Here is a 72,089-nt window from a genome sequence, read left to right as displayed (position 1 = left end):
AAAGTGCCACTTTATTTTAGTTTCCCACCCCTTTAGCAAGCTGTCGCACTGTTGCATTGTTTGCAGCATATACAATCCTACTTGGTTCAGCTGGGACCTGATTTTAACAGCTTTGTTCAAGCTGAATAGTTTACAAATGGTCTCAGTGCAGTAAGTAAATAAGGCATGTCTGAGTAATGATGCCAGAAACTAGTCCTTTAGAAAAGAACGTCTAATGTAAAATTGCAGTTGTGGCACTGACGACATCCAAACCTTGTTTTGTAGCCTTGTTTGACTCCCTGCCGCTTGTAGGAGGGTGGCTATATTGGTACAAAGGGGTAGCTGAGAGCAGAAATGACCATTTATTTCCATGAGATCACATGGTAGTCTTGTCATGAGGATGCTGCTGAAAAAGGTACCCCCATTGTGAATTCTCCAGTGTCTACCAGCAAGGTTCTAAAATTGTCCTTATGAGGAGAGATAGTGCAAGGCTAGCCTGATCTCGACAGATCTCAGAAGCTAAGCAGGGTCAACTCTGGTTAGTACTTGGATAGGAGACCATCAAGGAATACCAGGTTCGCTAAGAAGAAGAGTAGGTTTTTATATGCCGACCTTCTCTACCTTTTAAGGATAATCAAACCAGTTTACAGTCTCCTTCCCTTCCTCTCCCCACAACAGATACCTTGTGAGGTAGGTGAGGCTGAGAGAGGTCAAAGAGAAATGTGACTAGCCCAAGGTCACCCAGCAGGCTTCATATGTAGGAGTGGGGAAACCAACCCGGTTCTCCAGATTAGAGTCCGCCGCTCATGTGGAGGAGTGGGGAATCAAACCTGGTTCTCCAGATTAGAGTCCATTGCTCCAAACCACTATACCACACTGGCTGCAGAGGAAGTAAATGGAAAACCACCTCTATTATTCTCTTGCCTTGAAAACCCTACTGAGTTACCATAAGTCACCTGTGACTTGACAGCACTTTACACACACACAGTACAAGACACCCACGGGGAGGCATGAATGGCAGACTTGTTAGTAGTGCTTGCCCCCCACCCTGCGGCATCACCGACCCCAGTAGTACTGTGTCCTTGGGGCTTCACATGCTAGATTTAGTATGTTAATGAGTCATTGAGGGTAGAGTGGAGGTAGAGAATGGGGGTGATGGGACTGGAGAGCTCTCTTGCTTTAAAAAAAAATCTGAAGTCCTTTACTGAAAGGAGTCATGACTTAGTAAGTGGCCAAAGAGCAAACTGCTTGCAAATTACAGTAGGAAAGCACAATTAAACAGGGAGCTAGTCAACATGGTGAGGTGATTTTTCTTTTTACTATTCCCAGAACTATAAAAAAGCAATAAATAAAAATAAAAGATAGCAGGCCCATGGCCAATTTTGGCTACCAAATTCCTGGATCCAGCTACATTAACTACCTTCTTCATTAACAATACTTGGTCTTCTATAACCCATAGGCTCTCAACTGAGTCAGCAAGTGTCCAGGGGACCCATCAAATAGAGAAGATCAATGTTCCTCAAGGCCTCACTTCCTGATCCCTAAGAACATAAGAAAGGCCCTGCTGGATCAGATCAAGGCCCATCAAGTCCAGCAGTCTGTTTACACAGTGGCCAACCAGGTGCCTCTAGGGAGCCACAAACAAGACGACTGCAGCAGCACCATCCTGCCTGTGTTCCACCGCACCCAAAATAATAGGCATGCTCCTCTGATGCTAGAGAGAATAGGTATGCAGCATGACTAGTATCCATTCTAACTAATAGCCATGAATACCCCTCTCCTCCATGAACATGTCCACTCCCCTCTTAAAGCCCTCCAAGCTGGCAGCCATCACCACATCTTGGGGCAGGGAGTTCCACAATTTAACTATGCGTTGTGTGAAAAAATACTTCCTTTTATCTGTTTTGAATCTCTCACCCTCCAGGTTTAGCAGATGACCCCGTGTTCTAGTATTATGGGAGAGGGAGAAAAATGGGGGGGGGGGGGGAAATGGAAGAAAAATGGGGGGAAATGGGGGGGGGGAAATCCCTTGGAGGATCCAATTGGAAGGGAAGGAAATTTCCACTGCCTTGGAAATTTGGGGAATCAAAGGTGTGTGTGTGTGGAATAGCTGCCAGCTGCAGTGCCGACAAGAAGAATCCAAACACAAAAAACCAGCGGGTAGTTTTCAGCGGGTGTTTCTCATAATGCCTAAGAAACACGGATTTGTGTTACCGTCCCGGAAAATCCCAATGACACAAAACAGAGATTTTGGTGTATATTTTTTGTCTTATGAATTTAATAATGCATACCCCTACAGAAAAGTACAGAATAGCACGGGAGAGAAGACTGAGCCTTGTGGACATCCACAAGACAAATCCTACAGGGAGTTGGGTTTGTTTAGTTTGGAGAAGAGAAGGTTGAGGGGAGACATGATAGCCATGTTTAAATATTTGAAGGGATGTTATGTTGATGAGGGAACTAGCTTGTTCTCTGTTGCTCCAGAGACTAGGACACGGAGTAATGGATTTAAACTAATAGAAAAGCGATTCCACTTAAACATTAGGAAGAACTTCCTGACGGTGAGGGATGTTCGATGGTGGAATGAACTGCCTCAGAGGGTGGTGGAGTCCCCGTCTTTGGAGGTCTTTAAGCAGAGGCTGGATGGCCATCTGTCTGGAATGCTTTGATTGTGGGATCCTGCATGGCGGGGGGAGGGTTGGGGTCACTGGGGATGTAGGGGGAGGTAGTTGTTAATTTCCTGCATTGTGCAGGGGGTTGGACTAGATGACCCTGGTGGTCCCTTCCAACTCTATGATTCTATGATTCTACACTGATGACAACTACTCTCCAGTAGCAACTGTCTGAGACATAATATTTTTCAAAGAGTGGAGTCCAGATTCCCGGGACTCGACTCTTCATGTAGCTACACAGCACCTGTGGAAATGTCAGTTTTAAAATAAAGGAGAGCCCGATTGGGCTCAGAATGCTGTTGTGAGGGGAGGAGGGGTTCCTGTCTCCCTCCATTATCTCTGTTCACCAAAATGATGGTAGTGGGGAGTCATTTTTCCGTTTCTGCTGCTCCACATGGAGTTTCTGTAGAAAAGCACCATCAGCTTCTGCCTGTACAGCCCCCTCCTTCAGTAAACTGTTGTGTGTGTGCGTTAAGTGACATCAAGCTGCTTCTGACTCATGGCGACCCTATGAATCAATGTCCTCCAAAACATCCTTAACAGCCTTGCTCAGATCTTGCAAACTGAGGGTCGTGACTTCTTTTATAGAGTCGATCCATCTCTTGTTGGGTCTTCATCTTTTCTTGCTGCCTTCAACTTTTCCTAGCATGACTGTCTTTTCCAGTGACTCTTGTCTTCTCATAATGTGACCAAAGTACTACCAAGTAAACTGATGTGTGTGTGTTAAGTGCCATCAAGTTGCTTCTGACCCATGGTGACCCTATGAATCAATGTCCTCCAAAATGTCCGATCTTTGACAGCCTTGCTCAGGTCTTGCAAACTGAGGGCTGTGGCTTCCTTTATTGAGTCAACCCATCTCTTGTTGGGTCTTCCTCTTTTCTTGCTGCCCTCAACATTTCCTAGCATGACTGTCTTTTCTAGTGACTTTTGCCTTCTCATAATGTGACCAAAATACGATAGCCTCAGTTTAGTCAACTGATAGAAATGGAAAATTTTCCAAAATATTTGTTCCCTTGCTTTATTTTTTAAATGAATGAAAAAGGAGTCAACCGTTCCTTCTGCTCTACCCCAATTATGTGTAGCCTAAATTGCCCTTTAATACTTACCTTTCAGCCGTTAACAGTGCAATCCTAAGAATATTTTCCTTAGAGTGAGCCTCACTGAGTAGACTTCAGTAGAATGCTGAATTGACCTGCCTAGGATTGCACCAGTTCTTGTACCCATAGCTTTTTTGCCCCTACCATCCCTAACCCAATGTTTGCCTGGCCCTTCTCATGCATCTGTTTATTCTGCACCTTGTCAAAGGATAAAATGATGCATGGCTCCGATTACCCATGCTGAATTTTTTATCGCTTTGCAAATACACACTTTGCACAGCCTTATTCTTGAGAGTGCATCAGGCTCTGCAGTTGTACATCATTTTTCAGTCTTTTTGGATGCAACTGGAAGAGAATTATGCTTTACAAACCCTAACTAATGATTAAAAAGCATTTTTACATCTGGGAACAAGCGATTTGAGTGCTGAGGCCTTTTCATCTCTTGAAACCTTGGCTTTGAATCCTTCGTGATGCACAAGGAATAACTCAGAGGTTCAGCTTTGTGTCCATCAGTAAAATTACCTGCAGTTTGGGCAAAATTGGCCTCCTTTGTTCCGGAGGAACCTGTGAATGTAGTAGCAAACTAGATGTACCATTTTGCAACGAACCAGCCCTCAGTTGGCAGCAATGGTGGCTTGATGGTCCTGCTTCACAGAGGAGATTGGAAAGCAGGATGGACTGGACTCAGGCTGCAATCCTAAGAATGCTATCCTGGGAGTAAGCAGAATTAACAAATAGGGCTTACTTCTGAGTAGACCTTTTTAGGATTGCTCTCTCTCGATGGCCTTTTGGCCCCTTGCAACTCTGTGGTTCTACCATAAATATAAATGAAACTAGCTTGTATGGAGTCAGCTCACTGTTCAATGTGGTTTTGTTTAGTCTGCTCTGATCGGCAACACCTTGCTTTGGAAGTCCTTTTAACTTTTCCTACTGGCGAACCCTTAAGCAGAGATGCTGGTGATTGAACCAGGGACTTTTAAGCATACACTCCACCACTGACTTATAGGTCGTATGTACGGTTGCCAATCTCCAGGTGCTGGCCGGAGATCTCCTGCTATTACAACTGATCTCCAGCCAATAAAGATCAGTTCACCTGGAGAAAATGGCCGCTTTGGCAACTGAACTATATGGCACTGAAGTCCCTCCCCTCCCCAACCCCACTCTCCTCAAACTCCACCCCAAAAACCTCCCACTGGTGGTGAAGAGGGACCTTGCAACCCTAGTCGTATGGGTTCCAGCAAGTTACTTGTTATTATTTGAGCGGCAGCCATAAGAAATAAACTAAGTTCCACAACTACCGTATATACTCGCGTATAAGCCGAGTTTTTTAGCCCAAAAAAAGGGCTGAAAAAGCCGACCTCGGCTTATACGCGGGTCAATACGGTAGGGGAGGGGAGGGGAGGGGGGAGGGATGGAGGAGGGAGGGGGGAACTTACCGCCGCCGCCATTGCCGCCAGGCCCGCGCGGTTCCCCCCGGCCAGGAGCGCCCGGGTGGCCTCCTGCGGCCGCTGCAGGGCTGCGCCGCCATTGCCGCCGGGCGCGCGCGGTTCCCCCCGGCCTGGGAGGGCCTCCTGCGGCCGCTGCAGGGCCGCGCTGCCACCCCCACCGGGCGCGCACGGCTCCCCCCGGCCAGAAGCGCCCTGGGGGGGCCTCCTGGGCCGCGGGGGGGGGCACCGCCTTCACCGGGCCTGGAGCGGCCTAGGAGTGGCCTGTGGGGCCTCCTGGGCCACGGGGGGGGGGGGGGGGCGCCACCACCTGCCTGTGCACCAGGTAAGCCTGCTGGGGGGGGGAAGGGGTTATAAGCCAACCCTCGGCTTATACGCGGGTGCCTAATTTTTCCCCATTTTTGGGGAGAAATTAGGCACCGCGGCTTATACGCGGGTCGGCTTATACACGGGTATATAAGGTATATGTAGAACCAGTGTGGTGTAGTGGTTAAAGTGACTGACTAGGATCTGGGAGACCCAGGTTCAAACCTCTGCTCTGTCATGGAAACTTGCCGGGTGCTCTTGGACCAGTCAGATACTCCTCACAAGGTTGTTGTGAGGATAGAATAGAGGAGCAAATGATAAGCCACTTTGGGTCTCTGTTCGGCAGAAAGGTGGGGTATAGACGAAGCTAGTAAGAAAGTAAGTAAGTAAATAAAGCCAGCTGCCTACATTGTCACACTTTAGTGTGACCAAGAAGTTAGCGTGAATCTATTCAAACAGGAGCAAGTTTGATTCTTAATGGCTGGAGTAACTAGGGTCAGGGAACTGGTTTAACCTGTCTACAGTATGTGTTTAAGTGACCTGCAGCCATTCATTCCAGTGCCTGCTTTGCCCTTCTGCTGCAGGAGGTGCCCAGAAAATGCCTCCCTCTGCCTCATTTGCTTCATTGAGCTGCCAAAAGCAAGTGTGTGGGCCTACTGAATAACTCCTCTTGCTGTTACCAAATATCTCCCTGTGCCTGCTGAGCAATTGCTGCCTGCCTTCTAGAGCGTTGTTCATTGGGTTGCCAGGTGCCATCTTTGCTCCCCTGGGAAAACAAATGGGGGTAGTGGAGTATCGTTGTGCAGTGTCATGAAACCACTTCTGGTTGCACCCGGAAGTGACATCACAATGCTCTAGGAATTCCCCGATTTCTAATGGAATCCAGGGGCAGGAGTTTGCCCAATGCCCCTGGGCCAATGGCAACCCTAGACTTGTAGAGCTGCATTGGCCCACCGCACCAAGTATGATTTGAACTGGGAGGATTCTTTGGAGGAGGAGTGCAGTCCTGAAAAACGTCATCCAAATGGCGTGAAAAAACAAAAATGAGCCAAGAACAAACACTGTGTAGGCTTTTCCCAGATGGCCAGGGATGAAAACACTCAATAGCTTAGGAAGGGAAAACAAGGCAGGCTGTTTTTCATGAGTTTGCCCTTAATGCTCTTGCAGCTCTCAATTCGTGGGCTTTTTTGTGAGGGGCTTTTTGAAAACTGTGTGTTTGTAAGCAAAAAACCAAAAAAAATCCTTTCATTTTGTCTCACCCCCATTAAGACAGCAGGGTGCTGTGTTTACCGCTTGTGGCTACGCTGGAAATGATACCGGAACTGCAAAAGTTCTTCTCATTGAACTGTCACATTTGTCTGTCTTTTGAGAAAGGCGCAAAGGCTTCCTGCAGAGTTCGTGACTTCAGGGAGAGCCGCTGCCAGGAGAAACTGGCAACCGCTGAGTCTGTGCAGCAGCAAAGAGAGTGGTAAAGATCCAGGCATGCTTGTTGATAAGCAACATAGAGAGATGATAGAAATGCGCTTGCAATATACTGTTCTAGGTAAGAGAAAGATGTGCCAAGAATTTTTGAAAATGATATGCCAGGCAAGAAAGCTAAAACTCTCTTGAGGTCAAAAAGTGTGCATTTGAAGTGAGTATGCAATGTAGTTGGTGAGCAGCAGATTCAGAATGGACTTTCTTCATGTAATACATAGGGTTGCCAACTGCCAGGTAGTAGCTGGAGATGTCCCACTATTACAACTGATCTCCTGGCAACAGAGATCAGTTCACCTGGAGAAAAATGGCTGCTTTGGCAATTGGGCTCTATGGCGTTGAGGTCCATCCCCTCCCTAAACCCCGCTCTCATCAGGCTCCGCCCCAAAAACCTCCCACCAGTGGTGAAGAGGGACCTGGTAACCCTAGTAGCATATCATTCACTTACAGAATCCTCAGCCACAGGATGCAGCCATGGGCATTAGCTTAGATGGCCTTGAAAGGGGACAAAAGGTCAATCTGTGGCTATTAACTAGCTAAACTAAACCTTCTTGTTCAAAGGCAGTATATCTCTGAATGCCAGCTGGTGGACAGAAGCAAGGAGGAGAAGGCCTCAGCCTCGGTGCTCTTCTTGTAGGGCTTCTGCTTGTGCCAGGATGGCCACTGTGGGAAGCAGGGATACTGAGATAGGTGGACCATTGGTAGGGTTGCCAACTGCCAGGTATTAGCTGGAGATCTCTTGCTATTACAACTGATTTCCAGGTGATAGAGATCAGTTCACCTGGAGAAAATGGCCGCTTTGGCAATTGAACTCTATGGCATTGAAGTCCCTCCCCCCCCTCAAACCTTGCCCGCCTCAGGCTCTGCCCCAAAAATCTCCAGATATTTCCCAACCCAGAGCTGGCAACCCTAACCATTGGTTTGATCTAGGAAGGCCCTTTTCATGGGCTTATTCCTCCCTTTGCTTTGTACAGTTTGGACTCTCTGCAGTAGTGCAATATCTGTACCGGGCCTCCTAAGATGAAATGTGGAGAAAGCAGAAGCTGCAATTGATTCTGGTGCATAATTTATATGCGCAAAAAAAAAATCTGTATAAAAGTTCCAGTCCATGAATTCTAACTCAATGAAATATTCAAAGGACGATAAAATGCATTTTCAGGTATAAGATTTTCTGGCACTGAGGAGCTCCTTGGACATCATGCCAGAGAGCTCCCAAATCTCTGCCAAATGCCTAATGCACTGGAAGGCGTGTCTTGCACCAGATGCTGGATAACTAGAATGGCTGAGCTTTGACAGCTTGTTTGCACATTTGGATAATGTGCTGGGAAGAGGGGCTGATGCTCCTTGGGAAACTATTGATTAAATAACCTAGCTCGGCATGGCTGCTGCTACTTGTGCAATTTTTAATTTTTTATTTTCAGGAGGGCTGTCAAACAAGACTGTAGCCCCATTCTCTCCAATGGGGAATATGCAGGATCCCAGAGGCTTATCCCAGAGGCGGAGCCAGTATGGTATAGCTATTAAGAGCGGTAAACTCTTATCTGGAGAACTGAGTTTGATTCCGCACTCCTACACATGAAGCCTGCTGGGTGACCTTGGGGCTAGTCATGGTTCTCTCTGAACTCTCTCAAGTCCACCTATATCACAAGGTGCCTGTTGTGGGGAGAGGAAGGGAAGGTGATTTGAGACTCTTTAGAGGTAGAGAAACATGGGGTACAAGAACCAACTCTTCTTCTTCTACCTGTTCGGTAGCAGACTGAGGCTGTAGAAGTTTGAGCTCTGATTGAAATGGCTGAACTCATCCTCTGTTTTGTAGCTTGTCCTTTCTACAGATTCTTCACTCCCTTCTTTGGGATTCCTTCAGCCAACCAGTGTCTGTCTTGAGTGAGGATCTGTTTTTGCTGCAGTTCTGCCAGGGTGTGAGAAAAGCACATTAACTACAGAGTTCAGCTTCCCAAGAATCTCAGTTTTTGTTAGATAAAAAGCCAGTTTCTAGCTGCTATGGTGGTGAACATATGGTTGAATGGGTGTGTACAATACTTGCAGGAGTATTAAAGGTAGAGTTACCAACCTCCAGGTGGGGCCTGGAGTTCTCCCCAAATTGCAGCTGATCTCCAGAACAGAGGGATCAGTTCTCCTGGAGGAAATGATAGGCAACCCTCCTATCTACTAATGTCCCCTCACTATTAATTTCTGGGTATGGGTCTGTGCATGTGTAGCAGTAATTGTAGAGGAGGAGGAGGAAAGACTTCAATGAACATAAGAAGTGAAACAGCTGTGTATACACATGCAAGTGGAGTGGTCTGTACATACCTAGAAAAGCTCCAAACTATGGAGAATTCCTACTGCATAACTACCACTTCAGAGACAAAGCCAGGTAATTTGGAACTCCAAAATAATAATGGAGGAAAAAATTGGAAGCACTCCTGATTTTTATGAGTTTTATGACATTATATCCAATGACATTCGGCTCCTCTGTTCCTGCCAGAGCATACAGAACTTTTGAAGCCAGGACACTTTAGTCACTGATTAGTTTTACTTCACTGGGATCAAAAACGCATGGTCGCTGTAGCCTCCTTTATTTCCTGTTTCAGCCAGTTTTGCGAACGGACATTATTGATTGTCGGCTCAGCCCTGTTTCGACGCAAAATGAACCCGGCTTTTCCCATTCCTCTTCTGGCTCGAATCAAACTGTTCTTCCTGGCTCGTCATTGGTCAATTTGAAACGACCAATCGCTGGGGGCTGGGGGCGTGGCAAACTAAACAGAAACCCCGCGTCTCCCGCATTTTCTGTTTTCATGGATCGATTTGCACACAGTTTCGTCCCTGCTCATTCAAGGTAATGTGTCCAGTTTTCCCCCCAGCCCGGGTTACTTTGATTCTGGGAATAAAGGAGGTTCAGCAACCATGCGTTTTAGACCAATATCTTCTTCCCCAGAACACAAAAGTGTCAGTGGAGTCCTGTGCCGAAGAGCTTGCTTCCTAGCCAGTTGGGGTTGTTCAGTTGTTGGTTCTGAGGGAAGTAAGAGTTCTCCTGACCTGAGTGATTTAAGAATGTGCTAATCATCACACTGGAAAAAATAATGTTGGAATATATATTTTATTCTCATTTAGGCCTGTTGTCATTGATATTGTATGGTTCCTGTGGTTTGCTTGGCCTAATTCATTTTAGCAGTAGTAAATATCTACCCCTTAAGTGTAGGATTGCCGGCTCTGGGTTGGGAAATACCTGGAGATTTTGGAAGTGGCGCCTGAGGAGGGTGAAGTTTGGGGAAGGAAAGAACTTCAACAGGGTTTAATGCCATAGATTCCACTTTCCAAAGTGGCCATTTTCTCCAAGTGAACTGATCTCTGTCATCTGGAGATAATTTGTAATAGAGGGACATCTTCAGCCACTGCCTGGAGGTTGGCAACTCTCCAGTGGAAGAGCCACTTAAGTTGGAGGAAGGCTTCAAAGTTGAGTCAAAAGGAGTAGGGTATAAATGTTTTAATAAATGAATAACTTTGCTCAGTGAGGTGGTAAGACAGGGGTAGGATCCGCACCAGTGGAGAGAATCCATCCATTTTTTTACACTAGGTCTTGTTCAATTCCCCTCCTTGCTACAGTGCTCATCCCACACTGCTTTTGTTCATTCAGCCCTCATGATTCCCAGCATAGATTTTTTTGGGGGGTGGTCAGATGAGACCCTCTTTTCCTTTTCCCAAGCTGAAAAACTGGTTGGATCCCACCCAGTGTGATGAAAAAGGACCCCGAAAATGAGAAATAAGCTACGCAGCAAAATGTTGAATGTAAAAATCATCTGCCATTGTGTGGAAAATGCTGTCCTATATCTTGAGTCCAGCGGTAACTGCAGGAGTCAATCAGCATCCCTCTGGGCGGCTAACAAACGCTAAAAGACAGCTGACATCCCCTTTTATTATTATGGGAAGGCAGCAAGTGTAAATTTAACAGACTGGTTTGTGCGATGAAAAGGAATCCCAGAGCCTGGGCTGATAAAGCGACAGGAAAGAACAGCCCTAATAAATAGTATAGGGGATTAAACCAATAACTGTCCTTAATGTAAACAAGCATTGGACTAATTGGCTGGTTGCCCCCCACTGAGCATCATATTAGGGAAAATGAGTTGCTGCAGGAAAAAAGCATAAAATGCAATAAACATATAACTTTAAAGCTCTGTGGAGGAACGATAGAGAAAATTTACAGTTTGAAATTATCATCCTCTATGAGTCTGTAGTCATTTATGCATGGGTACTTGGACTCCTGTTTGTCCCCTGTCTGACTCGGTTGTTCCTTGGAGTTCTGCATGAGTTTTCCGTCCATTAGAAATGACCTCGCTGCCAGCCCTCGCAATGTCCGAGTCTTCCTATTCCTCTGCTAACCCAACTCTTCCCTCTCCCCTGAGCTCAGCCTGGCTGAAATCTCCATGCAGAAGGCAAAGCACTGGACACAGAAGCTTGCTTTCTCTCACAGCCAATCACAAAGCTGCATGTAAAGAGGCAGGGATTCAAATGCTCCCTGCTTCCTCGGGGCTCTTTCTCAGCAAAAGAAAGGCTTTTGACAACCGAGGCTTGGATTTCTCTCCCCCCCCCTTCCTTTCAGATTGCTCCTTTTTTTGTTTTTATATTCTTAAAATGCTTTTTTATGCAGCAATTGGGTTTGGGGAGGTTTCTCTCACAGTAAGCACTGCGAAGTAAGCCAATTACAAAGCAGCATTTAAAGGGGCGGGGCTTGATTTGAATTTGGAGACTGCTGATGCAGAGATTCCTAACAGGAATGTGTGAGTCCAGCCAGAAATGAACCTCAGGTAAAACTCCCATGCATAAATGACCTGTGTCTGAATGGACCCATTTATAAGGGGCAAGCCTGCTTGTCATTATCACTGGTTGGTCTTAGTTTCACTCCTGACTTTCAATGTGCATTGGCAATGGCTGGGATAAGGCCAGGTTTGCTCTGCCAAACCTAATTTGCCTTAAATATATCCTGTAAAGGAAATAAGGACCTTTGCTAAGGGATTCTTCACTTTGGAGTTCGGAAAAGCTACGCTTCCTGGATTCCATGCTCCATTTGCCAGAGACAACTTTGGATTTCTGATTCACTATGGATTTTCTGCAGCTGCATAAAAATATAACCTGCCAGCCCATAGTGTAGTTTTGGCAAATCAAACCCTCTCTTTTTTTCATTATTTTATTTCCAAAATCTTAACCACTTTTCCAAATTATGTGGTATACAACACAGACAAAATCCGTAATTACTAAAATTAGGAAAAAAGCAACATACAACAGGTTTTTTTAAATCCACAATCACAAGTTAAATGATCATAAAACTATTAAAGCATTGTAAAAAAAAAACCATGGCAATGAAACAGGCAAACAAAGAAAAGAGTAAACCAGACAGTAGTATACAATACAGAACATCCATCAACAGTTCATATTACAAACAGTCCTGTCAGTTAAAACCTCTAGAGAGCGAACACATTTTCACTTTTCAGCAGAAGGCTTATAAAAATGGGACCAAACAAACATCTTAGGGCTGAGAATACCAGAGGGGTGGGGTTACGAAGAAGACACTGCTACACATGGAGACTAGCCTGTCCTCTTTACAAGCCAGCACCTCACACAGGGCCTCCCCAGTTTATCGCAGTACAAAGAGTTACCGCTCTTCGATCCAGTAAAATATGGTAGTTACTGATTTGTGTGTGTGTTTCAGGTGGATTTAATCCCAATAATTTACTCCCAGTATAAACTGGAGTAACTATACACCTAGGGTTGCCATGTCCCTCTTCACCCCTGGTGGGAGGTTTTGGGGGCGGAGCCTGAGGAGGGCAGGGTTTGGAGAGGGGAGGGACTTCAATGCCACAGAGTCCAATTGCCAAAGCGGCCATTTTCTCCAGGTGAACTGATCTCTATCGGCTGGAGAGCAGTTGTAATAGCAGGAGATCTCCAGCTAGTACCTGGAGGTTGACAAAATAAAGGCTCAGTGCTGTTAAGATAATTGGAGCAACCCAAAACAGCACTCAATAATAATAATGAAATTAGAGTGAATTTTATAAAAGTGCAAAGGTGAAATAAAGTAACAGATATATACAAAATATATACAAATAGAAGTACAACTAGATACAAATATCAAACAGGATTTTTCTTTACAATATACAGTCCAGCATGAGAATGACCAAAGGAAGGATACCACCGATCCTATATCAACAGGTAAGTCAAAAGGGTATGTATACTGTCCATAAGTCTTTGCCGAAATATAATGTATATGTTATAGATATTTTTCGTAGATTTAGGTTTAAAATGGTTGGAGACAAGGCAAAAGAAGCAAAGCCATGACGAGAAGATATCAGGACGTGTCGTCTAGATCAGGATCATGTTTTGCATCTGGCTTCATCTGGCTTCATCAGCTACATGTATCGAAAAATTAGTAGTAAAAACCTTAGTAGGTGACGTCTCATAAGGGACCTTTACAGGAACTGCTTGTGGTCCCTTATGAGACGTCACCAACTAAGGTTTTTACTACTAATTTTTCGATACATGTTGCTGATGAAGCCAGATGAAGCCAGATGCAAAACGTGATCCTGATCTAGACGACACGTCCTGATATCTTCTCGTCGTGGCTTTGCTTCTTTTGCCTTGTCTCCAACCATTTAAAACCTAAATCTACGAAAAATATCTATAACATATACATTATATTTCGGCAAAGACTTATGGACAGTATACATACCCTTTTGACTTACCTGTTGATATAGGATCGGTGGTATCCTTCCTTTGGTCATTCTCATGCTGGACTGTATATTGTAAACAAAAATCCTGTTTGATATTTGTATCTAGTTGTACTTCTATTTGTATATATTTTGTATATATCTGTTACTTTATTTCACCTTTGCACTTTTATAAAATTCACTCTAATTTCATTATTATTATTGAGTGCTGTTTTGGGTTGCTCCAATTACCTGGAGGTTGGCAACCCAATATACACCAGTTGAATCTAGTTTCACAAATGACTTACAAATGGGGTAAGAAGAGGAGTAAAGTACTCTTCAAAGGATCTCTGGGCCATTCCAAATTATAAGAAGTGAAAATGGGAGAGATGTCTATATAGGGAAATAATGAGTGATATTTTTGAATACCGAAAAGGGAAGGATATGAAGGAAAGCAGCAGTGATAGGCATCATTACTGATGAGTTATAGTAAGGCTTGCCTTGTCGACTCAGCCCCTGAGCCCCCCACCTTTTCTTTTCTTTTTTCTTTTTTGCAATTTTGCTTGGGACTGCATCTGGAATATCAACCATTTCTTGTCTCCTTGCCAATTGAGGGATCATAAAATTACACTTATGACTTAATAATAAACTACATTTCCTCCCATGCTGCCACAGGGAATTGCTTGAATGGGGGTAAATGGCCGATTAGGCAAAGGAAGATGGCTTAGGAGGCAGACGTCCAGAATTTTGAGGGCAGGGAGTTTCACATCCTGTGTCTCTGAGGGACTGAAGAAGAAATATAGACAGCCTTAGAAAGAAGTTTCCTTCTTACCATGGACATGTTAACTATGGGCATATGTATATCCTGCTCACTTCAGATTTGAAGTTTTCAAAGAAAATCTACAAACTGTCATTTTAGAAAAGTAGAGTTTACAAGAAAGAATAAAGAGCAAAGTGAAGAGGGAAAAACTAAGGGATAAAACACAAACATATTGTCCTGGGCAGAGAGACCCAACTTATTCAGCCAGGGACCAAATTCTCGTTAGCCAGACTGTTTAAGAGTCAGAGCCAGCATGGTGTAGTGGTTAAGAGCAGCAGACTCTAATCTGGAGAACTGGGTTTGATTCCCCACTCCTCCACATGAAGCCTCCTGGGAGACCTTGGGCCAGTCACAGTTCTTTCAGAACTCTCTCAACCTCACCTACCTCACAAGGTGTCTGTTGTGGGGAGGAGAAGGCGATTGTAAGCCACTTTGAAGTTCCTTAAAGGTAGAGAAAAGCGGGGTATAAAAACTAACTCTTTGCGGGGTATAAAAACTAACTCTTCTTACTATAGGTTACATTTTCCTCATGTGATCCCTTGGTCTGTCATTGGTAAGAGCACTGTGTCACAAACTTACTACTTCCAAAGTCTTGCCAGGTGGGCTAATCTCCCAAACCAGGGAGCCCACTCTAGGAAGGTGGCTGGTTTGGCAGGGGAAAACAAACACAAGGCTGAAGTGTGTCCATATACCTCAGGGTACCCAGACAGCCAGAGACCAAGGGACCAAACCTCTAGTCCTTCCTGGGTCTACACAAGAAACTAACCCAATAAGTTTGCACACTCAGAAATCCCCAAAACAAGTCACTTTGGTAGCTGTAGTCAACTTGGGCCAAAGTCCTGGGTTTATATTAAAGCCTTCGAAATTCAAGAATGCACCAAAATATATTTAAAGGGATTTGTTCTGGCAAAAGCTGTAAATAAATAAATAAATATTTAAAGGGATTCATTAAAAGGATGTGTAGGAATATACAACAATGAACTGAGAATAAAATAATAAAACCAGATAGCTAACCTAGATAATTACAAGCATTGGTTCTCTAATCCAGGGGTTACTTAGCAAGGCAGAGTCCAGATAGTTTCAAAGTCCAAATTCAACAGGTGCCTGGCTGTCATGGACCACCCCAGCCAAAAGTGTCCCAAGGCTGGTTGTAGTCCAAGCAAAGAGCAAAACTAAAATAAAGAATCTTTCCTTTATGCCTCTCATACTGGAGAATTCCTTGTGAATCCTGCTAGAGAACCGGAATATTGGTCTGTTGAAAGTTATACTCATTGAAAAATTGGCTGATGAAGCTTATTGGCGAAAACGTATCAGGATAAAGCATTCCCTTTCTGCTACGTGGTCCATTTCCCTGTGACACCAGGGGTCTCCCGGCTCCCGCCCCATCCAGCGGGGCGAAGATTTCCATCAACCTTTCGGGCGTTTGCTGTGAATTCAGGACGCTTTTGAGTGATCACACAGTCACCCTACTGCTCTTGTTTGTGCGTCTTACCACAGCTTCAACCTTCTACCATTTGTTGGGAACTTTTAATATCTTGGTCTCCTTCACTTTAGGTTATATAAGAGCCTTTTGTATGTATGATGCACATTGTTTGCACAACAGTTTTGAATGTTGTAAATATATATGTAAATATTGGTGATAGAACACAATAAGAATTATTCATTGTGATATAGACTATTGTGTTTTGTGATTTATAGTGAGCCTGTGTGCTGTTTTTTCTTTACACTCTCATACTGAGCTGGCATGATTTTGGCTAGCCAATCAATTGTAGGCTCAGTGATGTAACCCAACTGACCATTGGTGCTACTCACCAGGTGATGTAACCAATCAGGAGTGCTTTGACTGTGGGATCCTGCATGGCGGGGGGAGGGTTGGGGTCACTGGGGATGTAGGGGGAGGTAGTTGTTAATTTCCTGCATTGTGCAGGGGGTTGGACTAAATGACCCTGGTAGTCCCTTCCAACTCTATGATTCTAGGTGAGATGACCAATTAGTTTCTGATGTTCTGCAGCTGCATCAGATCCAATTAACAAGCTCCCACAAGTCTTTGCATTAATGAGATGGAATGTGGAGGCCCACTTGGGTGGCCTTGAAATCGTTAGGGGTAGAAGAGACACCCTGCAGCTGTGAATGCCTCCCATCCTCCCTCTGAGCCACTGTCAGCTTGGCCTTGATGCTCAGAGAGCATCTTGTTCAGTAGACCTTAGCCTGAACCATTGTTTCAATTTGAACAAGAAACTATGAAAGAGGCCTAGTCTTTTGACAACCTGGTTCTACCTCATGCTCAGTTACCAGGTGTGTGGGGACTAGCATCATTAGGTCCCTCCTGGCAACCGATGGAAGATGTTGGGAGGTGGGTACGGGGTGGTGGTGGGGGAGCAATTAGCACCTGTGTGTGATGATGTCACTTTCAGAATGATGTGGAAGCACCAGCATCACACAAGGGGGGCACTCTATCACTTCCCCCAAAACTCTAGTGGGGACACATTTGGATTGGGACCATGACAGAGAAATTAGAAAACACAATTCCTAAAAAAACACTTATTTTTACTTTTTCTACTCCATGCAATCATTACATTATCATATTTTTGTCCTGGCCTTCCTCTAATGAGCTCAAGGCACTATTCATTGGTTCTTTCCTCCATTTTTTTTCCACAGCATCCCTAAATAGCAAGATAGCTTGAAATGCAGCAAAACCCAACATCCCCCACTGACCTTCACAGTTGTATCAGAATTTGAATCTCGGTTTCCACGCTCTTAGTTCAACACTCTCTCCACACTATAAGAAAGCATTTCTTAACCCTTGTCAGCAGGAAGCATGAGATTCACTGGTGTTCAATCCTAAAACTTGCTGTTTAAAGTCTACCATCTTGAGGAAGCACGCTAGAAAAGAGACTGTCTCTGTGAACGTATACATCTTTTCTTTTACCTATGAACCACCACAGCCGATCCCCACAAATCTGTGGATGCACTATTGTTTTCTCAAAAACTATGGCTTCAAAAGTAGAACTGGAGTTCCAAGTCCAACAACTCTACAAAAACAATTTTCACATGGAATCAGTCTTCGCATTAGTCTGTTTTCAGTATGGATCCATGTCTTACAAACACTCTGTAAATCTTCCACTCAGCACATTGAAAAATTATTTTAAAAACTTCTTTTAAAAGTCAAGATATGGCCCACTGCTATTTCAAACATGGCTTTCAAAGGAGATCTTACTGCACTCGCCATCCATCTGCTCTGTCAGTGTGGCCTGCATTCGGGATTAATGTACTGGAGGAAGGAGATGGATCAGCTGTTAGAAAATGGCAGCTTTATTGGGCACTGAATATCTCTAGGGAACAGAAGCTGATTGGCTGATAGAATGGTATAATGTGTTTTCTCATTTGCCCTTCCTCAAGGTCATGGCTGGCTCACAGCAGCTGTAAAGATCCTGGGCCTTGGTAATTTACCGCAACCCCCTGTTCTCCACATATGACAGTTTTTGCTCCTCCCGTTCAAAGTTCTCTTGACTCCCTCTGAACTCTACGGAGGGAAAGTGAGTGAAGTGGCCTCATTATTTTAAATGGGGCTTGACAGAACCTAACAAAGAGCATAAAACAGAGCAATTTTCACAGGCAATCGCACCAAGGCAGTTAAAGCAAGGCTGAGAACTCAATTACAGCCCATTACTGTCGGAGCTGTCTGTTTCTTTCCGGCGCCAGCTTAGTCTCTCTGGCCATTGGCTTCTGCAACGTGCAGTCCAAACAGACAAAGGTTGCTCACTTTATTCTTACCTGCTTCGTTAATGGTACTCGTCATCAGCTCTCAGGATTCCCCCAGGTGCAAAGAAATAAATACATGAAAAAATTGGATTGAAATCACTAGAAAAACAAAACGGTACTTCAGTTCCTAACAGAGCCTGAAAAGGGAGACTTCTAGGAAGTCAACCTGAGCTTCCCCTATAGAGTTGCTGAAGGCATGATCCTTGTCACAATCAAGCTGCCTCAGTGCCACTGAAGACAAAACATTTGTTTAGATGCTGCCTCACATTTCTGTTTTCAAACTTCGGTCAGATGAGGATGGTTGTCTCTGCTTAAAGCCCCCTGCTAAGCAGCTGACTGGGGGGAGGGAGGCATGGGGCACCTGTAGATCATAAGGCCAGGGGAAAACACTTGTTGGGTAGGTGTGTACATCTACCTGAGGTATTTTGTTTATTTAAAAAATGTCCATGATGTTTCTCAATAGAACCTGCTCAAGGCAGTTCACAAAGTGATACCGAATAAAATATAAACCACCATAAAAGTAGCTGACAGTGGATAAACGTTTAAAAAAACCAGCATTAAAAAAATCCAGCCAGAGGATAAAAACATTGTGCAGCTTTAAAGGAATCTCAGAAAACTCTTCTCAGGCTAGAAAGAGACCATTTTTTAAAAAACAGGTAAAATAAAACCCCAGATTGAAAGCCTGGGTAAAAAGATGTGGTTTGGCCTAGCACCTAAACGAAAAGAAGATAGGTACCAGGTGAGCCTCAAGTTTAAAAGAGTGCCAAAGGTGAGATGAGATGCCACTTCTGAAAAAGCCCGGTTTTTCTTTGCCACTCACCTCAGCTCATCTCTGAAGGTGGAGGCACAGATGCCAGGGCTTCTGAGAAAGATCATAGCTGGCAGGCTACTTGAGGTAGCAAAATAAGTGTGTGTGGAGTAAGGTGGAAACACACACACAAAAAAAATGGCTGTCCACTAACAATAATCTGCATAACACAGCACCAGATATCTGCTGGGACACAGCAGAGAGGTGAACCATGGAATCTGGCGTGCGTGTACCTGTTCTAAGTAATTAATTCCTCAATAAGACCTAAGGGCAGCAAACACATCTAAAAGTAAGGCCCTTAGACAACAAATCCTCGCTTTCTTGTTCCAGATGAGTCTGGAACTTGGCAGAGGTTGGTGAGAGAAGGCATTTTGCATGTGGCCAGAAGAACTCTGTTACTTCACAAGTTTGAGAGCAAAATCCTGGCATATAATACAAGTCTGAGTGCAGATTCACATCTGTATATTAAAATTTCCCACGCCGTTGTATATGAAACCTTTAATACATCACAAGCTATGGTAGGGTTGCCAATTGCCAGGGAGTTTAAAAAAATACATATACCTAGGCTGAATCAATATGGTAAGTTAGCAACAATAACAGCACGAAGGCTCCATTATTAAACTCTTTATATATGCAAAAAAATCATACAGCATACAATTCCTTATTCTATCACTTTACTAGTTACATTATCAGTAACATCCAAATTATGAACAGAAACTGTGTTCACTTCACACAGAAATACTATACAACTCAAGCAAACCTCGAAGCGATTTTTTTTGTCAATTACTAGTCCTCCTTGTGATATGCGTTCCAATGCGGTAGTAGATCTCCTTCTAATTCAACTGATCTCCAGCCGATAGAGATCAGATCACCTGGAGAAAAATGGTCGCTTTGGCAATTGAACTCTATGGCATTGAAGTCCCTCCCCTCCCCAAACCCCGCCCTCCTCAGGCTCTGCCCCCAAAATCTCCCTCCAGTGGAGAAGAGGGACCTGGCAACCCTAAGCTATGGGGATGTCTGAGTGTAAGGCATTCTACTGCATCATTGAGTTTATAATGTGTCAGAGCTGACAGTATGGCACAGAGTCCACAAGGTGTGTAGAAGAGGACTAATTATTCCTGACTATTCCATTGGGGGGGGGTGTCGGCTGTAATGTCAATCAAGCCTTTGGCATAGAGGGGAACAGCCTGAAAGGCTGCTGCAATCTGCGGCCAGCTGCTCACAGCTACATTTGGCTCAAGTCGCAGGTGAGGAGAGCCAGATTTGTGAAGCACTCCGGCCACGCCTCCACTTGCACACATGGTGGGGAAGGAAGCAGAGGTGGCAGAAAGCCCAGGATGCACCATCTGGAGAGTTACGAGAAAACGGCAGAAACCAAGTGGACATTGTGAATGCTGGTAGTTCTGCAAATGGGATTCACACCCTACAGTTTACTATTCCAGAGGACCAGTTTCTAGAGCAACAAATGCACATGTGTTGCTCATTTATTGGCTTAGGAGCCACAGGTCCCCTATCAAGACAACACCTTTTTTTCCCCCCAGGGATGTTACATTTTCTCAGCATTTCTACCCACAATATATTACCAGGGAGAAAAAGGATTTCTTTCCTCAGTTACCACAACTGACTATGACAATTTGTTTGCTTCCACAAATGACATGACCGATGATAAAGAAAACAGCTCCTTCCTGCATGGCCGTGTTCACATTATGACATGGCCACTTAGTGTTCAGCCTGCAGAAAGGAAATTTACACACAGGTGGAAATTGACTAATCTCAAGGCAAAGCATGCAGCGATCCTTCCCCGCTTTCACCCTGGCTGTGAATGTACCTGTTCTAAGTAATTAATTCCTCAATAAGACCTAAGGGCAAACACATCTAAAAGCAAGGCCCTCAGACAAAAAATCCTCGCTTTCTTGTTCCAGATGAGTGTGGAACTTGGCAGAGATTGGTGAGAAAGGAAATTTACACACAGGTGGAAATTGACTAATCCCAAGGCAAAGCATGCAGCGATCCTTCCCCACTTTCACCCTGGCTGTGCGTGTACCTGTTCTAAACAATTAATTCCTCAATAAGACCTAAGGGCAAACACATCTAAAAGGGCAAGTTCAAATGCAGGAAGATATAATCTCCCATGCTGGAGGTAAGCAACCAAAGATGTTCCAAATAGAAGCTACCATGTGTCTAGCAGCCGGCTTCCAAGTGTGTTGAATGGTGAACGCTGCTGACTGCACAGATGCAAAACCAATGCATGAGTTCGAACCTCCCCATCACTTTTTTGGGTACTGACTTCGGCTCATGTCAGCATCCAGAACTTTTAATGCAAGCTTTAAGCACTGTGAAAGTCAGAGAATGGAACATGACAGGTCCAGTGAAATCACTTGCCCCAGATGTACATGAACTGAAGCATGGTAGAAGCCCCGTAAGAAGACTAGTAAGAAGTTGTTCCATGCCAGTGGCTTTTCTGTATAGAAACTGTTTCATTATCCTTTGATAATTGCCAAGATCATAGGGTAAATGTGACATCTGGAGGCACACTGTGAGTTTACTGTCCATTCACACTCACACACACACACACACACACACACACACATCTATCTATCTATCTATCTATCTATCTATCTATCTATCTATCTATCTATCTATCTATCTATCTATCTATCTATCTATATCTTCTCCCTGTCCCTGTGAATGTTCATCTCCATTTCTGTGTGGCTGAAGTACTGCTTTCCTTCCTTAGCAGGGATTATATGAGCCTTGTACAAGAGATTATATGAGCCTTGTACAAGAGATCCTTGTGTTTATCCTTCTAATTTATTAAGCCTTCTCATGCCTGTTATGAGAAGGTGATATTTCCTTCAGGTATTCCCCCCCTTTTTTTGCAGTTCCAGTTTTACTCAGGAAGGTTTGCTGAGGCATGCTTTTGTCAGTCGTTGCTCATGTGGTTCCAATGGACTGAAAGGATGAACAGTGGGAAGCTCCTTTGTCTTGAAGCTGTGTTCGAGTCCAAAATTGGATGAGTATAATTTAGGACTGGCAAAGGGCAATCACCTTCTCAATCGGTATGTTTGTGTATGCCTTTCAAAGCAAGTGAGAAGTAGAGTTGGTTTGCCACTGACTTCCTCTGCAGAGTGTTCCTTGGTGGTCTCCCGTCCAAGTACTAATGGTCCTTCTGACAAGATCATGCTATACCATGCTGCCTTCCACCCTCTTAGTGCCATTCATGTTTAAGACCATGTATAATTTTTCAGGAGAGCTTATAGTTCTGGCCAGCTCACTGGTTCTGCACTCAGTGACTGTTATTAAAGTCAATTAAAGGGGGCATTGTACCCAGCAGGCAATGCCAAAGAGTTTACACTATCCTGCTTTTATAATATTGCTATGGATATTGCAACATAATTATTATAATAGATACTCTTGAAATACAGCGGTGGGTTTTCATTTCTTTTTTTGTAATTTCACTGCTAAAAGTGGACCTTCAAGCCTCTCTGTGAATCATACTTCCTTACTGTGAATCTCTACCCCACCATATCAAAATTAGAAATGGTACCTTGCCAAAATGATCACCGTTTCCAACTCTCTGAACCTTGCCCTAAGCGGAATGTCTACAACACCTCTTAAAATAGGTACTTGGGAGAGTGAAACACTGTCGGATTTGGAAAAAACCAAAGTGAGGTACAGGTTCTAGTGGCATGAAGAATGCAACTCCTTAATCTCAGACTAAAGTATTGTACTCCCACTAAGTATTGTACTCCCACTTACCTCACAGGGTGTCTGTTGTAGGGAGGGGAAGGGAAGATGATTGTAAGCCAGTTTGAGTCTCCCTTAAGTGGTAGAGAAAGTCGGCATATAAAAACCAACTCTTCTTCTTCTTCTAAGTTATATTTGACAACTTCCAATGGAATAACCCATTTTTGTACACATAACACAAGAGGACTTCCATTTATTATACCTTTAGTGACAGTTTAGTCATTTATACACAACATGAGAAAATGGGAGCCAGTGTGGTATATTGGATAGGATCTGGGAGACCTGGAACAAAATCACCACCTTCCATGAAGCTTACTGGATAAAATAGAGGAAAGAAAAAACATTTATGCCACCCTGAATGTTTTTGGAGGCAGGGTGAGATAAAAATTATTAGATGATAGGGTTGCCAATCTCCAGGTATTACAACTGATCTCCAGGCGACAGAGATCAGTTCCTCTGGAGAAAATGGCTGATTTGGAAGGTGGACTCTATGGCATTATACCCCACTGAAGTCCCTGCCCTCCCCAAACACCACCCTTCTCTGGCTTCACCCCCAAAATCTCCAAGTATTTCTTTATCTAGAGCTGGCAAACCTACGATAACTAACCCTCACCATTGTTGTATCTTAGTCCATCTGCTTGCCTAGTTATAACTTTTTACACTTAGCAGGCCTAAATAGTTTTAGGATATTTGGTTTTTATAACTTTAGGGCTATTTTAAATGCTGTTTTAATGGTTTTATTGATTAAATGGGTTATTACTCTCCTGTAAGCCGCTCTGAGCCCGGTCTTGGCTGGGGAGAGTGGGGTATTAACTTGAAATAATAAATAAATAAAATAGATGAGAAAATAATAAAATTTCATTTTAGGATGAGCAAAGTCTTGTTGAAAGCAAGCACTCCTAAACAATTCAATTTCACATATTTTTCAGAATGATAAAAGTGTCAGAGCCTTCCTGACTTCAGTGGACAGGCCGTTCCAGCTGGTTGGAGCCACAACACAGAATGCTTGGGTACAGGCAGCTGTCAATTTTACCTATCTTTCAGGGTGGTGCATTCAGAAGGCTTTGCTAGGATAACTAGAGGAATATCAGAAAGAGCAATCCTGTAGATATGTGGGCCCTAGGCCATGAAGGACTTTGTAGGTAATAACTTGCACCTTAAACTGAACCCAGAAACTCTTCAATAGCCAATGGAGTAACAGCATAATAGGAGTAATATGCATTCTCTGCCTCTCAATAGTAAATGAACTGTGGCATTCTGTGCTGCCTGGAGTTTCTGAGTTGTCCTCAAGGGCAGACCCAACTTGAGTGCATTACAATAGTCTAGCCTCAATCAAGAAGTTATCATGCCAACTGCAGCCATTGCAGTAGGGTTGCCAGCTCCAGGTTGGGAAATACCTGGAGATTTTGGAGGTAGAGCTTGGGGAGGGGAGGGACTTCACTGCCATAAAGTCCAATTGCCAAAGCGGCCATTTTCTCCAGGTGAACTGATCTCTATCAGCTGAAGATCAGTTGTAATAGCGGGAGATCTCCAGCTAGTGCCTGGAGGTTGGCAACCCTTTATTGCGGTCATGCCAGTCTACCAATAATGCTTCTATTATAGTACTCCTTGAGACCAAATATTTGAGACAATAAAAAGGGAGGATCAACAGCAAAAAATGGGCATTTTGAACAAGGTGAGTACAAATGTTGAATATAATTTTTGTGTAGTTCTTGGCATTTCTGAGCGTGTACACCTTATTTGCCCAGGTCTTTAACAGAAATAAATTGGATCTTAGCAGCTTGCCACCTTTTTATTTGTTTTAGGCTGTGCTGTTTAAGTTTGTCAGGTTATTTATTCAATGTTGGCATTTTATATGGTTTATAAATGATGTTTATAAGCTACCTTGTAGACCTAAATGGTGCCAAGGTGGGATAAAAAATGTTTTATACAACTAAATAAAACAAGCTTTAATTTTTATCTCTAAAACTTGTCTCAGTCTGTGGTAGGAACGGAGATTTTTCCGTTTCCCAGTTTAGGCCCAACTTAACTCAGAACAACTTTATTTCAGAACTTCATCCTTGGAGTGCCTCTCAGTGCTGGGTGATAAACTGCCTTGTTTAAAGAAATTTGGTTTGGAGATTACTGTGTTATAAACATTAGAGAACTGCTCACAGAGCAGGCACAATCCATTACCTCCCTTGCTAATTTAAGATTGTACCCCAAATGTGATTAATGTTCTCAGGTGAGGTTATTTGTTAGTGCTTTCATGGAAATTATAAATGGAAATGATCTGTAGTAACTAATTCATTGAAGATCTCTGCGGCTAAGGATTCTTTCCTGTAGTAATCAAAGTTACATGGCAATGGAGAAAAATTACAGGGAAAGTATCTCTCTTCTATAGACAACAAATAAGATACTTAAGAAGCAGCAAGAAAGCAATGTTGTTCTCCACAGCATCTATCAGTTTCCCTGCCATTTTTGTCTTCTAAATTCTTCTTTCTAACTACCGTTTATTATTGCATATTGAAAGAAAAAGTGTCCACAGCTACTCACCTCAGTTACATTGTGTTTTATTTAATCATAATAAACAGTAGCACTTCTACAACATGGTAGACTGTTCAAAGTGCTCCAACTTTTCATCCTTACAACAACTATATATTTTGGCTTTATTATCCCTCATATTAAAGTTGAGTGGGACAGGGCCTGCCCATGAGCACTGAGTGAGATCATGGCAGGGGTTCAAGCTCAATCACTCAGCTGCTATGCTATACAGTCCAGGGGTCCCCAAATTTGTTGAGCCTGTGGGCACTTTTGGATTGTTGTGAAAGACTAGTAGGCACCACCATAAAATGGCTGATGTGGGAGGCAGGACCAGTAACAGCAGCTGGCAACCCTGCTTCCATAGTGTCTAAAAAAATAAGAAAAGCAGCACTAATACCTTTAAGAAATGAAAACAATTTGCAGTGACCATTCGGGGGGGGGTTGCTAGGTAACCACAACAATATTGCCAGCATTCAAGCCTTGGTTTCTGTCAATAAAAAACAGGGGTAGGGGTATAGCTGGGTCCATTGCCTCCTCTGAAGTCCATGTGGACTTTGGAGGTAGAGGTGACACAGAGCTCTGCACTGCATATTTTTTGGGTTCAGGTTTAATAAACCCAAAATTTTTCAAAAATCCAGGGAAAGCCAATATTACCATTCGGCTTTTTCAGATTTTTGAACATTTTTGTGTCTATTAAACCTAAACCCAAAAAATACTAGAAAAGAAATTGTGCACAGCCCTAGTCATAACACAATAGTGCATGTGGTGTGGTGGTTAGAATTTTAGAAGTATTTTCAATGCCTTATTTTTCTTGCATTTAAGCTTTTTTCCTCAGTTTGGAAGCTAATTTGCATGGACAACATGCTTTGCGCCCCAGATATGAAGGGAGCCCCCAGACTTTGAAGTGCCAGTCTTCCAATTGGCTCTTTCCACCAGTCTTCGGCAATGCTGAACTTCTGAACCTGAAAACTGATGGACAGCTCACCTTGTAAATGCCTGGAGGGTGGGGGCAATCCCTTTGCAGGCCCATAAAATGGGACCCCCATTCCCAAAGTTCATCAAACTTCAGTGTCCATCTAGGAAGAGTCCCTTGCAGCCATGCTGCAAATTTGGTGCTCTGCTTTGAAAAAAAATCCCCATAGACTTCAATGGACCCAAAATGTTTCGGTAAACCCGGAAATAAAGCTGAAATACCTACTTACCGGTATGGGCATTCGGCTTATTCTGGGTTTACTGAAAAAAATCGAGGCCAATAAACCCAAACCTGAAATTTACTGATTTTTGTTTTTGTTTTTTGCATACCTTTAATCAGACTAATGTGTTGAGAAGCACCATCCAGGCAGGGTCCAGAGTAATCCCAAACACCAACAAGCACACATACAGCAAACATAATGGATGGCTGCAGTTTTAAATTTTCCTCCCCTACAAGAAAGACTATGTGATTAACTAACACAACTAACCTGATAAGTTCCAATGCTAAGACTGGTTGGGAGAAATGCTGTTTTCTGAGGAATATAGTGAAACAATTTTTTAAAGGCAGACAAGCTTTTTAAAATTCCCAGTAATTAATTCACAATGTTAACAGATCTGAGTTGTTCCGGGAAAGTTGTGACTGCCTTGGATATGGTCTACCCAATCCAATGCCAAGTAAATTGGATGGCTTTTAGGGTCAGCAGTCTCCATCTGCACACCTCCAGCTACAGGACCCATTCCATATGTTGCTTCTCATGTTGCCAGGATTAAAACTGTAGATGAATATAACATGAGCTACATTGCTCTGGGTTCATTGGATAGTAGCCACAGGAGTTAAAAATGACAGAATAACTGGATCTCCTCTAAAGTCATGATGTACAACTTGCAAACCCCAGGGTCCTATGCATTCAACAGCGGAACCACTAAACCTCATGTCTTTTTGTAGCTAAACATCAAGGTACTGATCCGTCAGCTCTCAGTGCTGCTGAACGCTGGAGGATGCTGTGCAGATGCTACTTTGGCCACACCAAATCCTATCTATACCTGAAGTTCAGAGACAGTTCAGAGTGGTACAAACTTATCAGGCCCCTCACTCGAAGCATATGCGCTCAGAAACCATGAACCGTTTCTGTTTTATTTCTGAAATTAAAAAGGTAAAGGTAAAGGTCCCCTGTGCAAGCAACCGGGTCATTCCTGACCCATGGGGTGACGTCACATCCCAACGTTTCCAAGGCAGACTTTGTTTACGGGGTGGTTGGACAGTGCCTTCCCCAGTCATCTTCCCTTTACCCCCAGCAAGCTGGGTACTCATTTTACCGACCTCAGAAGGATGGAAAACTGAGTCAACCTTGAGCTGGCTACCTGAAACCGACTTCCGTCGGGATCGAACTCAGGTCGTGAGCAGAGCTTTTGACTGCAGTACTGCAGCTTAACACTCGGTGCTACGGGGCTCCTTTTCTGAAATTACATAAACCAATTATATCAGGGAAATGGGCTTCAAGTCCAGGCTGGACCATTTGGGTCCTTGGTAAATTGTACCCACCCAGCCCCCATTCGTAGGCCCTGGCCATGCTTCTTTCCAGGTGTTCATCATATGAGGTCATGTTAAAGGACTCCAGATCTTCAGATATGGTGGGATTTGTTGAGACCGTCAAGGATTGGAGGGGTTGGAGTGGGGCCAAGGTTCAGCAGTATGGTTGTGCATATCGATGAACCGAACCAAAAATAAACCCAAAATTAGCCGTTTTGGCAATATTCAGGTTTTGGTTTTACTGAACGCCAAAACCTGGGGATCTCCCTGAAGCAAAATAGGCAATTCCTGAAAAATTATTCAGCTTTTTCAGGCTCGGCTATTTGCCTTTCCTCAGATGCATGGCTCTGGGCTTTCTCCCATTTTCATATCTTTTTTAAAAAAATAGTTTTGAGGTCAGGGTCATGTAATCAGAGCCAACTTGGTCTGACCAATCATTCAGTGGGTTGATCTGGATCAAGCATAAGGGCTCACCAAGTCCCATCGGGAGGGGTATACCCTCCAACTAAAAAGAACCCGCTTCAACAGCTGCTCACACCACCAGGCTTTTGAAGGAGACTCCCTCACCTGCACGGATGAGCAATCTCCTTCATACAGCTCCCATGGTCAACACTTTGGCTGGCTCAGATGTCACCCCACCCCCAGAACCTGCTATCAAACTGAAGGTCGCCTCGAGTAGAGGCTTCATTTCCCCATGCCGTCATGGTCTCTTGAATTCAGATTTTTCATGACTATAATAAAGGACTGTTCACAGGATGTCATTTGCCACCAAAAGAAATGTTTTCTGTGCCTTATTTTTCTTGCACTTTCCCCCTCAATTTGGAAGCTAATTGGACATCATGCTAAGCGCCCCAAATACGAACAGAGCCCCCAGACTTTAAAGCGCCAGCCTGTCAATCAGATGTTTCCACCAGTCCTCGGCAATACTGAACTTCTGAACCTCAAAACCAATGGACAGTTCAGCTCACAAATGCCTGGAGGATGGGGCAACCCCTTTGCAAACCCATAAAATTAGACCCCTGTCCCAAAGTTCACCAAACTTCGGTGTCCATCTAAGGAGAGTCCCTCGCAGCCACTCTACCTCCAAAAATGCCCCACAGGAGCTTCGTAAAAATCCCCATAGACTATAATGGACCTGAATTTTTCAGTAAACCCGGAAATAAAGCTGAATACCCATATTTACTGGTATGGGTATTCGCCTTATTCCAGGTTTACTGGGGGGAAATCGGGCCCAGTACAACCAAACCTGAAATTTACTTTAAAAAAATTGCACAACTTTACTCAGCAATGGAGCATCTGCTTTCATGCAGAAGGTTCCAGGTTCAACCCTTGGCATTTCCAGGTAAATGGATCAGGTGACATGTGATGGGAAAGACCTCTGCCTGAGACTCAGAAGAGCTGCTGCCAGTCAGTGTAGACAGTGCTGACCTTGACTAGATGTAGGCTAGCCCCATGTGTGTATATGCGGCTTAATCAGATAAGCATCTGCCCTTCCCCATTGTTGCTTAAATAATAAGCTATTCTTTGCTTTAGAACTTCAGGGTTTGCTCTTTGGTGGAGAGATAATGGCTTATCTTTCTTGTGTAAACAACATCAATTCATTTGCTGAGTTTTGAGGTCAAGTTTGTAAACGCGTAGTTTATCTCTCTACCTGTTATTGTGCAGGCTGCCCTTGTTAAATGTAGCACCTAATTGCTCAGCTTCCCACTGATGATTCCCTCAAGCTGTGGCTGTTACCCCAGCCAGGGCTGGCTAAAATTACCAAGCTGCTAAAAATGCCATCCTCCCATGCTACCCCCCTACCCCCTGGCAGGATCCAAGGCAAGAGAGTGAACATAAGAACATAAGAAAGGCCCTGCTGGATCAGACCAAGGCCCATCAAGTCCAGCAGTCTGTTCACACAGTGGTCAACCAGGTGCCTCTAGGAAGCCACAAACAAGATGAGTGCAGCAGCACCATCCTGCCTTTGTTCCACCGCACCCAAAATAATAGGCATGCTATTATTATAATAGGCATGCTATTATATATAGGTGCAGAGGAAGTGCACTGGCACAGGAGGCAATGGCAGGCACAAGCCACACTTGCTGCTACCTTTCATATTGGGCACCCCTGCTATTTGGTGCCCCAAGTAGCTGCTTGGGCTGCCAGGGCAGGGAACTTTTTCTGTGTGTTAAGTGCCATCAAGTCGCTTCTGACTCATGGTGACCCTATGAATCAAAGTCCTCCAAAATGTCCTATCTTTGACAGCCTTGCTCAGATCTTGCAAATTGAGGGCTGTGGCTTCCTTTACTGAGTCAATCCATCTTGTTGGGTCTTTCTCTTTTCCTGCTGCCCTCAACTTTCCCTAGCATGACTGTCTTTTCCAGTTACTCTTGTCTTCTCATAATGTGACCAAAATATGATAGCCTCAGTCATTTTAGCTTCTAGGATCAGTTCAGGCTTGATTTGACCCACTGGTTTTTTTTTTAGCAGTCCATGGTATCCATAACACTCTCCTCCAACACCACATTTCAAAGGACTCTACTTTCTTTCTATCAGCTTTCTTCAACGTCCAGCTTTCATACCCATACATAGTAATATGGAATATGATGACATGGATTAACTTAATCTTGGTGGCCAGTGACATATCCTTACACTTCAGAATCTTTTCTAGCTCCTTCATGGCTGCCCTTCCCAGTCTCAATCTCCTTCTGATTTCTTGGCTGCAGTCTCCCTTTTGGTTGATGATGGAGCCAAGGAATAGAAAGTCTTCAACAATTTTCTAGCCTCAGCTAAAGTGATATACCTGAGCCAGTGCAGTATAGTGGTTAGAAAGTGTTGGCTGTGATTGACGTTATGATTCCTTGATGTTTTCGTAGTTTGTACCCGTACTGTGATATTTTAGTATTGTGCATCTACTTTTTAAAATACATCAATGAAATAGTCCCCCTAACCTGTTCAAACAAAGCCTAGGCACCTATCACAGGCGCGAACACATATGCTTTCCCTGTTGATTTTCTTCCCACCACAATTTCCCTTATGGCAAATTTTAGGTTGCAAGCTCCTTGCAGCAGAGACCTATCTTCTTGTATTCTTTAACCCACCATACACATTGGCAGCGCTATAGCAATAACAAATAATTTGAACTATCACTTATATAATATAATATATAATGGCACAGTGTCGCGTCCCTGCAGGGGCCTCTGCGCCGTCGAGTGGGACTTCTCCTGTCGATGCCCCGCCTGGCTGAGCCCAACCTTTTGCAGGTAGGGTTTCCTCGGCCTCAGACCACTCAGAGGAGGAGGACGACCCTTCCTCCCCTGAGCTGGCCAGCTTGCTAGCTCTCATTGGCCTCCACCCACGCTGCTTTATTCCCCGCCACCACCTGTGCTCCCCCATCTGCCGAGGCTATAAATGACCCCTCCCTCTTTTCCCTCTCTTCCCCTGCCCCAGGGAATCCCGTTGTCACGGCTTGTGGCGTTAAGGGATCTACACTCCTAGAATGTACCATTTACTGAGAAATGGAGCTATCTATTCAGCGAGACCTCACAGCCAGAAGTCAATGATAATTCCTACAAGGACTGTAGGCTTTCTATTGAGAAGTGCCAGAAAATTTATGAACAAGGGACTTCCTTTAAATAACATTTATTTCACATAAAATATATATGCATGTGAATACATATTCTCAAAACATGTCATAAAGTACAAACATTATGATTCTTTTACATGTTCAGTTTATGTTAACATATGCAAGCAGTTTCATACAATCTTTATAAGCAATTTCTCTATGTAAGGTTTCCTAACCTTAAACCTTTAATACATTTCTCTTTATGAGATTCTAACTAGTATCTCTAGATTCATTCAGAATACTACAGTTACAGAATCTTGTAAAAACCTGATTAGTTTCACAGAGAGAAGATATGGTTAAATATAATGGGAAAAAGATTTGTTATAGCAAAAAGCTTCTTTATCCAAAGTACCTGAAATATAAACTATAAGTTATAGTAAATTCAGTACAACCTTATATTATTTCTAAAACCTCTCCAGCTCATATGCATAGCTGATATTTAGGATATTGCAAACCTTTTCTGTAAGGACATAGACTTTTCCCATGCTTCTATGTCTTTACCATATCTTTGATTCTCTGGTTCTTAGTTTATTTAAGAATTATAATCCAAAGCTCATTGAGTATTTCATGCCAGTTCAGGTTCATTGAAATACTGTTCTGAAGTCTATTCATCAGGGAAAGCTGAAATTAGAGCTATTTGAGCTATAGTCAATTATTACAGCTATATGTAGTATCTTTACCCAATGCAGTTTGCAGAGGATAAGATACTATGAGCTTTTATATTTAAACCATTCTATGTTTATAGATGTCTGATCACTTTCAAGATCAGGAATGCTTCATACATGCTGATGGTATGTGTATCTCTTAACAGTCAGCAATGCAGAGCTTATATATTATTTATTATGTGCAAGCTTAAGGCTGTATTAGTGTTTATATGGAAGACTCAGCTATTCTCTAGCTTTATCAATTTCAGTGAATATGTTTCCTGAACTAAGAGTCTCCATGAATAGGCTTAATAGATTTTGTATATGTTTTATGTAAGCATTTCATATGTGCCTTAAGCTTCATTACAGAGAAAAGAGATTCTCCTTTTTCCCCCAGGAACATCTCTTGCCTCTTATTCTGAGTACAGAAGCCTCCCCTATTATGTTGGGGGAGCCTCTGACTCCTTTCTTCCCTGTTTCTGGTTCTAAGAACTGTATGGACCAGTTCTGTAGTTTGGGTTTCACAACTTCCATGTTGTGAAATGGTATAGTTTCATATCACGCAAGACATGAAATGATAGAATATAATGGAAATGAGTTATGGCCAGACAGACTTGCTGCCCTCTCTGTAACTCACTTCATGTGTCTCACGCAAGAGACAAGTATAGAGAGTGAGGTCGGTCAGCGTCAGCCAACTTCCATCAACTCTCTGCTTTCCTAGTTTAACATCTTAGGAGGATGTCCAGGAGATCTAGCAGCCAGACAGCATTCAGCTGTCCTCTACCAGTCCTCCCTCTTTTTGGCCGTTTGAGGCTTCCTTATATCCTCTCAGATCAGTGGTTATCTGAGCTGAGTCAGGAATCTTCAGGCCTCTGTCATGGATCCAAATCAGGATCCATGGCAGTATCATTTTCACTCATCTATGGGGAAAATATTAAGTCACCAGGTTTACAAGTGCAAAATCCCCAGTACAAGGTTTATTGTACTGCTGCACTGTCTTATCGGACAGCGGCATAATTCCGTCCGACAGTGGCATAATTCCGTCCTTTACACTGTATCTTAGAGCAGAGACGAAAAAACCCCAAAACAGAGATGACCTTCCATTCTATGCCTGAAAAAGCACCTCAGATAAGCAAATGCCGACTTTTCAGACTTAACTATCAAGCAGGCAGCATGAAGTGCCTTTAACCTTGTAGCCGTGTAGTTATTTCAAAACAGCTATAAGTGGCATAACGTTTACCCCACATTACTGCATTAGGTCCCAAGGAATGCTTTTTATTATTTAGATCCAGAGGAAAACCATATGCTCAAGCCAATTATTGCCACGGGCTGCGACACCCCCTCCTTGAGGATATGGGAGTCATATGGATCCTTATCAATTCATCCTACATTGATTCATCATTTTCATAAAAATATTTGTTAAACACATGCATTCACCAAATCAAAAAACAGCAAAGGCATCATATATAATGACTAATACAAATCATAGAAATACACATTTGGTTAAGCCAGAATATATAAATCAAATACTATAAATTACAATAACAAAGTTTTGTCTTCACATAACATTGTCCGTGATGTCGCTTTTGCTACTCAGGAATCTTCAGTGACGCTGCTGTGTTTGGAGATTCATTGCTTCATCAGCAGTCTAACTCAGTAGGGAAAAATATTGAATTCAGTTAATTTTAACTGTATAAAGAAAAGCAATCTGTCAGTATCCATTTTATACATATCGAACTAGCCATGTTATTAACATGATGCGTAATGAAGAAAATCTCCGTTCATTCATTCATTTACAGAAAAACATTTATTTGTAGCTACTGTGTAAGCCTTAAAGCCGAATATTATCAAAACAAAACCAAGAAAGATAACATAGAGGAGTTGTTATCTTTGTACTGGCTGAACGCCCAGAACCTCTACGGCTGGCCCCCCTTTTTTCTTTTGCAGCCGCTTGACTTTAAAACAACACTTTTTTCCTGTGAATGTTATTAAACACATCATGGGCTATATTAACTATTTTCAAAGATAATTACCCAGTATTGGCATTCAGAGGTTTTCTTTTTCTTGCACTGAGATTCTTTAAACTCAGTTTCCTCACTGGAAGAATCTTCAGCTGTAAAGGAATCTAAGAAGAAGTAACCCAGGCAGTTTAACCGCACCTAACTGATTATAAATAACATAACATTCTACAAAGCATGGTGGAAAGTTTTTCACCCAGCATTTCATATACAATACATACAAAACACAACTTCTATTAATATATCCATTTCATCTCCACCTTATTCTAGGTGCTTTTTAAAGATTTAGGAACTATATCTTTTTATGTTTTGGAATCACAAACCTACAACTTCTTTTGTGGTTTTTCTATCTTCCACTGCAAGTTTATCTTCAGGAAGAATAAGATTACAGTTTTTTTTCTTCTGTATCATTTGTAAAAAATATTATTTTCTCATTCTGGTCATCATAATACAATTCTTCTTGTTGTGCCGTTTAGTCCTGGATAATCATCCGCAATGAACTCTTTTGTGGGCCATTCACGAAGTTTTTTCCAAGAGGAACAACACAAAAAAGAGTCTCAATGTCTCGTTTACCTAGCCACATATCTTGAAGTTGAGTAAACTAAAGTCCCCCTCCTTGGTCACGATAGGATGAGGTTGAAGCTTCCAGTTTTTCTTGTACATGGATCTTCCATCATACAGACTCACTGATCTTCAGTGTTTTTTCAATGGCATTGTTACCTTGCATTCTTCCATCAGCACTACACTTCTCATGGTGCACATGCTGAATGTACTGTGCTAGTTACACATGTATAGATGTATCCCTCCAGGAAGGCCTGTAGCTCTTCTTCAGAAATATAAAGTTAGTAACAGCCATCATAGTTCATATGATATCATTCATCAATCAGAGGATCATCTTCTTATGTATGCTTCTTATTATATACACAGCAACTGGGAGTTCCAGAGCATCAATGGTATTACATTTCTTCTTAATAATGTATACATTTACACATACAGACTCACACTGTTGTGCAGATGAGGTTGTTTCCCACTTCAAGGATATTCTTCAGGTCAGAGACACGCCAGATTGTCTTCTCTCTGCATTCTCCTTGTCCTGAATCCTTTTCATTGGTAAATATTTATCTCTTGAGTTTCAGAGTCATATAAGCATGGCTTCAAAAATCATATAAGTAAGCCACTTATTTCATATGAAGGCTATCTTCACAGTCAATGACTGCTTTGTGAAAACATTTTGTAAAGTACATTGTTGGGTACTCACATTTAATCACATAGGGCATATCTTTATGATTGATTTCTTCATAGCTTCCATCTCATATTCTACTCATGTAGATTCTTCTTGTGTCCTTTATTTAACAATCAATTGCTACATGTTGATTCCAGTTGGTATGGCTATATCCACTTCTTCATGTATACTTTTCCTGAAAGATAACATCATCTGGAAAATATATTCATGTCAGCTTCATAGGTTTTGTAAGCCAAAACGTAACCAATGTCCTAGACACCAAGAAATTATTTAAACTACATGGAGATGGAAAAGAGACATTTTACAATAATATTTCATATCTAATCAGAATGCACAAAAGTCACATAAGTCATCACGTAGGTATTACAAATAGGAGTTCAATCATATTACATGTCATTCTGCCATTTTACACTCCACTTTCTTACTACTTTAAGAGTGATAAGCGCTCTCGTATCTGAAGGTATATTGCTTAGGTCCACATACAGTTTGCAACCTGACTGTGCCCTGATACAACAACTGCAACAAATAGCATATGAGAAACAGAATATTGAGTAATAGACATCTCTGCTACCATCCATATCCCTCATGGGATGACAAATAGAAACATTCATACATTTCATTTACATTATTATAATTCTTATATATGTCATTTTGTACCATATACAAATATGTGACATTTTCCATATGAACCCAGATATTTTCAAACCTGGAACATAGTATTTGCATTGTATGCATTTGTACCTTGTACATATCAATACATTTCATCAATACATAACATAACATAGAGTTGCTTGCTTGCTTTGCCATATGTTGGCTATTCAATAGGCTATTGTTTAAGCCTTTATTTCCCTTACTAGGGAAATATCCATTGGTTTAGTTATGCCCCGGCTCAATTGTGTACTGTATACACTTGGGCTATTGTTTAGTAAACATATTACCATAAACCTTCAAAAGATGAAGTTTAACCGCTCATCTCTGACTTGTAATCTCATTATTGTGGTCTTGTTTACGAAGTTTGCATATTTTGCAAATATATAGAGCCATTAACTCCCAAACATTGCTTAGGATCCTGCAGGAAAATATACCAATGGTTAAAAATAATTTACTGTGAATTCAAACCCACGTCTGAGTCGAACCCGTTACCGCGGAGTCCCATCTGGGGTGCCATCTGTCACGGCTTGTGGCGTTAAGGGATCTACACTCCTAGAATGTACCATTTACTGAGAAATGGAGCTATCTATTCAGCGAGACCTCACAGCCAGAAGTCAATGATAATTCCTACAAGGACTGTAGGCTTTCTATTGAGAAGTGCCAGAAAATTTATGAACAAGGGACTTCCTTTAAATAACATTTATTTCACATAAAATATATATGCATGTGAATACATATTCTCAAAACATGTCATAAAGTACAAACATTATGATTCTTTTACATGTTCAGTTTATGTTAACATATGCAAGCAGTTTCATACAATCTTTATAAGCAATTTCTCTATGTAAGGTTTCCTAACCTTAAACCTTTAATACATTTCTCTTTATGAGATTCTAACTAGTATCTCTAGATTCATTCAGAATACTACAGTTACAGAATCTTGTAAAAACCTGATTAGTTTCACAGAGAGAAGATATGGTTAAATATAATGGGAAAAAGATTTGTTATAGCAAAAAGCTTCTTTATCCAAAGTACCTGAAATATAAACTATAAGTTATAGTAAATTCAGTACAACCTTATATTATTTCTAAAACCTCTCCAGCTCATATGCATAGCTGATATTTAGGATATTGCAAACCTTTTCTGTAAGGACATAGACTTTTCCCATGCTTCTATGTCTTTACCATATCTTTGATTCTCTGGTTCTTAGTTTATTTAAGAATTATAATCCAAAGCTCATTGAGTATTTCATGCCAGTTCAGGTTCATTGAAATACTGTTCTGAAGTCTATTCATCAGGGAAAGCTGAAATTAGAGCTATTTGAGCTATAGTCAATTATTACAGCTATATGTAGTATCTTTACCCAATGCAGTTTGCAGAGGATAAGATACTATGAGCTTTTATATTTAAACCATTCTATGTTTATAGATGTCTGATCACTTTCAAGATCAGGAATGCTTCATACATGCTGATGGTATGTGTATCTCTTAACAGTCAGCAATGCAGAGCTTATATATTATTTATTATGTGCAAGCTTAAGGCTGTATTAGTGTTTATATGGAAGACTCAGCTATTCTCTAGCTTTATCAATTTCAGTGAATATGTTTCCTGAACTAAGAGTCTCCATGAATAGGCTTAATAGATTTTGTATATGTTTTATGTAAGCATTTCATATGTGCCTTAAGCTTCATTACAGAGAAAAGAGATTCTCCTTTTTCCCCCAGGAACATCTCTTGCCTCTTATTCTGAGTACAGAAGCCTCCCCTATTATGTTGGGGGAGCCTCTGACTCCTTTCTTCCCTGTTTCTGGTTCTAAGAACTGTATGGACCAGTTCTGTAGTTTGGGTTTCACAACTTCCATGTTGTGAAATGGTATAGTTTCATATCACGCAAGACATGAAATGATAGAATATAATGGAAATGAGTTATGGCCAGACAGACTTGCTGCCCTCTCTGTAACTCACTTCATGTGTCTCACGCAAGAGACAAGTATAGAGAGTGAGGTCGGTCAGCGTCAGCCAACTTCCATCAACTCTCTGCTTTCCTAGTTTAACATCTTAGGAGGATGTCCAGGAGATCTAGCAGCCAGACAGCATTCAGCTGTCCTCTACCAGTCCTCCCTCTTTTTGGCCGTTTGAGGCTTCCTTATATCCTCTCAGATCAGTGGTTATCTGAGCTGAGTCAGGAATCTTCAGGCCTCTGTCATGGATCCAAATCAGGATCCATGGCAGTATCATTTTCACTCATCTATGGGGAAAATATTAAGTCACCAGGTTTACAAGTGCAAAATCCCCAGTACAAGGTTTATTGTACTGCTGCACTGTCTTATCGGACAGCGGCATAATTCCGTCCGACAGTGGCATAATTCCGTCCTTTACACTGTATCTTAGAGCAGAGACGAAAAAACCCCAAAACAGAGATGACCTTCCATTCTATGCCTGAAAAAGCACCTCAGATAAGCAAATGCCGACTTTTCAGACTTAACTATCAAGCAGGCAGCATGAAGTGCCTTTAACCTTGTAGCCGTGTAGTTATTTCAAAACAGCTATAAGTGGCATAACGTTTACCCCACATTACTGCATTAGGTCCCAAGGAATGCTTTTTATTATTTAGATCCAGAGGAAAACCATATGCTCAAGCCAATTATTGCCACGGGCTGCGACACCGTCAGCGGGCGTGGCCCCCGTCTCTGCCTGGGCCGAGCTCTTCTGCCTGCCCCGAGTCGGTCAAGCTCCGGGTGGGTCTTCACTTCAGGCGTCTTTCCTCTGAGCATGATCCCTCCCCCGCCCCAACCATGACCTTCCCTCGGCTGCTGGGGCGGGAGTCGAGCCAGTTCGCCTGCCGTCTTGGGGCCGCTGGCCCCCACTGCCCTCCTCCCTCCCACCAGCCGATGGGCGGGGTCTCTGGAGCCTTCTCGGGGCCCCTGGTCGCCAACCGGCCTGGGTGCCCTGCAACTCCGCGGCTGACGTTGCGCCCCGCTTGCTGGGCGTGGTGCACCCCCGCCTCTTCTCCCGCTCGCCAGCTGATGAGCGGGGCCGTCGGCGGTTGCGGGGCCTCCGGCCCATTCGCCGGGGCGTGTGGAGGAGGCTCGGGCCTGCCTCCGCTTGCCATCCCTCCCGACGCTTTCCCCGGTGAGTGGGGTTTTCCCGGGCCCTTTCCCTCCCTCTTGAGGGCTGTAGCTGTGGAACTCGGGACGGCCCGGGAGCCCGGGCGGGAGGGCGACCCGGGACACACAGCAAATGGGAAGAGATGGGCAATCAATCACTAACAAAAGGAGTTCCTTCTTTTGACTTCAATGGACTTAAAAGTATGTAACTCTGTTAAGGATGGCACTGTAAGACTAATATCATTTATATCTGATTCATTGGATCCAACTCTCCCTGGGAGACAGGGAGTCCTCAACAATCTGCTTACTGTGTGCATCTAAGTGTTTTTCCAGGCCCCTTGACAGCAATCAAGGTTGGAGAAACTGACCGCTTGAGTCACTGACCCACACACTGAGTTCCACTGTGCCAAATGGGCTGGGAAATTTGCCACTGGGATGTCAGCATCGTAACCTGGTCTAGACCAGATCAAATTGCTTTGCATGGGACTGGGACTGCTTTTTTAAAGACTCTTCTGAACGGTAGCCAGTCAAAAAGGTGGTACCCAGGAGTGCCCATGAGTTGATTACAGGGAGCAATCGCAGTGCTCTCTTGGTTGCACCGCCAGCTAGGAATGATTTTGAATTTCTCATCCCTGCTGTTTCACCCTGAAAATCCATTTCACGGCTCCCTTGTGCAAGTTAATCCTTTATTTTGGGGCTCATTTTCTGTTCCCTTGCCCTGGTTTCCCCCCATTAAAATCATCAACATGTGCACAGCAATACATATTATACATGATACATCTATTATAAATGACACAATTATTATGTATGAATACCATATACATTGTGTTAAAGCCATACAAGATGCATATACAATAAAAATGCAAAACCAAAAGCCTCAACAAAAATATAAACAGATATTTTTAAAAATCGAAATGGGAAACATTAGTTCCCAATGGCTGTTCATTGGTTTCTAGGCACAATTCAGGGTGAACACATGAAGCTGCCTTATACTGAACCAGACCTCGTATTGTCTACTCAGACCAGCAACAGCCCTCCAGGGTCTCTGGTAGAGGTGTTTCACATTACCTTCCTGCCTAGTCCCTTTAACTGGAGACACTGGGGAATGGGATTGAACCTGGGACCTTCTGCATACCAAGCAGATACTCTACAAACTGAGCCACAGCCCCTCCCCACCATCCCTCCCCAGGTGGAGGTAGTTATATCAAAAGCTCTAAATGATCTGAGCTCATCATTCATGCAGCTTAGCACATGGGCTCCCCTCTATAAGCAAGTTACAATTTATGGCAAAGCTATACTGTGGGTGCCATCTTTCAATTAAGAGGCTTACCAACACCCAGCTGTTCAGTTCCAAGAGTTAGGAGGAAACCTATCAACCTCTTTAGGAAGATACTTTAATTCACTTTTGAACCTGTATTCTATATAACCCTTAAAACTAGTGTGGCACAAATTTTTTACCTGTGAAAATCTGAGTGGCAGAAATGTATCATGTCCTATGGGGGGGGGATCTGGCTGTGGCTGTTTACAGCTATTCTGTTCCTCTTCGCTGTTGCTGTGTTTATACCATTTTTATGGGGCTTCTTCTCAGGGGTGATCCCAACCAACCAGGGTGCATATTTTGAGCATACTAACAACTTTGCAGGAGGGAAGGCAGCATGGTACAGCCCGATCTCGTCAGATCTCAGAAGCTAAGCAGGGTCAGCCCTGGTTAGAATTTGGATGGAATAGCACCAAGGAATAGCAGGGTTGTTGTGCAGAGGAAGGCACTGGCAAAATACCTCTGTTAGTCTCTTGCCATGAAAACCCCAAAAGAGGTCACCATAAGTCGGCTGCGACTTGACAGCACTTTACACACACACATCAGCAACTTTGTACCATATGGCTGAATTTCACTATATGATCACATCAGCTTGGGCAAGCATATCAAATTCTTCTGTCATCTGTCTAAATGAATGACATGAGGGAATGAATGTGTGATTCCCCCATCCCCCGTTACACAGCCATATATTGTTTTCATTGTAATAGCACAACCCTAATAAAATAGGGAACATCTCTATTCCTCTTGCTTCCAATCCCTGGGGACAAATATCTTAGGAGAGATAATGATAGACAAGCAAAGGAAAGTTGGCAGCTGCTTAATAGTCCCCCTCAACGTTCTCTTCCTATCCCTGAGGAAACTTTTGCAATTCTTAACTATCAGAGCTGGGTTGGAATTTGGCTATTTTTCATGTGATGAATGCACTGTGTAACTAAGAAGCAAGTCTTTCCCCTTAGCGTGGCTGAACTGATGGGCATATTTATACAATACAACATACTTCTCATCAGTTTTAAAAATAAAAAATAAACTGTCTTAAAAGAACCCTGGGAATATCAGTTAGTCAAGGACACTGTTCCTCTTCGCTGTTGCTGTGTTTATATCATTTTTTATGGGGCTTCTTCTCAGGGGTGATCCCAACCAACCAGGGAGAACAATCCTAAGCAGGTCTACTTGGAACCTTATGCAGCCCTGTTCAATGGCACTTACAGCCAGGAAAGTGTTCTTAGGATTGCACATGGCCAACTCTTTTTTTAAACCTCAAGTCACAGCTGACTTATGGCCTGTGCGTCATGACCCTGGTATTCCTTGGTTGCCTCCCTTCCAGGGCCAACCCTGCTTAGCTTCTGAGATCTGTTGAGATTGGGCTACTCTGGGCTATCTAGGTCAGGGCATGGCCAACTCTACAATGAGTGAAAGTGAGGTGGTAGCCTTGGGTGGCCACAGCCTCCACCTCTACCTCACCCTCATGGTCACTGTTGCCTCTTGCTACTCATCCCTTCCCCTCAGAAATGGAGCATCTACCACGCCTTCTCTCCTTTGCTTTTTTAAACACAGGTGGAGCAAGACATGAGAGCTTGGGAAACCTTCCTGGGCATTTTTAGCACAGCTGTGATATATTTAAAGATGTCTCTGGAGTGAAAAGGTTTGTGATTTGCTCTCGCCTCGCCTGTGAATGGTACGGTGCAGTAGAGAGGGGAGGGCAAAGGCAGCAAAGTCCGGAACCTGGGGCAGCAGCCTCAGGTGTTACCCCTTCTTCTGACACCAGTTAAACTACATTTCCCAGAGTTCTCTGTGAGTAGGAATGGTAATTAAAGCAGTTTAAAGAGGTATTCTAGTGTAGAACTCTTACTTTTCATATTATTTTGAAATTCTTATCTCAGTTTCTCTGAGGATTTTGTTCTGAATTATCTGCTCTTATTTCGGAACTTATTAGGAATCTTCCATTGTTGTCAGCATAGTGTAGTGGTTAAGAGCGGTGGACTCTAATCTGGAGAACGGAGTTTGATTCCCCACTCCTACACATGAAGCCAGCTGGGTGATCTTGGGCTAGTCACAGTTCCCTTAGAGCTCTCTTAGCCCCACCTACCTCACAAGGGGTCTGTTGTGGGGAGAGGAAGGAAAGGTGATTGTAAGCCGGTTTGATTCTCGAAAATTGGCATATAAAAACCAACTCTTCTTCATTTGTTTTATTTCTGAATTTTGTACAGAGTACTGTGTATCGATCGTTTGCCATCATCTTTCAGGTCTTTTCACCTCCTTTATAATACTGATGCCCATGTATGCTTTGAGGCATTGTACATGTGAACTGTATGCATTGATGAAACAATGCAAAAAAAAGGAACTTTGATGTAATCATGCATATCACCCCATTAAGATCTGTATGTGTTTGTTCTGTTTTCCCATTATTCAGGAAAATATCTCTGCATGATAACACAAAAGGGGAAAGTATGAATAAAAGGAACTGAAAGCTAAGGGAAGCTATGATTGAATTAATTTTTTAAAAATTCCCCTATAAATTGAATTTAGGAGGAGTGGAACAAATGGCAGGATTAATCCATAGAACAATACAGAAATGGATCAACCCTACTTTGGAGGCAAGGACTATCAGCCATTTCCATCAGCAAATGACTGACAACCTTGAGTCGCTGAAAATCCTTCCTTTATCAGGGGATAAATGACTTTAATAAACACTGAGAAGAAGGGATGGAAAATTTGAGAATCTTATGAATACAATTAAACAAATGTTGCCATGGATATTAATACAGATATTCCTGGCAGGAAATCTCAGGGGATGTTCAAAGTCAACCCAGTGAATAGGTAAGAATTGCAATTTATAGACTGGAACAAATGATAGCTTATGGGAGACACAACCTATGACCCTAGGCAAGTTTTTACATTTGAGGCTTTACACTCAAGATGATGGCTACGAACCTAATATACAGGCAAGCACATCCGTATTTCTGTCACAGAAATGGGGGGAGGGGGTACATGCCGAAAAGCAATTTGTCAACAGGTTCATAAAGGAGGAGTGAAAGGGGGAGCAGATGGGGCCCAATCTTCCATTTCTCTTGCTTTCTAATGGAATTGCCAATGACTTATGATCTACTGGTACATCAGGAGTTTAGATGAGGAAAAATTATTAGGAAGCTTTGCTCTCTGACAGAAGGGAGGATTGGCATTTAATGGCACATGAAATCCACTCCATCTGGCTTGAACAAAGCTATTATTTTCTAAAGAGTTGTACAGACCCAGACAGCATTTCCTTTCTTTGTTTTTTCCCCCTTTTCTTTTCTCCCCGGACCCATGAATCTTCCTTTCAGACATCAGGTGTGATGCTTGCTCAGTGGGAAATGGTATAATATAAGCATCTTGATGAAGATAAGATTCACTGCCTTAGGATGTTTTTAATATGGCCTTCGGAGATGTCGGCAAAAGGATACTGGCAGTTTGCCTTTTATACCCTACTGGGTATATTGGAATCAGATTGTTTGAAATCATGTCCCTTAGAGTTAGCAAATGTACCATCAGCACTTTTAACCATTTATAGTATCTCTTGGATGAATGGCAGGCTAGCTCCAAAATTCCCAGTAATCTCTCTGGAGTTTCTATGTCTTCTCTCTACTGGGCCATCTATATTGACAATCCTTCCTCAGTTCAACTATCTACCTACTTTTTTAGCACCAACATGTATGAGTGGCATGTGTCCTACTAGGGTTGCCAACCTTCAAGTGGGGACTGGAGAGCTCCTGGAATTGCAACTGATCTCAAGGCTACATAAACCACTTATTTAATTATCTATTTAATTATTTAATTATTACTTATTTATTTAAAAAAATTATTCCACTTCGGCTGGAGAACATAGCTGCCTTGGAAGGTGGACTGCATGGCATTATACCCTACTGAGATCCCTCCCTAACCCCCACTCTCCCAGGCTCCACCCTCAAATCTCCAGGTATTTCTGAACCCCAAGTTGACAACCCTATGTCCTACACACAGGTTAAAGAGAGCCATACAACATTTGCCACATGCTGAAGTGAGAGGACTGAGTGGGGAGAGGCTGTGGCTCAGTGGTAGAACATCTACTTGGCATGGAGAAGGACCAACATTCAGCCTCTGGTGTCTCCAGATAAAAGGGTCAGGTAACAAGTGATATGAAAAACCTCTACCCCAGACTGTGGAGAGCCACTGTCAATCTATGTACACAGTACTGACTTTGATGGACCAATGGCCTGCTTTAGGATAATTTCATATGCTCAAGTGATAATATCAGTGAGAGGACAGCTCAACCATTTTTCCATGCCATTAAAAACTTAATGGCTCCCATTGTTTTGGGTAAGGCCAGATTCTTTGGAATTACTGGAATGGAGCACTCCCAGATGACCTCATGTGTGGTTTCCTCAAGAAGCTTTGGACACCATTGACAAATCTAGCAACTGGAATGGGGTCTGCTACATCCCCAGGAAAATGGCCAAAGGCATGGGACCCACCTATACAGAGCCTCAGTGTGATGCCAAAATTAATTCAGAATTGCAAGCAATAGGAAGGCAACAGGATACCAAAGAGACCCCACATCCAGATAGGCAACTTAGCTGTTCCTTCAATCAGTTTTAACAAGGATGCTGCTGAAAACTGGAAGCTACTGGAGAGTGAGGACATCAGGCTTGTTTTTGAAAAAGCTAGACTAGTTTCAGAATACACATCCTCACCCCCAAATGCCATTGGTGTACAAGTCTGGGTCCTAATTGACTTGAGGGCACTCTTGTTTTAACTAAACCTGCTCATTTATTTTGTGAAATGTGTGCAGTTTTCTTTGCTTTGTCTTTTTAAATTGTTCCCTTCTTCCAGTCTTATGACTATCTATTAACTTCTGCCCCAGACAGATTCTTGAATAGCCAGAAGTCGAAACTACTCCTTTGGAAAGGGAAAACATAATTTTTGTGCACAGAGACATTTGCACAGTGATATCGATAATTATTTTTAGTCTGCAATACATGTATTTTACATGGTGCTCGTGCCCTAGAGAAAAACAGACAGAAATCTGTTCTGCTGCTTTCAAAGGGCTGAGAGTTCAAATTCATCCTGGACACTGAGATTGCTAATTTTGTATTTCTAACAGGGAGCTGCCGCTTGATCCTCTGTGCCTTTATATCTCTGAGTTGCTCAAGATATTTTGAACAAAGCCCAGGTCTAACCTAATTTGTCTGCAACAGCTCCCTCCATTTTAAGATTGAAACAAACTGCAGGCAAGATTTGCATCCTTTCTCTGAAAGAGTTCCAAAGTGAAGAAGTGTTTTGTGTATATCAAAACTCACATATTGCACATCAAATATTGATTTGCCATAATAAAGGGACCCCTATACTAAGGGGAGAGTTGCCTGGCTGGCTGATTAGGCGGATAAATTGATGCTGTCACAGTGAATTTAGATAACTAAAAGATTTGGGGGCAAGTGATCTTCAGACCATGATAGTTCAATGGTTCTTCCCTTGTCTGCGTGCTGGGATGTTGAAATCAGAATTCTCCCCTGCCTCTTCACCGTCTCTGAATCTGAACAGGAAGAGAAGGAAGTCAGCAAAATAAGAGGGTCAGAAATGAAAAGGACTCACAAGTGTCTTTCTATATAACGAAACATTTCTTTAAAAATCAGCTCTCTGCAAGTAAGCACAGAAAAAAGTGACAGCTGGTACCAAGGTCTACCAACCTCTGCAATCAAAGGTAAGTGATAACATGAAATAAGTCTGTTTGATTCTCCTTCACAGCTCTCTTGGAGGCAATAGAAATGCACCCACGGTCGCAGTAGCTCTCCTTTGTTATACTTCATCCTGTTTTTGAAAAGAATGTAAAAAAAAAAAAAAAAAGTGACACCAGCGAGATTGGATCCAGATCAGTGTTTAAACTTTCCCAAATTTCTCATATTAGTCTGTCACACATGAAGGCCATTTTCTTGCCACCTTTAGCCACTCTTGAGTACTTTTCCAGTTGCTCCTGGCATGATCGCAATGCATCTTAAAACCATCATTGGGAAGTTATTTCCAAGGTAATGTGCCTTGTAGATTGTTAATGCGACATTACACGCACATACACATCTGGGGTGTTATTGTTAAAGAAAAATAAATTATTACTCATCCTATTCTGTGATCCTTGAACAAACAGAGTCCAGCAGATTTCTTTAGAGATGATTTTTCTTCCCTGCTGTTTCAGCCTCAGCATCCTTATATACATTTTGCTTTTTCTGTTGTCAGTTGAACCCATCGTTATTTCTTTTCACACAATTTTCTGTTTCCTAACACCCCATTTTCTTGTAAAATGTACACATATCAAAATTATTTGTGCTTCAACAAATCTGCTTTGTGCATTATTCATACCCTGGCATGCATCCAGCTATCCACAGACTTCACAGAGTGGGACTTCCTTGCTTCCAACTCCTGCTGTAGCAAACTGAGCCCCTTAAAGTTTTGTTCCTAGTAGTCATCCCATCTCCCTCCCAGGTATGGCATAGGAGTAGGGTTGCCAACTTCCAGGTAGTATTCAAAAATCACAGATGTAGGCTAATGATTCACTTATATCAATGTTTATAAATATAATTTCCTCAGATTACACTATTGCTTCATAGTGCCTTTTCAATTAACAAAATTAAATGTACAGTTTTATATATACAACAAGGCAAAATTCATAAAAAATCAAATTCAACAGAAATTAGCAATTGACTTGTGGTGTCTTTCTTTCATGAATTATGCATATATTGTCCATAAATGTCCTTGAGTCCAATTGGGTAGAACAGGATTCCGGTATCTTTGCCTGTTTCAATATTTCTTCAGCTACCCTGAAGGACATATATTTATGACGTCTGGATCCTCTCTCAGAACGTCCCTTGTATCCTCAGCATTTGTTTGTAATATCAGAATGCTGGTCTGTTGATAAATTATTTAAATAGAACTATAAATTAACATTCTAAGCATTGTAATATTAATTATTTTACACATATATAATATAATTACAATTATACTTACAATCATAAATGAATTTTCATACACAGTGACTTGTGTGGTGTCAACCCGACAAGAATCCTTTCTTGTTTCCAGTCAATTAATTCCATACAGGCAGTATACTTAAATGCTTACTGCATTACTCATTAGGATCGATCCCAGGTGCAGGTGTTAATTTACAAGAAGGAGGTAAGATCATTGGCCATATTTAACCCCTTAGGGGATATGCAGTCAAAGAGTTGCACAAAGCGTGCTTCCTGCTGACTTAAAATTCGTTCTATGTTAGATCTCTGGAACTTCTTAGGTGTTGCTTGCCAAACCGCAAAGAACTGAAAGTCACTATCTGTATGTTTGCACTTCAACCAATGCTCCATTAGGGGCGCTTCTAATACTTGATTTTTTATTCTGGACCTGTGCTCCCCAATTCTTAATTTAAGGGGGCGTGTGGTTTTTCCAACATAAATTAATTCGCACATACAAATGACTAAATAAATAACATTTGCAGAGGAGCAATTTGTAAATTGACGCAGTACATATGTGAAGCCAGTGTCTTCCCTTGTGAAACTCTTTACTGGGAGGGAGAACCGGCAGACTGCGCATGATCCACAGCGATGATGTCCAACAGCCCCTGTGGTGGGAGGTGCTACATTGAGATCTGTATGTATTAGCGCGTCTCTTAAAGAGCCCGTTCTTTTAAAACCAATCAAGGGTGGTATTGCACATCCTGCAATGCTCTGTACTATGTGCCAGTGTTTATAAATGATTCGTTTTATCTTAGTTGCCAAATGTGTAAATTGTAAAGAAGCTGTTAAATTCTGTTTATCACGTTTCTTGCAAGTAAAAAGAGTAGACCTATCTATCCCATCAGCTCGAAGGCGTGCACTATTGATGATATGTGGTGGATAACCTCTGCTCAAAAGGGTGTCTTCCAATTCTGATGCTGCTTTTATAGTAGTAGCTGGAGATCTCCTGCTATTACAACTGATCTCCAGCCAATAGAGATCAGTTCACCTGGAGAAAATGGCCGCTTTGGCAATTGGACTCTATGGCATTGAAGTCCCTTCCCTCCCTAAACCCCTCCCTCCTCAGGCTCCACCCCAAAAACCTCCCACTGATGGCGAAGAGGGACCTGGCAACCCTACATAGGAAGCAAAGTGGATGTCTGCAGGGGGTGGGGGGATTGGCAGAAATCAGCACCACTCTTCCGCAAATGGATATGCTTTTCCATCAGAGGAACTGAGTGATGGTATACATGCCATTATACAAAGAGATGGAATGGGTTAACTGCCCTGGGTTCAATCCAGCGTGGTGTAGTGGTTAGGAGCGGTGGGTTCTAATCTGGGGAACTGGAATGGTCTCCCCACTCCTCCACAAGAAGCCTGCTGGATGACCGTGGGCTAGTCACAGTTCTCTCAGAACTCTCTCAGCCCCATCTGCCTCACAAGGTGTTTGTTGTGGGGAGAGGAATGGAAATTGTAAGCTGGTTTGCTTCTCCTTAGAAAAGGTAGAGAAGGTCGGCATACAAAAACCAACTCCTCTTCCTCCTTCTCCTCCTCCGATAGGGAAATGGGATTTTTTTCCTGCTTCCCCACAACATTGTGAACCATTCACACACCTTCTGAATTTTTCACAGCTTTTCTCTCATGTTTCTCAAACCTGCTTTGCTGTGAAAATTTGGGAAAGGTCACAGTAAAGCCTGTATAGCTGCCATGTGGGTGGGCAGCCATTTCCCCTGACCATGTCCCCATGGCAGCAGTTTCTTCACCATGCTGTTTTTAGTATTCTACCCTCTAATTTTGTAATCCCATTTTATTACGTGGTTGATTGTGTGTATTATATGGCTGTGATTGCATCTTGTGAGAAAGGTAGACTGAAGGAAGGAAGGAAATAAATATGCACACGACACTACAACCCCCCCAATTAGATCTCTATGAACAGAGTTATATAGGAGTTGATTTGTCCTCCCTGTTATTCAAATGCACACACTGGCCCAGTCCAGAGAAAGCTATACTTAATTTATCCATGGTTAAGTCCAGTTGCCCTGCCCTAGATGGCCCAAGCTAGCCTGATCTCATCAGATCTCAGGAGCTAAGCAGGGTCATCCTGGCTAGGACTTGGATGGGAGACCACCAAGAATAATGAGGGTTGCTATGCAGAGGAATGGCAAACCACCTCTGCTAGTCTCTTGCCCTGAAAACCTTACTGAGTTGCTATAAGTCAGCTGTGACTGACTTCATGGCACACACAAGTCCAGTTGTAATCTATGGTGCCACTAACTTATAAGTCTGGTTGATTTCAAAGGGACTTAAGGGTTGGGCTAGTTTCTTCATAGAAGAGTACACCCAGTAATAATTAAGACTGTGTATGTAGACACAAGATTAAAAAAGCCCTCAGTGAGGCCATGTTTAAGTCAAGAAAATAATAATTTGGGGTAGTGTTGCCAGCATCCTGGTGGCAACTCCTTCAATTATAACTCCAGATTACAGAGATCACTTCCCCCAGAGAAAATGGCTGCATTGAAAAGTGCATTCTATGGCCTTATATCTACAGTTGCCAACCTCCAAGTACTAGCTGGAGATCTCCTGCTATTACAACTGATCAGTTCACCCTGGAGAACAGAGATCAGTTCACCTGGAGAAAATGGCCCCTTTGGCAATTGGACTCTATGGCATTGAAGTCCCTCCCCTCCCCAAACCCCACCCTCCTCAGGCTCCACCCCAAAAACCTCTGGCGGGTGGCAAAGAGGGACCTGGCAACCCCAATTATATCCCACTGATATCCCTCCCCTCCCAACCCTGCCCTCCCCAGGCTCCCCCCCCCAAAAAAATAATCTCCAGGAATTTCCTAACAGAGTTGGCAGCCCTACATAAACATATAAAAAGTTATTGAAATACCATTGACTGATTCAGGTTATAGAAAGTCAGGTAAAGTTTAGTGTCTGGTAATAAACTTTATTCAGAAAGCCAGCATTTATGCTATATTTATCTATAACCAATTTAATTGGGTGGCGTGTTAACTTTTGTCAAGACTTTTTTTTAAAATAAACATTTAATCCTCCCCCGGTTTCTTTAATGAGCTGGCTCCACCTACCATAACAAGATTTATAATTGTTTTTTAATTAAGAAGTCATCAAACAGCACTTGACAGGCCATTTTCTGCCTCAGTACAAGTGTTTTCTTGATTAAATTTTGGATACAGTCAACATCCTGTAAATCAAAATGTTCTGTCTTCCTTTCCATGGTCCATTAATATATATGACAGATTTATTATCTGTCAATAACATCTATTTAATGTATGGCATAATTAATATTAACAATGAGCTGTGAGTGTTCCACGAGCTTAGCTTGTATCTCATAGAACTAATGGGGGCAAAGGTGTATTCACTACATTAACTGCCCTTTAGATATCTGCTAATTGGCACTCAAAAATGGAAATAGTTTTCCATGCTTCACAGACTTGGGTTTGAATGAGGACATTTGAAACCTTGATCTCTGAGTGGGTCTTCAACAAAGCTTTTGACATGATCAGAAACAAAGAGGAGCTCCACACAGGAAAGCAATTAAAATGGGTTATCTTTCTGAATGATGTTGAATTGTATTTATGTGCCTTTGGAGAGGAGCATGGTGCCTAGAATAAATGGAATAGCATACTCAAGTTCTCCTTAAGTATACGGGGGTCGCTTGGATAAAGCAATCTCTCCGCCTAACCCACTTTTCAGGGTCGCCATTGCTGTGGCCCAGTCCTCACCAGGTGAGGAATCATCAGAGGAAGAGCCATGCCATGAAGAACCAGTCCCCACTGAACCTCAGTTGGCCAAGTCTCCAGGCCAAGTTGAATCCCAACAGGAAGAACCACACACCAGTCCTGCTGAGGATGCTAGAGTAGATGCAGAAGCAGCTCACTTTGATGACTCAGCTGTAACTAAGCAGAGCCATGACCCACCCAACTCACCTGAAGCAGATAAACATCACAGGCAACGAGGGAAGAGCAGAACCTCAGGCTAAAAAACACAATGCCTGTTTAGAAGCACTAAGGGGACGGTTGGAAGACTGGAAGTCGTCAGAGGATGAAAGTTGCAATGAGCAGAAACCAGCTTAAAACTTTGCCTAGGACATGCCGTGTTGTGAAAGCAACTTTGCAAAAGAGTTGATACTTTTGCTGCTGACACTCCACTGACCCCACTCAATGGAACTTTGACCTTTGGACCAGACTAATGACCTTGCTTCTGCATGCTGATTTGACTCCTGTTCCCAGCTCCCAGCAAACCTCCTGCCAGACTTCAGCTCCCAGTGGTTGCATTTCGCCTGTTGTTAAGCCCTCTCACGGTATGTAACCTGAGACTCCCTTGCTACAGCCAAGCCAGCAGACCCATAGACCTATTCTGAATGCTAGCGCCATGTCCTATGGGACAATGAAAATTGAATCCAGATTGGGTTGCCAGCTCCCCCTCACCCCGGCTGTGAGCAGGGGATGTGGGGTAGGATTGCTAGATCCAAGTTGGGAGACTCCTGGAGATTTGGGGATGGAGCCTTGGGAGGACAAGGACCTCAGTGGGGTATAGTGCCATAGAGTCCATCCATTAAAGCATCCATTTTCTCCAGGGGAACTGGTGTCTGTACTCTGGAGATGAGCTGTAATCCCGTGGGATCCCCAAGTCTCACCTGGAGGTAAGCATCCCTAGCTCCAGATGGAAAGACTGTAGAAGATTTAAGGCACATTTTCATCCCCCATTCCAGACATTTACTTGGTTGGAAGTAGGGAGCTGGTTTGGTCTCCCATCTGCATGGAAAATACAAAATCTGATAAATATTTGAATGTCGAGTCCATTGAAGTCAATGGGCTGAGAAAGGTGTAGCTCTGTCTAGTATAGTAGTAGTCTTCTAGCAGAGCCTAGGATAGCACAAAAGGGTGGACATGTTGTTTGTTCAGTGCCTAAAGAAAAAGATCTCGATTGTTTATTTGAAAAACCTTCTCCATGCAAGCACTCGACAATTATTTCCCAAATGTAATGAATCCCATTTCATTGATTTTGGTGCCCAATTCACCTGTTCGATTTTTTGTTTCTGACTTTGTTAATCTTTTAAAGTATGCATTATCTGATGTTTGATATTTCTTGATCTCACAGAATATAAACCTAGAATGATTAATTGTGGCTTAATGACAACTACAGTTTAAAAAAAACAGAGAAAGATCTGGGCTGTGAAAACACAGGTTTGGTGTCATAGTTATTTGCCGCAATATTGTTGGAAACTGCAGTGGATTGGAAGTCAAAGGACAGGTTGAGTCTAAAAATACAATTTGACTGACGCTAGAAATACCTATAATAGAGAAGTTTGCTGAAATCTGCCTTAATAAGCACAGTGGAATCAAATATCTGTGGCTGCCCTCTTATATCTTTAGTAATCTAGAAATGGTACAAATTATACTCTGATCATCATCTTCTGCAGTACTAATGTTGCAGTTGATTGCTAACCTGTTTGACTATATTGATTAAAGGAATGTTTAAGGGATGGTACACAATGTAAATCTTGTATATAGCAAACGCTTGCATAGAGGAGCTAACAGCCCAGTCCTAAGCATCTGTGTTCAGAGGTTCCACTCAGACTAATGGGACTTACTCCAATGTAAGAGTATATAGTGTTGCACCCTTTACGTGGCAGCATGCTGATCATGAACATAGCAGCAAAAATTATGATGATGGTGCCTGGAAATACTGGTGCAAGAATAACAGAAATTGCAGTAATAATAACTGCATGAATAATACAGTTTGCCTGGTCTGCATGCAGGAACTCAGAAGTGCACTTGGACAGGAAAGAAAAGTATTGTTTAAAGCATTTCTTAAAGGTTTTGTAATCCACAATATAGATTTTCTCCCCTGAATGTTTCATCTGTTTTATTATATTGGAGCTAATCCATTGCTGTTCCTGATGACTATAGCTATCTTTGCTAAATGTAAAAATATAATGTCGTTGAGAACCAAGATGCATCAAGTCCTAGTTGATTGTGGTCCCAGCATACTAGTGATGGCAGAGCATCTGCTTTGTTTGTAGAAGGTCCCACGCTCAGTCCCCAGTATCTCCAGTTCAAAATATCACTGATGTGAAAAAAACACCCCCTATCCAAGACCCTGGAGAGTTGCTGCCAGTCAGAGCAGATGATACTGATAGGGTTGCCAGGTCCCTCTTCACCACCAGCGGGAGGTTTTTGGGGAGGAGCCTGAGGAGGGCAGGGTTTGGGGAGGGGAGGGACTTCAATGCCATAGAGTCCAATTGCCAAAGCGGTCATTTTCTTCAGGTGAACGGATCTCTATTGGCTGGAGATCAGTTGTAACAGCAGAGCTCCAGCTAATACCTGGAGGTTGGCAACCCTAGATACTGACCTTGGTAGAGTCAAGGTCTGACTCCGTATAAGGCAGTTTCATGTGATCCCTGTGAGCCATAGCCATGCTGCCAATTTCTTGTTTCCAACAAACATCAATACTATCTTGAACTTGCATTCTGTACAGTGGTTCTTGGAATGATTTGGGGGGCCGAATCACAGAGCAACTGAGAGGGAAGCAGGAAGAGGGGGAAGCACAATAGAACTTCAGGGTCAGAAGCAGAAATTTTTAAAAACCTTGCTGCAAGAGGGAATCTGACAAGCAAAGAGCGAGGAATGAAGGGAAGAGATAGCACACTGCCAATGTGAGGAGGAAGAGACATCTGAGTTAAGGAACTGCTTCTATCTAATAGAAATTCTTCTCCTAAGCTAATGGAAATTCAGCCTCTCACAGCCTGTCAGTGAGAACTTAATCCATCCCCAAGGAATGCACAACATTGCAAAAAAGGCAAAATCCAAGGGATATTAAGGTCATTCTCAACTTGCCAGTCTCAAGCCATTTCCTACCCTGTGACCTAACTTTAGTTTCCTTGTTCATATATGCAAAAACAGGAGGGGGAAAAAGAGGACCAGTCAAGGATTATTTTCTGACAAGCAAAACCCAGGAGCTGATCCCCACCCTATCCCAGATTACATTTTTATGAAGTAGAAATCAAACGGGGGCATTGATGCCACTCAGCATTCACTTTCCTGCAAAGCTGTACAAAATGTTTTATGGGCATAAGCTGTGCCAGCTACACTCACAAACTGAACGATTCCAAAATTCTGCAAGCAAGTCATAGGTCATTTGGGAATCTACATTTGTGTATTGTTTAAAATTCCTTTGAGGAGGGATCTCATCGTAGCGATGGAGGAAATATGTACACAAGTAGGGAGGGCACAATATGGCCATTTCTATTTCCATTTGATTTTGTATGTTGTCCCTTCTCATGGTTTAAATTGGGCATGCACAGTTAGGCATGCCACCTGTTTGACTCAAGTCTTGTTTGCCAGTTGTAAGCAAGGAACTGATTATTCATTGAGTGTTCAGATGTGTGCTGCTTACTTAAACAGTTACAGGGATTCCCCCCACCCCCAGCAAACCCACCCTTGCTACTCATCTGCCACCACCTCCCATTTTAGTGGGCACATAGTTACAGCAACAAAGAAGAATAAAGGGAAATTCCCTTCTGCTATTTTCCATTGATGCAAGACTCAAATGAAAGAGGCAATTTTACCAGATTTCCACTTGTCACTGCAGCATCCCATCCTGTAGTGTATTTAGATTATCTCCCAATCCTCAGAGAGGGGTTTCAGTCTGTTTGGGGAAGGGAGGAAAAGAGGCACTCCACCAACTCTTTCTGTGAACACTTCTGCTGGATCTATGGTAACTTCACGATCTAGCCTCATGAATCCTCTTTTTACTGACATCAGTGAAGTATAATTTTTTTTGTTTGAGCTGATTAGAACTATTATGCCACGACAACAGCAATATTGCATAATGATACAAACTGTGTACTAGTGCCTACAACGCACTGTTCAGAAAACAAGAAAGTGCAATGACCTTGCCCCATATAATGAGCAGCTTCTGTACAACTACGAAGTTGCTCAACATGAACATTGGCATTGGCCATTGGTCAGGAGCTCATGTTGAGCGTGATCATATGAACACATGAAGTTTCCCTTGGATGAGAGTGTTGTCTGACTGGCAGCACTCTCCAGAGTTTCTTTCACATCACCTCCTGCCTGAGCCTGTGTTAACTGGATATACCGAGTATTGAACTTGGGGCCTTCTGAATGCAAACCAGCAGCTCTATACCCAGCCACAGCTCCTCAATGATCAAGGGAACTGAGAAAGGTAAATTCACCTGTCTATCGTGTTCATGTTGAAGTTTTAGAGCATGCCTCGTACAGTTTGCCTCATCTTCGTTTGTTGCCATTGATGATTCTTTGGGGTAGTGCTACAGCATTTATATGTTGTTTATACATAGTTTATACAATTTATACACCATATATATACAACTGATGCAAATTAACACTGAAAAATGTTAATTTTAATGGGAAGAATTTGGCATGAGGAAAAAACTGGTGGTAAAATAAAGAGTCATGTGATTCTTTTCTCACCAATGGATATATTCAAATCAAACCACAGAGTTGTCCAAATTTGAACTTATCTCTGATCAGGAGAACCCATGTTCGGTCTCTATGTTTGTCCTGAGGTACACTTACACAATACCTCCTATAGCTCCAGGCTGGGTGGTGGAAGCATCAGTCTGAGCCTGTGCTGAGAAGCATAAGCTGGGCTCTCCTTTTGGCTCAGTTATCTGTGACCCAGGGTTATACAAAAATATCTGGGAAGTGGGACCTATGAAACAAACAGAGTCCACCCCAGTCTGAAGCTTACCATTCTAGGAATATCTGAGAGGTAGTATCATTTGTCCACCTGCAATCCTGGTGTGAAATGTTTCTATAAAGACTGTCTCTTGGCCATTCCATCTATGTGCTAAAGGGAATTTGTGTCGTCCCCCCCCATTTCTAGTTCTGTTTTTTCAGCCTGCCCTATTTTGTTCCCTGTAGTAGAGAAAGCAAACATGGGCACAACATCTCTACCAAAAAACAAAGGTTATAAAGCTGGCAGCAGAAACTTCTTTATTGATATGATAAACTTGAGACGTTTGCTGCCAGGGGAAATCACTGTGAAGAAAAGGGCCGTTTAGATATTATGTGAGATCAAATAAATGCACCAGCAAGTAGATCAAGAGTTCTGCTAAGCCACAAAGATGCACCCAAAGACTACAGCATGAAGGATAATGATGATCATGTTTCAGGGTATAAATGATTACCTGTCATGGCTCCAAAGAAATTTCTTCCTGTCTTTTACAATTTTACAGCTAGATGCAATGTTGGTTTCCTCTGAAGAGAGAGTACCATTCCCTTAATTGCATCAAGTCTAAAATTAGTACAGATGGCTGGCCACTGGCCATTGGTATCTTGCAGGCAATCTCTCAGTGACCATTTTGGTTATGCTGCCTCAATGTGTAGTGTAGTTTGTGTAGAGTAGGGACATCTGTGGCTGCCTCCTGACAAAGTTTGTACCCTCCCCTGTTCTCCCCCTATTCTGTGTCTGCTCTGATAATGGTTAGTTGGTTTCCTGGGTCATGACAATGCCTGTCGATAGTGTGATCAAAAACTCCACACTCAGTAAGCAAATTCTGGAAGTCACATCTGAAAAAACGTAGCTGTACTCTACAGCATTACCTATGGCAGTATGTGCCACAACTGTACAACTCTACCCGTATTGTGCTGCATGACTGTGTTACATGACAAAGCACATAGATGGAGCTTTGCCACTGTGGTTGCAGGCTTACCTAACTAGAAAATACTGGACATCGCTATCTCCAGCATTTTCTCAGTTTATTTACTGAACAGAAAGGGCAAATACTGGGCTGTCCAGTTCAAAACTGGACAAAACCTGGCAGCCCTATTTGTTGCATGCAGGCAGAGCTAGAATGTTTACAGCCTTCATTGTATATCAATTTATTCCCACTGAGTTTATTCCCGAGTTCATATATCTGCCCTATTTTGCAAAGGGGCAAAGAAGCAACGCTCCTTTCTCCAATATCACATGTTTAGTATAGCATGGGAAGTGAGTGCTTCACACAGCAGACTACGCACACAGAAACCCAATGTATGTAACCTCAATTAATGTATGTATGTAATGTATGCAATACATTTAGGCTTCCATGTGAAGCACACACATTGTATTCTGAACATGGTAATGGTGATCGTACCCTCCACCACTATAATACCACTAGTTTGGGGTCAGAACTGTGTTCACGACTGTAAAGCAGCTCCAATGTGAAATTACCAAGAGTGCTATTTTTACAGGCAATGTAAAAAAAAAATCTTGTTTTTGACTCACACTGAACTTTTCCCACTTTCTCCAAACAGAATGTATTAACCTTCATCAAGACACCTCTTCTTACTAATCAGACATGACGGTTCAGTTTCTGAAAACAAATGGAATATTACTTTGTCATAATAGGGTTTCATTTTCATATCACTGGGTCTGAAAGTAATTATAAAAAGGGGGGGGGGGAGAATGTCCTAACTGGTTAATGATCCTCAGCAAGCAATCTGTCCAGAAAAGGAAAGATTTCTTTCCCATTCTGGCAATTGATCTATAATCTTGTTCTGCTTGGTTGTCCCTTTGGCCCCTCAAACATCATTCCTTACTGGGCTGCAGGCATATAATATTACTACTCATCATATCTCCTTGGCCTCAGGAGGCAGAGAGGTCAACCCATCACTTCCCCCTATTAGTAACACTTTTGTTAATAGCAAGGGAAAGCAGGTGGTCTCTGAGCGGTAGAAACTGGGAAACTACCAGGCCCAGAAAGGTGTGGAAGAGATCTTCCTTACAGCCAAGGGGGACTCAGTTCCAAATGAGCAGGAAAAACAGGAAGCTAGAATGACCCTCCTACTGGTTCTAAACTACCAGCCTTTCAGATGTTCCTCATTATGAAGGACATCCTTCTTTTCAGTTATTGAGAATACCAAGTAGTTGAAACATGAGCAAGAAATGCTGTATTAGAGCACGGTAGATCTCCTAATTAATAGGGTTGCCAACCTCCAAGTACTAGCTGGAGATCTCCTGCTATTACAACTGATCTCCAGCTGACAGAGATCAGTTCACCTGGATAAAATGGCCACTTTGGCAATTGGACTCTATGGCATTGAAGTCCCCTCCCCAAACCCCACCCTCCTCAAGCTCCTCTCCAAAAACCTCCTGCCGGTGGCGAAGTGGGACCTGGCAACCCTGTTAATTAAAGCTGCAGATAACCCTGATGGATTGTTGTTAAAACTGATGCCACCTCATTACAAGATTTAACCACTGCTGAGCTTTGGGAAATTATTCCCCATTAGACTGAATGATGTAGTGCTTACTGCTTGGAGTACAGGACTAAGATCTGTGAAACTCAAATTTGAAGTTATCTGGAAGTTACCTTGGGACAATCACTCTCTCTCAGCCTAATAAACCTCACAGGGTTGTCATGTGAATAAAATGGAAGCGTGAAGAATGATGTTGTAAGCTTGGGCTTCCACTGGGGAGAAAAGCAGGATAGAAATGTGACGCGGATGCCAGCGGATTGGCAGTCAGTCCAGGATAACACCATCAGAAAAGTCCTCTGCTATTTAGAAAAGTGTAGTTCATTTTACAGTGCAAAGATATATTACAGATACTTGTCACACTCTCTTTGCTCATAGCATTCCACAAAGAGCTTCAGTTTCACTCCATTATATACACCTGGTGGTCGCAGCCACCAATCACAGTAGATGCTTAGTCATGCTGACATTGCTCCTGTATTGCATCAGCCACCTGGTCATAACTGGATTAGGCCAGCTCCCTCTAGCTCTCCAGGGACTTTCCAGGCTGATTGCATCATTACCAGATCTATCCGATCTATCATGCACCTGTCAAACTAATCTGACAGCCTTGTAATATTGACAAAATGCACACATTAATAAGTTAACACCTTTGTCTTGTGTTAAATGAAACCACACTTCTTCATTTAGATCCTTCTCCCAGCCCTTCTTTCCCATTAAGACTTTGGCTTATCTCTCCCCCCCCCCCCCCCCACACACACACACTAAAACAAAGCTTAAATATGTGTAGCCCTAGCACAGGCTGACCCTAGAAGCTAAAACGACTAAACTGAGGCTATCGTATTTTGGTCACGTCATGAGACGACAAGAGTCACTGGAAAAGACAGTCATGCTAGGAAAAGTTGAGGGCAGCAGGAAAAGAGGAAGACCCAGCAAGAGATGGACTGACTCAATAAAGGAAGCCACAGCCTTCAATTTGCAAGATCTGAGCAAGGCTGTCCAAGATAGGACATTTTGGAGGACTTTCATTCATAGGGTCACCATGAGTCGGAAGCAACTTGACGGCACTTAACACACACACACACAGCACAGGCTAGCCTGATCTCACCAGATCTTGAAAGCTAAGCAGGGTTGTACCTGGTTAGTATTTGGATGGGAGACCCTCAAAGAAGTCCAAGGACATGATGCAGAGTCAGGCAGTGGCAAACCACCTCTGAATTTATCTCACCTTGAAAACCCTATGGGGTACCCATAAGTCAGCTGCAACTAGATGTCACTTTCCACCATTAGTGTGATATAGTTTCGGAGAGCCAGCATGGTGTAGTGGTTAAGGTGTCGGACTAGGATCTGGGAAACCCAGGTTCAAATCCCTACTCTGCCATGGGAACCTTGGGCCAGTCACCATGGCAAGTAGTTGGATGGGAGACGTCCAAGTAATACCAGGGACATGACATGGGAGAGGCAATGGCAAACCACTGCTGATTGTCTCTTGCCTTGAAAACTGTACGGGATTGCCATTTCAGCTGTGACTTGATGGCAAAAACCTCCCCCCCACCATGTAGCTCACTTTGTTCTTACTAGGGATTCATGAGCCATACATTTTGGGGTCTGAAAAAGAACTCCAAGATTGGCTGCTCTGCTGAATTCTAGTCAACTGCTTTACGCTTGTTTTATATCTTTCATTTATAGCATTTTGCAATTTCCTAATTGCTTGAGAAATAGCATGCTACCTGGACATTATCTCCTAATAGTTTACAACCAATAACAGGAGATCATCTGACATTCTGAGTCATCAATATAACTAATAATACTAGCACTAGAAGTTGCTCAGTGAAGTTGATGGGCAATAAGTTCAGGACTGGCAAAAAGGAATTACTTTACTCAGTGAGGAATAAAACTGTGGACTCCCAGTGGATGTAGTGATGTTAAGTAAAGGGAACCTCCTTATATATAGGCAGCAAACCTCTGAATGCCAGTACTAGGAGCAGCATCATGGGAAAGCCTTGGCCTTTATGCTTTGTTTGTTGGCCCTCCAGGGCAACTGGTTGGCTGCTATTTAAAGCAGGATGCTGGACTAGATAAACCACTGGTCTGATCCAGCAGAGATCTTCTTACATTCTTAAATATTGCTTCCAAGCTTGAGCTGTTTGAGGGTGTGTGTGAGAGACATAATAACTATTCTGACAGCAGTAGTTTTTATTCCCTATAGGCTGTTGGAGCCACAGCATGCTCTGACCTATAACCCATGGGGAATAACTAAACCAAAAGTTTACATCAGCTACCATGCACAGTCTTGCTAGCAAGTTTATGTATATCTATATGTGCGTACATGTAAAGTGCAGTCAAGTCTCAGCCGACTTATGGTGACCCCAGCAAGGGGCTGTCAAGACAAGTGAGAAGCAGAGGTGGTTTGCCATTGCCTTCCTCTGCAGAGTGTTCCTTGGAGGTCTCCCTTCCAAGCACCAACCCTGCTTAGCTTCCAATATTGAGGAGATCAGGCTATACCATGACACCTTCCCTCCCGTGTATCTATGTAAATGATGTTAATTTAAACAATGCTTAAATATATGCATCATGTAATATATGTTTCCCTGTACAATCACTCTGATTTTGTAAAATGAAAAGCAACCTTAAGCAAGGCAAACCATGTAATCAGTGGGAACAATGGTAAAAAGAGTGATAATTTTGAATTCCATTGTCTGTCTATTTTTATAAGTATATTCTGCTACTGTGAGCAAAAGGTTAACAACTCTCCTATGCAACAGGCAATTCCAGTAAATGGACATTATAATCAGCTGTTTGAAATGTTATTTTTCCAAGTGAATCTAGGTTAATAAGATGATAAGGAGGTCTGACCTGTTTATTGCATTTATTCAAATTCACATTCAGATATTTTTAAAGCAACTGCAAACCATTCCTAATATTTTTTAAGAGGGATATTAGTCTAAAACACATTGAAACAGATTTCTAGGGCACATAGAAAGTTAAAAGGTTTTCAAAAAAGTATCCAATTTGTGAAATAGAAGTTGGTGTCACTGGGGTCTTTAATATAATGCTGTAACTTCTTTCATTGGATCCTGAGGCAAAGATAAGAGACATGCTGGCTATGGGAATTTTTTGGGCAAGGTTTGTATAGGACTAATCATGCAATATGGTCACTGTGACCACTGACAGGATCTGGAATTCAGTAAGGACCAAGAAGAAAGTTCAGTGGTACACTTTCTCACCTAAAGGTGGGAACCAGTACAAAGTAGTATGCTCTGCCTATGATTTGGATGCGGTCCAGCATGAAGAGAAACTACCTTCTTCCTGATTTCAAAGCTATATAAAGACATAGCTTTACCTGTTGACCTCTTAATCACTATAGCATGCATCTCAATGGACTGGAGCACCTTTCAGCTAATGTTCTTTAAATTAAGCCATAGTGAGCTTTAAGTGACTGAAATGATCTTTCTGGCTGCTGCACAGGCCTTATAGTCTACTGAGAAAGCAAGAGCAACTGGGATCGTGTTCCTTTAGCTGGGATAATTGTGTAGCTCTGTATGACCAAAGGGGAGGAAATGCTACATTGAGGACCTCCAAATATATTATTTCCCTAGGTCAGGGGTCGGCAAACTCATTAGTCAAAAGAGCCAAATATCAACAGTACAACGATTGAGATTTCTTTTGAGAGCCAAATTTCTTAAACTATATAGGTAGGTACACTGTTTATTAACTTAATTAACTTTAATTAAAGTTTTAAGTCTTAATTAAACTATAGGCACACTGAATAAAACTTGATATCATACTTAATAGTGATCTTATTTATTGATAAAAATTAAATTGTAAGTCCCTGCCATTTCCCCCTCACCGTCGGAGTCCTCATCTGGAGGCCTGGCCTACCGCCATAAAAGCCCATAGAAGCCAATGGGTAGACCTGGCCTCTGAAGGGGGACTTTTTCCCCTCCTCGGAGTCCAGGTCTACTGCCAAGAAAGCCAGTGGGTAGACATGGCCTCCCAATGGGACTCAGCCAGAGGCCAGGTCTACCAAAGGAAGCCCGCCCTGCCCAACAGCTGATAGGCGGGGGGGCAGGAACCAATGAGCTGCCCACCCAGCAATCGCGCGGCTAGAGGGGACGGGAGGCTTTAGCCTCCCAACCATTGAGGGCAAGGGAAAGGGGGACCCGGCCATTCTCCACGGTGGGGGGGGGGGAAAGACAGCACGCCCGCTCGCCCGCTCTCTCTCTCTCTCAGGTGCGCCGGCTCCGCAGCCCGGCTGCCGGTGCGAGCAGGCGCAAGATCAGGGGCTCTGAACCAAGTTCGGAGAGCCGCACTCAACGGGCCAAAGAGCCACATGCGGCTCTGGAGCCGCAGTTTTGAGACCCCTGCGCTAGGTCACCTGTAAGCCATAGCCTGGCCTTGCTCAAAGAGTCCCCAGTTTAGCAACTTCTAGAGGCATGATTTACCAGATTCACCAGCCCTAAATCCTCCTGAGTAGATTTGCCTCGGTCGTTAAAAAAAAAGAAGGCTCACAAAGAAGGCTCACATAACTTGACTTGGCTGATCATTCCATTATTCTGTTCTTAGAGCAAGGAAGGCAGGAGATGGTGGGGGAACTCTTCGTATTTCATTCAAGCCATAAGAAAATAGATTCATGTGTAGCTGAAAATCACAACAGGAGCTTCTTTTCCCTTTCAGAGGGGAATAGAAGTAGACCCTCATAAATTGGCTCTGCATTGATATTCTGGGTAGAGTTTATTATTCTACTCTTTGTCTCCCTTATGCAAGCAGCCAGTGTAGCATGTTCTTACAGCAAAGAAAGCAAGAGTCGATGAGGGAATCACTCATACTGAATACAGGTCATAAGAAAAATGTATTCATGTATAGGTAGAAATTACAATAGGAGAAGGCATTTATTGTAAATTTTATTTTCCCCTTATACAAGCAACCAGCGCTGTGTGTTCCTTACAGCCCATCCCTGAGCTGGTGGCGTGCGGGGACGGTGGGGAAGAGGTGCCAACGTGGCGGGGATGGCGCCTCCTAAGCTACCGTGGCGCCTCCTAAGCAGTTCCCCGTACGCCGAAAACATTTAAAAAGACTTTTTGCACATTTTAAATGGGGCTTTTCGGCCCATAGAGAATAGCAAGGCTGTGCCTGTTAAAAAGCAGGCACAGCTATGCCATTCTTGGCGCTGGCGACTGGGGCTGAAAGGGGAAAGGAGGCTGCCTAACGGCAGCTCCTCCCCCCAGAATGCCCTGGGAAGCCAAAGATGGTGAATAACCCCGGAATGCCGGTGTGGGCCTTTAAGCTGGTGGGACGCTGGCGGAAGGCCCCCCCCCAGCGTTCCGGGGTGGCGCTGCTGCGGCAGCATCCAGACACCAGCGTCCGGGCCTCCATGCCGGTGCTGGGGCCACTAACACCGGCATAAGGAGCCCCAATGCTGGCTTGGAGGGCCCCAATGCCGGCGCAGCCCCTTCCTGGCCTCCTAAGGGATTTCGCCCTTGAAGGTCAGAAATGCTCTGTTAGTCCATACCCTGAAACATTTTCTCACTGAATGGAAGGAAGAAAGGGAGGAAGGAAGCCTTGTAGTACAATCCTAAACAAAGTTACACCTTTCTAAATCAATTGAAGCCAATAGATTTAGATGGGTATAACTCTGCTTAGGATAGCACTGCTAGTTCCTAAAGCATGGGTGTTTTCCCCACTGTGCATCTGGGGCTTTTGGAAAATTGTTTTGGGATAGAAAGGTTTATTTGGTCTCTTTTACACTTTTTTTAAAAAAGTTTTATTTTATTTTATTTACAATATACCTGACAGTAACTTTATAAGAAAATGTATAATAATAAAAACAAATTTCAAACAAACTATATATGGTTCTTCATCTCTTATTCCTTTTACATTTCAGGTTGGTTGACAGTACACATGTAATATGGTTCTTCAGATATATTTTGATATCTTTAGATGGTGGGTTGGCAAGGATAGTGTCTTTGATGTGTGATCCATGGATTCTAAAATGATACTGTATTATATAAAAGGATTCTCGTTTTGATTAGTCTCTTGCCAGTATTAGTTGGTGCAAGGGTTTGTCTAGGAATGTAGATCCAGAGGTTTCTTTTTACCATACTTCTGACCGGTGCCAAACAGCATTTCTGCTGTGTCCTCATGGCAGCCATCAACATATGTAATATTAGATCATTATTTATTATGATGGGTTAATATCCTGCTTTTCAGCTGGAGTAGCTCCCGAAATGGTTTACAACTGAAATCCATTACATTTTGTAAAGGTAACCGTTTGGGGAGATGCAAAATTCTGTATTTGTTGTTGCTTGTCCCAACTGAAGAGAGTTCCTGAAATATCCCATCATCTTCTGGGACCTCGTAGAACACTGAGAAAGTGGGACTGTCAGTTGGTAGAGATGATTGTGGGGTCAGTGACCCAGATATTAACCCTCCACATATTCCAGCAGTTGACTGGTTATGACCTGTGGACTCTAATCTGGAGAACTGGGTTTGATTCCCCCACTCTTCCACATGAAGCCTGCTAGGTGACCTTGGGCTAGTCACAGTTCTCTCTGAACTCTTTCAGCTCCACCTAACTCACAAGTTTTTTGTTGTGGGGAGAGGAAGGAAAGGTGATTGTAAGCTGCTTTGCAACTCCTTAAAGGTAGAGAAAATTGGGGTATAAAAACCAACTCCTACTCCTCCTTTTCTTCTCCTCTTCCTCCTCCAGTTGCTGCTGGTTTCCATAGCTGACCCCCTGGCTGATAACAATTTGCGTCCTGGAAGGGTATGAACATAACCTGGACAGCACAAATGACCTTCCTTAAGAGAGTGGTGGAACATTTAGCAGAATATTGATGGTCCACCTCTCTCTCAACTAACTACTGTGGGAGCCAAGGCGGGTAGAGTTGAGTAGGTAGGGAAGATGGGAGGGAGAGCATCTTAGATGTTACTCTTCCACTCTCCATTCCTTTTGTACCTTTCTGTATTATGTTTTTATGCCAATAAAGGAATGATGAAGTCAATCTCACTCCAACCTTCTTGAAGGCTTCAATCACTTTTTATTTTATGCAAAAGGACTTTTTCTAGGAAATATTTTTTTTTCTGGGAAAATCTCTTTGAAAACTAGTAATGATGCTTTGGTCCCATACTGTTTTGTAATATAACTGGTTTTATCAACTATTCTCTTCCCAAAGAGTTTTCATCTGGATATATTTTCTACATGGGGAACTGAGTTACCATTTTTTCATATCCTCTCAAAAATAAATTAAATGGCAGCGTAAAGATCTGCTGCACTTTATAACCTCTCGTTGTCATCTGTACATGACTTTGAAGATAACGTCTCATGTTTTAGCATTAATGGACTTCACTGATCTTGTTGTACAACTATACATCCCATGGTGTGAACTCTATTTTTATCTAGCTTCCCATGATTCTTTTAAGGTCTCTGAAGGGCTTCATTTTAAGGAAGTAATATAGCATTACAACTGCAGGAAACTTAGTATTTTATAAGGACTGGAACCAGACTTTTAACTTTTAGATATTTTTATTTTAATACTTGTTCGTAACTTTTTAATGGATGCGCTATTTTTGCTAAGATACATGGTCTGTGTACAAAGTGATGGGATGAATAACGTCAACAAATAAATAAAAATATCTACTATTTATTAACCCTTGCGGGATCTATGAAAATACTTGAAGGATCCTTGTTGGAAATTTGTTATTGCCTTGTAGACAATGCTGATTTCTTTTGCTTTGGGGAATTAACCTTTTGGGCTTTAGAGAGACTTCGGACGTCAGGGACCAGGTCCTCCTTTATAGAAGTGCAATGCAGAGCCATCAAACTTTCTTCTTTCAGGTGTGTTCGTGATCATCTCATCTTTCACAGGCAAGGTGAAAACAACATGCCAAATGTATTGATGCAATCCAGTGATATGATTTTTTTGGTTATTTTCACCTTCACCCTCCCAGGCAAGGACTCCGGGAACATCTGTGATTTTTCACTTCTGATCAGAAAATGACATTTGCTGCTGTGAATGATGACTAGTTTGCACATTAGATTTTTAGATGTGCATCTAACAAGGTTAGTATGAATGAGATCAATATGTAAATAATGCAGGTATATAAATTAGAGAGCCAGCACTGTCTTTGACTATTTGTTGAGCATACACTTGGAGACACAGCGAGGCTGATTTTTGTTTGTTTTTGCTGTATAATGTAAGAAATAGTCTACCCAAGCAGGCAGCAGGTTTGAAATATTGCTGTCAGGTTTGCAGGAAGGAAAAAGAAGACACTCCTTGCACAAAATCCCTGCCTGACTTAATGCAATGTACACAAATGATTCAGGTCTGAATTATATATTTAAAGAGGTGTGTGGGCTTTGAAAGAGCTATGTGATAGTCCATTAAGCCTATTATGGTAAATGATGCACGTAAGTCATGCACTGCTGGTTCAGATCAAAGTCTGTCCAGTCCATCATCCTGTTTCCCATAGAGGCCAATTAGATGTATTCAGGAAACCAGCAAGGGGGACAGGAAGACAATAAACTACAAACTGTTGCCCACCCCATAACCAAGTAATCATTATTATATTACATCTGAACACTGAGTTTCCATTTAGGTGTCATGGATAATAGCCAATGATAGACCTATCCTCTGGGAATTTGCCCAGTTCCCTTTTAAAGCTTGCTAAGACAGTCATGGGCTCTGAGTTCCATACATTGTATGGAGAAGGATTGTCCTCTGCCTTCCAGAATCTACTACCCATCAAATTTTACTGAGTTACCACAAGTTCTAGAACTGTGGAAGGAGAAAATGTTCTCTCTACCCAAACCATCTACATTTCTATCATATCCCTCTGACAGAACTCACTGTGGCTTCAGACTAGGGTTGTGCAAAAAACAAAACAAAATAAAATCAGTAAATTTCGGGTTTGGGTTTATTGGGCCTAATTTTTTTTTGTAAACCCAGAATAAGCTGAATACCCATACTAGCAAATATTGGTATTCGGCTTATTACCGGGTTTACCTAAAAATTCGGGTCCATTATAGTGTATGGGGATTTTTTTTTTGAAGCTCCTGTAGGGGCATATTTTGAGGTAGAGTCCCCATATTTGCAGTGTGGCTGCAAGGGACTCTCCTTAGTCGGACACCAAAGTTTGGAGAACTTTGGGACAGGGGGGTCCAATTTTATGAGCCCACAAAGAGGTTGCCCCCATCCTCTAAGCATTTGCGAGCCAAGCTGTCCATTGGTTTTCAGGTTCAGAAGTTCAGCATTGCTGAGGACTGGTGGAAAGAGCCAATTGACAGGCTGGCACCTCAAAGTCTGGGGGCTCCATTTGTATCTGGGGTACATGTCCATGCAAATTAGCTTCCAAAATGAGGAAAAAGGCTTCAAAGCAAGAAAAATAAGACACGGAAAACATTTCTTTTGGTGGCAAATGACATCCTGTGAACAGTCCTTTATTATGATCATCAAAAATCTGATTTCAAGAGATGGTCATGGTACGGGGAAACGAAGCCTCTACTTGGGGCGACCTTCAGTTTGACAGCAGGTTTTCGGGGGAAGGGGGGGTATAACAGAGTCAGCCGAAGTGTTGACCACAGAGGCTGTCTGAAGGAGACTGCTCATCGGCGTGGGTGAGGGAGTCTTCTTCGGAAGACTGGTGGTGTGAGCAGCTGTTAAAGCTGGTTCTTTTTAGTTGGAGGGTATATCCCTCTGGATGGGACTGATGAGCCCCATCTTTTAAAAACCCTGATGCTTTATCCAAATTAACCCACTGAATGGTGATGGAGAGGTGGTTGTGTGGTTGGATGGTTGGTCAGACCAAGTTGGCTCTTGATTACACGATCCCTACCTCAAAGGGGCCTTAACAAACCCAGTTAAAAAAAAGATAAAAAATGGGAGAAAGAAAGGGGAATAGCCGAACCCAAACTGCGGAGAACCCCAGGTTTTGGTGTTTGATAAACCCCAAAATTACAGAAACTACTAATTTCGGGTTTATTTTCAGTTCGGGTTTATCAATATACATAACCCTACTTCAGATCAGGGACCTTCTGTTCTAGTGCACAAGGGCTTCTGTCTCAGGTTCTGGCCACCTGCTTTAATATTGAAGAGTACACACAGAACTAAGCACCTAGCCCCATGCAACTCACCTCCATGCTTTCCCAAGATGTGCAGTCCATTTCCTTGCTCCTTCTTGAATACAGGGCAGCTCAGGAGTTCTTTGGCCAACCACCAACCATTCACTCTGGCCCTGGGCCTATTGTTCTCGGGCCTCCCTTTTTCCTCAGTTCTTCCCCATTCTGTATTCCTTCCTAGCCCTGGGGACAATTCTGCTGGTGCCCCCTGCTTCTCCTGGCCTTCTGCCCTAGCCCCTGGCATCACCTGGGTTTCTGGCTTGCCCTCCAAAATCTGTTGTCCTCCTGGCACCCTGTTTAGCATCTCAGGCTCCATAACCTCCTCCTGCATATTTGGCCCATTCTCTGGCCTCCACTGCTGCTGCCACCACCTTCTTCTGGCTGCCACTTTTAAGGTTCCTGATGGACAGGATGGGTCCTGCTATCCCAACAGTGCATCACTTCTGGCTAGGGTTACCAGGTCCCCCCTGGCCACCAGCAGAGGATGGGAGGGGTAGGGTTGCCAGATCCAGGTTGGGAAACACCTGGAGATTTGGGGGTGGAGCCTGTGGAGGACAAGGACCTCAGTGGGGTACAGTGTCACAGAGTCCACCCTCCAAAGCATCCATTTTTCTCCAGAGGAACGGATCTCTGTAGTCTGGAGATGAGCTGTCATTCTGGAGGATCCTCAGGTCCCTCCTGGAAGCTGGCATCCTTTCTTCTTGTCTGGCTGTTTTTAGTTCTGGCCAGGCTATTGGAGGTGCCTGGCTGCTGCTTGGGGTCCACTGGCCATCCTGATGGGCACACCCTCCTTAGTTATCATTTTATAAGCTAAAAAGCTCCAGGTGCTTTAGAAGGAAGGTGCTCCAATCCTTTGATCATTTTTGGTTGGCCTTTTGGAAAGGGAGTGACTAGAATTGTAATCTTTGTTCCAAATGCAACCTCACCTTAGTTTTATATGAAGGCATTCATAATGCTGGCAGTTTTATTGTCAATTTTTAATCAGCTTTAATTATTTTCAATCAGTATGATTCATAACAGTGATTTCAATCAGTGCTGTGAAAACCACATGTCCACATTTGCAGATAAGGGTCCTAAACATAAAATGCCAGCTTGTGGGAATGTGGAAACATATGCAGAAATGAAGAGATGGGTTTTGTACATTCCAACTCTAGCCTTCATCATCACATTCAGCATATTACGGTCACCATACCAGTCACCTGCCTACTGTTCCTACTTCTCCCTCACTGATGTGAGGGAATCAGTCAGTGATGGGTAGGGTTGCCAGCTCTGAATTCGAAAACACCTGGAGATGTGGGGGGTAGAGCCTAGAGAGGGCAGGTTGTGGGGAGGGATCTCAGCATGGTACCATGCTACACAGTCCATCCTCCAAAGCAGCCATTTTCTCAAGGGGAGCTGATCTCTGTAGCCTGGAGATCAGATGTAAAAGCAGGAGCTCTCCAGACCTCAGCTGGAGGCTGGCAACCCTAGTGATGGGTCATGGGATGCTGGGAATTATAGATATATAAATATTTAAATAAATGAGTTTATTCATGATCTGGAGTTTTTAAATGATAAAAGGAGCCACTGAGGGACCCTAGCTTTGGCAAGAGAGGTTTAATACTTCTTCCCAAGCCATTTTCCTCACGCACACCCCATTGCTGTTTCACCCACAAGAAAAACAATGCATGTACTCTGTTACCTTCCAAGGACAATAACAGCTCCATCCTGGGTGGGCTTTAATTTGCACTGGGGGGAATGGTGTGGTGAGAAATGGATTAAGCCCTGTTTTCCAGTGCTACAACCCAACTATGAATCCTACTGCCCTCGTTCCACCGCTGCTTTTAGTCTTTGGGGATCTTTTTATGGCACCAATGTCCTTGAATTGTGAATCAGTGCAAAGGACTCACACATATAGGGGAATGCTGAGCCATGCCAGTGTTTTACTGCTTTTTCTCGGCACTAGTAATTCTGGCCTACTTTCCTTTCAGTCAGACCCACTCCACAGCTAATCCACTGAGCCCACAGCCAAGTTGCTGGTATTTCCAAAGCACGATAAGCCAAAACCCAGTTTTACATCTCCAGTGGTTCCTTCCTTTCCTGCTTTGGCTGTAGGATCTCCAGATCTCCTCTGGGCTCTTGAAAGGACTGGCCTTTGTAGTCGGTACACAGTTCTGCCACACCTGTGGAAGATCAGCTGCATTTCCTCTCAATCTCTCCAAAAACAAAGCCTGGTCGTTGAGCCCCAGCCCGTCCTCCTCTGCTCGGGTTCTGGCAATCTCAGTTTTGTCACATCCAGATATCAGGAAAGTACTAGAAGAATCATTTAAGTTCAAGGTAACCCCCTGGGAGTTCCACGTTTTCCATTTAAGAAGAGTGCTCAGCACGGAACAGCTTTGTTGGCACAAGCCAGATGGCTTGGCGTAATGTTTTGAGCATGTCCTGCCCCACTGCAGGAATCCTTCTGCAAAACATTCCAGTGTGATTGGGCCCTAGGGATTACAAGGCACATATTTTATGGCGGTATATCCTGCTCTGACACCACTAGAACCACCCCCTTGTTTCAACTGTGATGGTTTCAGCTATTAACAGATGGCTATTATGGGATCAGAAAGGAACAGATCAGATGTTCTGCAGCCCTAAGGGGACAGCAAATGGCCCCAGCAGGGAGGTGTCAATTGAGTTTTAATTTTCCTATGTAGCCTTTCCTGTCATTCCCCAGGTTTTCCCCTGAACTGAAGGCTCAGCAGATTCACAGCAGGGTGTGGCTATCGGATTCTATTCTCAGTATGAATCTGAAAGAATATTAAGTTAGCAGCAGTAGTTAACTATCAGCAACTGCTCTAACAACGGGCTGGAGTATTAGTAGCATTAGCGGCTCCTACAGAAGGAGAAACACAAATTAATGACATTCCAGTGGGGCAGTAGTATTAGTCTGTAGCAACAAAAAAGAAAAAGAGCCTTGTGGCATCTTAAAGACTACCAGATTTATGGTTCGACAACATCAAATGAACACAGTTGTGACTTGCAGTTTTTACACCCTGGGAAAACTCCAGTAATAGTACTAGGAATGGCAAAAAAAAAACTTTCATGAGCTGTTTTGCTAGCCTGTGAAACAGCTCAGATGTTTTGCCTGAGGAATAGCTTCTAAAATCTGGTGATAATGTATAGTCTTCACCCTTCATAAGAAATGTAGGCTTATCAAGATTGTCCCTCAAAGTTCTTCAAATCTTGCCTTGTGGAGAAGACCCAAAATTCATCTCAAATTGCAAGATTTCTACGACGACTCTAAGTAAAAGTTAAAGGTCCCCTGTGCACGCACCAGGTCATTCCTGACCCATG

This window comes from Euleptes europaea, chromosome 3 (genome assembly GCF_029931775.1).
Source record: "Euleptes europaea isolate rEulEur1 chromosome 3, rEulEur1.hap1, whole genome shotgun sequence".
Lineage (NCBI taxonomy): Eukaryota > Metazoa > Chordata > Lepidosauria > Squamata > Sphaerodactylidae > Euleptes > Euleptes europaea.
The sequence above is the reverse complement of the archived record's forward strand: the minus strand, read 5'-3'. Positions refer to the sequence as shown.